This window comes from Metopolophium dirhodum, chromosome 3 (genome assembly GCF_019925205.1).
Source record: "Metopolophium dirhodum isolate CAU chromosome 3, ASM1992520v1, whole genome shotgun sequence".
Lineage (NCBI taxonomy): Eukaryota > Metazoa > Arthropoda > Insecta > Hemiptera > Aphididae > Metopolophium > Metopolophium dirhodum.
Window position 1 is genome coordinate 22,058,639 of NC_083562.1, and position 50,472 is coordinate 22,109,110.

A 50,472-nucleotide genomic window follows, 5' to 3' on the forward strand; every position below is an offset into this window, starting at 1 on the left:
ATATTTGTATATACACAATGATATTCCCAAAATATTTGGACTAATTTGTATACCATGAATCTATTCTATAGCAGTATAGCACATCATTCTATACGTTACGTATAGGATATTGATTTATATTTTTTTAAGTTACAGGTGTGCAATGGTTTTGGTAAAAATTAGTTCATTATAGTAGAAGTGAGTTCCGCTGCAGTTTTTTTTCTTATTGTTACTGGAGCTTTCATACCTAATTCGGCCTGCATCATAATATTCAATTTAGATATATAAGAATAAGATGCATCGTACATTATAAGAAAATGTATACATCCTGTAATATATATAATATTATGACGTGTACCCACCGTATTATAAAAATACTGTCACTTTGACCTATGGATTGAAACTATGTTTTGAAATAAAAACTATTTTATAAAAATAATATGTAATAATATTATAATTGTATAACAATTAATTTTGTAAGTTAAAATGGGTCCATCCAGTATAACTTTCATTTCATTACTATAATGTTTATTCCTATTGGATAATCTTTTCGAACTCTAGTTTCTCACAGTTGTCTCATTTTATTTATGAAGTTTCGTTGCAACATGGAATTTCATAATTTTATTTTCAGAAGTATAAAATATTTGTTAGGTATATGCATGTTTTAACTAGATTTTTGTAATATACATATTACACATATGTTTAAACATTTAGGGGGAAAAATGGAAATGTGCATACCTAAATATTTTTACGTGCGAAAATTAATTTAGGGCATCATATAATAAATGATTATTATTTATAATCAAAAGTTTTCTTCAAAACTCCATATAAGTACCTAATATAATATAAAATCAGGGATAATAATAACACTGATAATAACATTTTTCAATTAATAGACAATATGATTTCAATAGGTAATAATAGTTTATAATAAAATAGATATATTCTGATTTAATTTGTCATGAATACTTAAGACTAAAATAGGTATTTTACATAAATGATTATAGCTACCAAGGTGAAAAAAGCAAAGGGAAAAAGCACGGAAAAAGTAAAAAGAAAAAATAGGGAGAAAATACAATTATCCTATAATAATTATTTGTGATACCTAGACTCCATAAAATAATGGTACTTTGAAGACAGTGATGGTATCAATTTAATCAATATACGCTATCGGCCGTATTTCTCCAAAATCCATTATTATAAACGAAGCATATAATATTTCGTCTGCACCTTTGATATTGGTATAATCGTTTTCATAATATTGTCATTATCAGATATCAATTTATAATTTTGCTTCATTTATATAGCCTCATAGGTACATATTATAATTATTTTGAATTCAAAGCAATACTTTTAAATACGCTTATTCGAAAACGTCAACTAAGTATAATTAAAACAAAATAAAAATACCCAAATAATTATGTTAACAGTGTAAGGTATGTAATACATTAATATGTGAAAAAGACACCGTATATTCATAAAGTCGATGTCAATTTATTCATGTTTTGAACGTTTATAATATGTATATTATTATAATATATATATTATAGGTATTATAGGTACCTACTCAGTAAAACGTATTTTTTAATAAATCGCTTTTTTCACTTTCATTATTCCTAATTTCGATTTGATCCTTACGGTTTAGATCTTTCATTATATTTGTATGAGAATAATATACAAACACTCATAACCCGTAGGTATATAGTTTTTTTAGTCTTGGGACTTGATGGGACCTGTTATATTATTTTATTGTGTATCTGACGACAAACCACGATAAATTATTGTACTTGAGTTGTTTGTCCCTGTGAATAAGAATCTACTGTTCATAATAAACTATTAACATTAAAATTAAATTTTAAATATGTTAATTATTGTTATGTATTGTTATTTGTTTAACTGGTTGTAAAACCCACGCGATTATACCTACTGTACCTACCAATGACAAAAAGGTTTAACAACTATTTGCTTTTTGTATATTATATTATTATAGAGAAATACTTGAAAAATGAAAGTCCTTACCACTCCACTAAAAACCTCTCTTAAGAGATGGCTATATAAAAACAGATGTCTGCGAATTGGATCCTACCAATTGTGAAGGTGAATGCAAAGGAGAACATTGTTTTCAACAATAATATAATATTTTGTGAGTTATATTTAAATTTACTAAACATTTTTGAAATAGTGTTAGTGCTCGTCAGAATCACTTGCTTTTAACAGTTTCTGAAAAAAAGGTAAGTAAGAAATTAAACAAAAAAATAATCAACATTTTACTAAAACATAGCGTAACAAGACATTTAAAAAAATCATTTGTTAACTGAATATTATACACAAATCATGATCATATTATTATTGTCGCTTCGAGCTCTGACTTTGAATACCACAAATAATAATTTCGAGATGAATACATATAGAATATACGTAATATTAACTAAGCGAAAAACACCCTGAATATTAGATAAAAAATAATCGTATTAAAGGGATGAATTGTCTTGCACAATTGAATAACAACCAGCTTAAAAGTAAATAAATTATTACTTGGCTATAAGTGGCTAGCCATTCAAAGCATTTTTCCCACAACTATAGGTAGGTATTTAAGATATAATCGATAGAAATTCTATATTTTATATTATATTAAGTTCGTGCAGAACGAAACATAATCTATTATAATAACACCTCTATATTTCACTTCAGCTTAGACTTACGTCGTACTATCATAGAATGTATACCTTGGAAAGTATTTCCTTTGCAAAAAAAACTATGCAATTGTTTGAAATAGACTCTTCTTCTAACGTTTGATATTTCTGAAAATAAAACATATTATCAGTATTTAGATATAACACACGTTTGTTCGTTTGTATAAATTATTAGACACGTACATTTTAAATTACTTTCAATAAAGCTAATTTTAATTTTAATTTCATTAGTATTCTGCGAACAGTTTCTAGAATTCTATGTTATACGTATAAAAATTATATTATAATTAGTTTAAACATTTTTTCTTTGTCATCGTCTAATATTTTAAGTTGAAGCAATATATTATTTTAAAAAAAAACTTCTCCTTTGAACTTGGCAGATTTATTTGAATTCTAAGAGAGCCTTTAATTTTACAATCCCTAAGTGTTTTTATTTTTTTTCATCAAAAACTAAAAAAAAGTTTCGTATGTTCCAGCGTAATATAATTGAATATGAATATTGTACTCTTACGATATTATTTTTTTACATAACCGAAATCATTTGAGAAATTAACGAAATGTATAAACTAAATAAATTAAAACAGTATTAATACTTAACCATTTTTGGATAAACTAGGAAATTGGATTTTGAATACTATAACAATTGTCACATTAAAATTGAAAAGTATAAAGTTATGTCATGTTATGCTATTTAAACTTTAAGCAGTTTAAACTTTGTTGGTACAAATAATTTAATTAAGATAAATTTTTGCCATACAACTTTAATTGAGTCCAATAATTAAATGTCACAAAATCTATTAATTATTTAAGATAATTTAAGTAAAAATATAGGTACTTATATTAATTTTGACAAAATAGTTCTAAATATTGACATTGTAACCAACATGTTTCAAATGCACAGGATTATTATCAACCGATGTTTAATTAATGAGTTTAAGACCGAAGGTTAGATTTTACATAAATACTTTTTTTAATATAGTGATTATAATTTTTAACCCAACATTTCTTGACCACATTCTTCTAAAATCTTTCTAATTAATCAAAACTAAAAAGTTTCATATTATATGAATTAATTTGCATTTTGATTGACTCAGTTTTATAAATATATCTATATTATATTATATTCAATAATTTTTTCAAAAAGTGTTTTTTATTTGTTATTATTTTAATCTGTTAGTATTCAAAAACCTATATAATTGAAACATATTATACACAATGCACATATACAAATAACTGGACCTTAAAATCTGGATACATTTATAAATGTTTATAAAATAACATTATTATATCAGTTATTATGAATTATGAATAAATTAACATATTTAACCATTAATAATTGCATAATATCATATTATGTAGTTATAGTAAGTAGTAACAATCATTCTGTGGCTTATTCAGTTCATAATTCGTATTATAAAACACATAATTTAGCAAGTCTTACATTATATTTTCTTGCTTTTAAATCAAAAATAATTATATTCAATTAAAGTTATTATCATGTTTTTCTTGTATACTTTTATTTCATAAAACAAGGCAATTTAATGTTCATATCTATTTTTTTATATAATAAAACTAGGTTTTAGTATTTTAGAGATAAAAAACTATAATCATAATTTTCTAAATCCATAGACATTATTTTTTATTCAACCTTGATTATATTTTTAAATTACGAAGACTCATTGGATAACTAATGAATGAAAATAATAATAATAAAATAAGACGAATTAATCTTTGTATAAAAGTAATGTTATTATTTAATAATAAATAATTTTGAAATGTCGTTAGGTATGCATTTTGTTAAATTTGTATTAGGATATAGTAATGCCAAGTTGCATAAAAAAATGATTAATTTAATGGTTAATTAAAATTTAATGGACTAATCATGAGCCACTAAATCATATAAAAGTGTTCACTATTGATCCATTAAATGTTTGATTATATACATCTGATCCATCTGATCCATACAACACCATCAGCATAAATAATAATGCTTTAGTAGGAATATACCTACATAATAGTATTTAACTGCTAACTGCACATAATGTAGTAACCAAATAAAAGCTTCACTATAATTTATACAATATAGTTAGCTATAATGTATATAATTGTTCTCAATAAAGACTTACAGAATATGTGGGAAAATGTTCCGTAGGATTTGTATTTGTACGTATATAATGGTTTTTCTTACGGTCTACGTCTATTGTAAATGAAAATTTCTTTTAATGGTTTGCTTTGTATCTTTACCTGGAGGGTTCGATTTAGCTTCATACCGATTCAGGCAAAAACTATTCCCGTATAAATATTCTAATAACTGACCAACTGTCGATAATCAGTATACAATTTTGTTGTTTTTATTGTTTCTCAAAGAAATAATAAGCGATCATTATATACTACTAAAAATAATGCACACAAAATTAATGCAAAAATAACCAGCTCGTAAAATATTTTCGTCGTGAATAATAAATTATACCTACCAATTAGCACCTATATATAATAATATGATTCCAATCTCCGGCTGGAATACCTACTAATTTTAAGACATCGTACAAAAACTATTAACCATACCATGGTATTGTACACTAATAACTATTGTATTAAAAATAAAACCACTCGTTACGTAAAAATATGAATATTATTTTATTATAATATTTGTAAAATAACTATACGTTTGATGCCTCGAAGCCCGTTACGTTTTGCGATAAGAAATCACACGCCTTCCAGAACGCCAAAATAATATTATTATATGAATGCACAGTTTGGCGTTTGTGTATTTGACTTCGATAACGTCAGACACTTACTTTTACCGTCGTGAACAGAACCGTTTTCGATTATCGGTTTTAATATTTTTCCTTCCCCCCATTGTTTTCCGTGTAAGGAGACTGCAGCTGAGACCACGATATTGAGCAGGATATCATAATAAAATATGTACGGTGCGTCGGTGCGTGATATTATTATTTAATATTATTATCGTTTACAACGACCGCGGCTGACGATTTAACGCTGCCGATCGATGGGAGAAAATCGCAGAGTTTTCGACAACTTCCGTGGCAATATAATGCTGCGCCCCACAACACGCGAAGAACATTGCCGCTCACTTATCATCGGGTCGTGCGCAGTATTGGTAGTAGTAGTGCGGTAGTAGACTTTCCCCCCGACGAAAGGTCGGCGTAAAAGTTCGACATGCGTTTCAAAGGAACGAAGCGACGACATCAGAAAAATTAGCCCGTCGAAATCGCCGCGGGACCGTCCGCGCCCGCGCACGACCACCTGCAGCAGCCGTGCCATCGCCGTCGGATTATTTGATTCCGCGTTGCATTTAATAGCCGAATCATCGATTGATCGGTTTTCCTATATTGTTATACTCGAGTACTACTACTGAAGCAATACACACAGGTGGATACGCCGGTAAATCATATTTTATCGAGTGCTATGTCGTCCCGCATATTCTATCCACAAGCCTTATCGTCGACCTTGATGTGCGCGCGACCTAACCGTTGAAAACACAGACTCATCGATCTCGTGCGGTCTTCAAATAATTATAATAATTTACAATATGATTCAATGTGTAAGACGGTTTATAGAGCGCATTACAATAGTTATTATTGCCCCGAATGGTTTCGCGTGTTTGCCGCGAGCAAACACTGTCGGCAAATTTTCTGAAAAACTCATCGCTCATCTATTCGTATGCAAATCGGACGAAAATGGCCGGATCACGATCACCCGAAAATTAAACACTCCGAGCTGATGACAAATCAAAAAGGAGAAATATGACTATAACATTCGCACACTCCGCAGCCGCCACATATATAATGATATTATGTGTTATATTCAATTATACCGCATACCTACACACACACTTACCTTATAATATAATTTAAAGCTACTTGAATGTGAAGTTCTTTACCGTCGTCAGCCGGCCGGAAATCAAAACGTTACGAAATACCATCATCGCGGCGTAATAATTGGTCCCGGCGGATCGTGATAATAATATCCGAAGACGCTTTCACGGAACGACGACGAATGACCTTTGCCCAGGGGGGTGATGGGAGGGGGTCAAGTGACTTATGCATTTTCACTTTTTCCTTTGGCTTACCTCCCCGCGTGCATCAAAACAAACGCGCCGCCACTGCATATAATATTATGTACATTGTACATATACGGCAGAATAGTAATGTGAAGATTATTTTTATAATTTATTATGTACGTATGTATATTATAATGTTGTATTATACACACGCATATACAGTTGTATTGTTTCTACGCGAGATTACATTTATAATAATATTTGCATAATAATAGAAACGGATAATTTCGTCGGTGTATTATTTAAATAATATGCAAAATTCGTATGAAACGTAACAATTTTTGATGCACTATCGTTTAGTTACAGTCTTCGATTAAACGTGATTGTACATTATAATATTCTATTTATTATTATATTTGCGTGTGTGTGTGTGTGTGTGTGTGTGTGTGTGTGTGTGTGTGTGTGTGTGTGTGTGTGTGTGTGTGTGTGTGTGTGTGTGGAACAATTATTAAATTATTATTTTTCAACTCGATATACTATCAATGTAAAAGTACAGATTCCATACGGTTATTTGGTTACTGATGCAGAGTTCGCCTTAGTTAAATGCAAAGTTAAATATATTGCAACTTTTTTACTAAATACCTAGCACATCTTTTCTCCAAAGCATCCAATCGGTAGAACATACCAATATAATTTTAATATAATACAAATTATTCACACGTAGTCGTATACCCACGAAGTATAATCATTGTTGTAAGGGTTTTTTTTATTTTTGCGAACATTACTTATTTTGTAAGTGATTTTGCGGTTTGGAATTTGTGCTGACTGGGGCAAACGAACCAAATTTACGATCGGGTACATTAGCCATTTGTGTTCTATAGGTATAATATAGGATATAGGATACGGAATTATTTATATACTGTTCGTGCAGTGTAGTATAGTTATGCACGCACATCTTGCCAAAACATCTCATTAATTTACATAATATTTATTAAGCATATAATAATATAGAATCTCGTAATTGGGGGATTTCTTATTAGTATGGCGGTGTAAATGTATTCATTCTTACGGGGGAAATGTCGGTATAATTCTCACAGCCGAATAATGAAAAGAAAATTATGAAACGTGTTGCATTTTATTATTTAGATGACCTACAAACAAAAATATAATTTTGAGATTATAGTCAATATTATGATGAGTAAGTCGAATGGTTTCAAACATTTCATAAATGCATTTAAAAATAAACTCTCATATCATTGCAAACGTAATTTTGTACTTATTACTACCTATATACGGTTTATTTATGCAAGATGATATAAAAACAACATTACTATAACAAACAAATTCAATTTTTGCACATAAAATTATTAAAAATCTGTTTTAAAAAAAAATATTTAAAAATGATTTACATATTTAATTTCATGGTTTATTTTTATATAATATAACATCTAAATAAGGTTTAATCTTTTTGAAAGTATTTTAAATAATCATCACGTTAATATCATTAATTTGTGTACGAGATAATCTTAAAAGAATATTTTAACGCTATAATTTATTAATATAAAAATATAATCTAATAGCTAATAATTAGGGCGTGGATTTAAATGTACTGGAAACAAGAAAAATGCCTTAAAAAAATACGATTTATAATGCACTAATAATATTGCAAAACTAAAAAAAAATCCCTTGAATTTTTTTTAAACACAATGTTGAATACAAATTGATTAAACAAAAATCTATTTGTATTATTTAAATGACGTAATTTAGCGATATCGCAATTGTTGCAAGTCGTTAATAAGACTACCTATCTATATATTATGCTTATTCAGATATATTATCTGCCTGGCCTACAAATGACCAAAATGTTGTTTGTCAGAGTGTCAGACCATCGTGTAGCCACCACCGTTTTTGTCTGGTATACTTAGTTAAAAACATAATACGTAATAAAAATAATCAGACAAAGCAAAATAAATAACAGCTATTAAATTTTTTTAGTGGGATAGCTTATGCTAATTTTCTATCCGTCATTTATTATTTTTATAAAATATGCGAAAAAAAATGCAGATAAAGGTTCATTTTGAAGTTCTTTGATGTATGAAACGAATCTTGTGCTTGGAAAGCAATGTCTTAGGACATTTGGAAAAAAATACGATTTTATTTTAAATTCACGCCTTACTTATAATATATAAAGAATTTTCTTTTATAATAATCAATAAAAATGGAAAATGTTTTTTAAAGTTTATTTTAAATGAGATCGTACCTACCTATGTCAATATTGAATATTTTGAATGTGCACTACTAAATAAAGTACTCTCTTGAATGCGTTAATTTTTTTACATGCGCCTAGGTATATTTCTCTGGAATTGTTTTTTTTATTTTATGGAACTTTCAAATTAACTTTAATCCTTAAAAAAAAATAATAAAATCTGTATATATCAAAACTTAATGCTCCCAAAAAAATCCACATCAATAAAAACGATTCAAGGTAACTCCGAACTTTGAGAGAAATACAATTATTGAGAATATATATTCGTCTGGGTAAACAAAAAATATTTGCGTACCAATAATACATAGGTACTTACCAAGAATTTTGAGATGAAAATGTTAGGATGAGATAAATGAAAGTAAACATGTATTTGGGCTTCTAGGTTTTTTTTTTTAATGTTAACGATGAAAAAATCTGCTTAAACTTTATCATAACGTGTATTGTTCAGTGAGAATGTAACACTCGTTTTTCTTAATATCTACGGTTTATGACGATGATATTTGTAAAATTACCAACTATACCTACAGTATTAGTTATACGTATACCCACGTAGGTAGGAATTATTATTATTTATAATGCCTGACTGTCTTGCACAGTTGCACGTGTTATTTGGAAAAATGAAAAAATATTACTCTAATTCATCAGCATTTTTTATCGTGGTGTAAGGACGTAAGGTACGATCGAAATAACAATAAAAAAAAAAATAAAAAAAACATTAGGAAACGCATTTGGGTTTTCTGACCACTCAGCTTATTTCTCACAACAAAAAACACAAAAAGCATGCACGCGATAAAAACTTATTTATTCGGTCAAGATCAGCCCCGCGTTTATTTGTTCGGTAAATACATAGCGTAGGTAGTTAGGTACTCTAAGCTCGCGAATGGTAGTTTACATTTCGTCACGTCGCGATGAATATTCGGCATATTAAAATATGTAAGTATTCCGCGTTGTGCAACTGTGCAGTGGACGTGTGTGCGTGCAGCGTGGAAGCAGTTAAATAACGTGTTACACGTCTGATTGCTATTGTTGTTCGGAAAATATTTCAAATGCGAAAAACGTAAGACAAAAATGCAAGAAAAAAATAGGTTTATTAAACAACAATAAACCTGCAGAGTATGCAGTAATTAAATGGATTTACACCATACGCAAAATATGCGTCTCACGGTTTTTCCCCCCTCTTTTCTTACTGTGTTTATTAAACATTGCGTTACGCGGTGGAATTATAGTTGAATGAAAAATAGGTGGGTACTATTGTAGTATAATATGTATACAGTGTCTTGTTTAATTATAAATTATAGTGATCCTACGAAAATGCAAGTGATATAATGAGTAAATTATATCACATATATATACATTACGATTACACATTTACACCCACATAAATTATTTCAACTGTAGTAGGTACAGTGTCTAGTACACACGTTATTATTATTATTTTTACTATTATTATACACAATGTACGTGTGAATGGTAAATATGTACCACGTAAAATGTATAGGTATCATTATAAGTTCGTCAAACATGATAAATGCTACACTGTGAGCCGACGAAATAACTTGTGATATTTATGTGACTTCCTTACATTTTTATATAGACACGAAAAAATGTAAGCTCTAAATTCATGCACTTACCTATGAAGATAATATAGTAAACATTTTAAAACTTTAAATTATATTAATGTATTTCATGATTTTTTACTATGATGCCAAACATATTATTTCATGACATTAATCTTTTATTTAGATTCGCTAATGCTTTATTTATTCTGGACTCCTCTGGTGGATTCTTTTATGATGATTTATGAACAAAATATTGTCTTTTGAAAATTTAATATTCTTTAATAATTATTATATAATGATATAATTAATGTCATTATATGCGTCTACAAATAAAGTTTATAAACCTTGATCGGTAGGTTATACATATTAGAGAATATACGAAATATATAAGTACCTATAACTATAATACTATATAGTGTTATAATATACTAATTTAAATAATTTATATTCAAGTATAAATTTCTTTTTATTGAATAATGTCCAATTATATTTAAAAATATAAAATATATTGAATGTAGGTATATTTGTCTGATTATTCATTGTGTACTTACTATTAGTAACACCGTTATTCGTTAAGGTATACAAAGGTATAATAGGAGCTAAGGTAAATCAATAAATAACTAAAGAATATTAGTAAATATTAGTAAAAAAAAATTACATAATAATATAAGTGCAGATCATTATCATATGCATATTTACATAAATACGTATTTATTTCTTGACGTACAAATTTCAATAAATAGTGTTCGTGTGTACTGTCTTGTATTGATAAACTAAACATATATTATACATGCTAAAATAAACAAAATTGAAAAGTTATGTATTATACCTAGCTATATATAATATAATTATATAATATTATTGGAAATACATTTTAAAACGAATATCATCACAGCCACACAGGTAAAATGGACTCATTTTGCACACATCACACGTGGGCCACTATATCACGTTTATCAAATTAAAAAAATACTGTGAGAATGGAATGGGTTTTTAGGGTTTTTTTCGGAACTGGCGGCATGCAGAGGTCAAATAAGGTGCGTTTTTTTTATCGGCATAACTGCGTTGGTAAAATTTGCATTGATATCTCCCGAGAGAAATACCAAGCCGAAATTTAGATATATATATTAATATATTATGTACCTATACATAATATGTAATAATATAAACCTAGTAGTAATAAAATTAAGTTGAAATGCTAATGAATGACCTCACGATGAAGAATGAGTGCCATCAATAACAGTGGTTATTCGTACTTCAATGATCATGCCAAACGCAAAAGAATAATCCTCATCTTAGGAAAAAAAATAAACGATGTACGTAATAATAGTCTCCTTCTGATAATGATCCGTAATCACGTGCAAGGCTTTTTTATCATTCCTTTCTATGTTCGTTTCATTTTTTTACCGAAATCCGTCATCAAATAATCAAATAATAATAGTCTCCTCGGGATGTCTAAGTTTTTAATTTTAGAGGTTTTTGTGGTAGTATATTATGAAACGACGAATTAAATCAAATATTTTACCAAAACTCAGTGTCTCGCCATATTAAACAATAATATATTTAGTATTTTAAATATAAGCATAAATATTATATTTTTATCATAAACATTCCATAATTTAATATAAAATGTTTTCAATTAATTATTTTGAATAGTTTACAAAATTATATAAAATTATATAAATCTTATTTATTTATTTTCTTAATTACAAGATAATAATTTATCACATAGTAGAAAATATTAATAAAATTAAACTTAATAATAATTATTTGATCTAGGAAAATAATTATTTTATATTCAAAGAAAATTGTGCACTTCGAATACATTTTAAACTTCTTATTAAATATTTAAAAATAAGACTAATATATAAGTGATTTATAGCCTAAAGGTATCACGACGAGTCTCTTAAATGAAAAAAGTACCAGATTTTAAATTTCATCACTTGTTTTTAAATACTTTTTCATACACCAGACTTCTAGAAAAAATAAAAATAAAACTGTATATAAAGGTAGTACATATAGACTTGTTTACAAGCTTTCGCATTTATCCTCCAGCCTTAATAAATATGAAAATGTTTCCTAACGAATGACAATGCTCTAACATCGATTCTAGCGAATGGTATAATATAATAAAAAGTTTTATCAAATAAAATGACAAAATGACAAAATATAAATGGAATTATGTATTAGTTACGTAATATCCAATAAAAATTAAATAACTTTCAACTATAAATTCGGTTTGGTTTGGTTCGTAATAAAAAAAAATTACTTGAAACTTGAATCAAAACTTATAAGATTGAATTAAAAATATTTCTGGCATGATATAGTAACCAGAAAAAAACTATTATTCCATTAAAAATTACCAAAAATATTACTATCAACAAATCAATATCAAACTATACTGCTAGAGTCTCTAATAAAAGAGAATATTATAACTTATAATACTATAATATTTTAATTCTATCATTAAAAACGACAAGCTAAACAAAATTAAAGATGTATACTTATACAATATTCTTAAGAATGCATGTTTGTTTAGGTATGTAGAATTTAGGTTTAAATAACACATTAACGCCTTATATAATTGTAAAAAAAATGGTAGATAAGCAAATATTCTTTTGTACCTGATAAATGTGGTTTCAATTTCAATATTTAACTGGTTGGTGATAAACAATAGTCGAGTTTAAATCGGAAAAAGTTTTCCTGTGTGGATATACTAAAAAATTATTGTAAATATACCTACACTTTCTTTGTTTGGTGTGAACAAAATCAAATACTTCAGAAACTTTCATACGCATCTATAATTAACGACGTAGAATCTCGTACAGTGGTATTTATGGTAAATATTCATGAAATTATTATTCCTTGGGTGTCTACAATAATACATCGGCTCCCACGGGCTCTTATCCCATTCTCTTTCCTCCAAATTCCAATTTGTTTTCTAACAATAATCTTGTTACTACTGTTACAATATTATAATGGGATATTATTGGTGTTAGTCTGGCTTTAAATATTTTTCATTAAAAAAAAAGTATTGAACTACATAATTTTTTAGGCTATTAATCTTTGAAAAACGAATTCTTTAAAAAAAAAAACCAGGTGAAAGGAGTACAGATAATCCATCAAATTCGAATAAAAACGTCAGTTACTCGAGTTCCCACTCTACCCACCTGAAAATTCGATCTATATATTATTGGAAACTGTCTCTATATATTATACGCAATATGCATAAGGACCATTAATTCATACATATATGTATCCTTATAGATCGATCTCTCACGATGACCCGTCATTGGGCGACGAGCTTGTTAATCATCGCACAGATATTCAACGCAGTAAGAGAAACCGAATGACACCACTTAAAATAATAATAGCTAACATGATTACCATAATATAACGTAATTGTCTTGCAGGCATGGGGCGTGGAGTACGATCGAGCTCTATTCGTCAAATCCGATGACATAAGAAAAGCAAGAGGTAAACAAAGTGGAAAGCGCAAGAAGCCTTCGGCGATCGGCGTACTGTTCATTATTAATATATTTTATTTAACTTGTTCACATTTCAGAGATACACACGAAAGTATCCCAAATAGCTCCAAATTCTATGGATCAGACGGTAGACCATATACTCACGTGGTTACAGACAAGATATCAAAATCAACAGTCCCAGCGTTTGGGTAATATCATACAAGTTGTTGAATTACTATATGTTAAAGAATGAAATATACTGTCGTACTGTTGTCTATGCATTAAATATGTAAAGAATGTTTGCAATTCAAATTAAATTATCCATCTCTATTCTCTAACTCTGTTTTCTGACTACTTTATAATAGTCTGAACGAATTTTAGATTGAAATTCTTAACTTCTAAAGACTGAGTTATCGTTCAAATTGCATTATTATACATTATTGTAATTATATACATTGATCGATTTGTGATTTTTACTTGGCTGAATTATTATGCATATACGACACCCAATATTATAGTTAATATATGTTTTGTACTATAATAAACTGTACCTACTAAGCGTAGTGTAATCGCGATAATGAATTGCGTTTTTTTAGCTCGCCAGGACAACAACGAACAGCGTCCTCGCCCGTTCGTGGCCTCTCCTGCTCAATCAGACTACCGGGGATATCTACCCCCACAACCACCACCGCAACCGGAGTTCAACATACCAACAACCTCATCACAATATCAGCCCACCGCCACCCCATCCGCAAACATAAGCCCATTCTTTGGACAGACTTCCGAACCAGGTCAGACGGCACCACCTCCGTTACCGTCGGAGGACACTCCACCACAGCCTCTGGTACCGATTGCGGGGTTCGAACCACTATCCTCGTCGTCACCAAACGTCTCACCACAGACACCGGGTTTCGCGGACGAGCCCACCAGTTTCCAGGTCACAAATCCGTCGGTGCAACCAGAATTGAATAACCCAGAAACCGTTCAAATCAACAACAATGACATTGTACACCCCCCACACATACACGAGATGAACGTGCAATGTTCAAAAGATATGATGACCATTAACATCGAGTTCAACAAACCGTACGATGGCGTCATTTACTCAAAGGTTAGTGTGATAAATTGTTATTGTTCTATGTGAGTTCGTCAAAATCGCCAAAAACCTATTTAATTCCCATCAGAAAACTTGGGCTTCCCCGGGTTTTACACGTTTTTTGATCAACAATCTGTTACTTTTATAATAAGTAAAAAGTTTTATATTTTTTATCATTTAGATATATTTTTTTAAATTATAATATCTACTGACTTAATAATATTATTTAGCAATTTGCAATGATATTGTTATCATCGTTGAGCCGGTAACGATGCACATTTGTACTTAATGTTTTATTATTTGTATATATATTATAATATATAAATTATAAGCCATCCATTAAAAATCATCGAAACCCGTCACTGACCACTGCGCTGGTATAATAATGATTATTATTTATTATATTTGGTCCGTACATATATTATAGCGTTCGGTGGGTCGCCCGGCGCACGCGAATTCCCAGAAAATCCACCCACCCATCCACCCACTCGAAATACCGAGCGCTTCAATATGTTATTACTCGATCTCATGCCGATAAACGCATAATTATTGTTCCACACAGGGGTTCTACAACACACCGGAGTGCAGATATGTGAATCCGAATTCCGGCCAGACAAAGTATTCGTTCAAAGTGATGTTGAACTCTTGCGGGACACATTTCGTCGACGAATTCTCTTCCGGCAAACAGGCATATTTGGAAAACGTATTGGTTGTACAAAACGAACCTGGGATACAAGAAGTAAGTTTCAGTCATCGCGTTGTTCGTAATACACTCATAACCATGACAATTCGTTTAGGTCTGGGACGTCATACGTAGTGTCAGATGTCTGTGGGAAGGTAATTTGAACAAAGCTCTGTCTATTGCGTTGAATATCGGTATGTTGAACCAGGAAGTGGTGACGTTCAGTGGAGATACGGCGACTGCTCGACTTGATATCCAAGTAACGACCATCATATTATTATTATTGTTTTAATCGGATTTTTTGATAGCAAACATAATACCTGGGTAATAAAAGCCGTACAGATATTATGTTCCTCGAACGTAATATTCTTAAATAAATAATGTGCATTTCATTATATTATTACAAAACTAGCAGGTGTAAAGCAAAATGTTATTAATAGTAAGCAATAGATCAATAGCGTGATAATAATAATATGCAATGTTTATAAAAACTCGAAAACTCTGTCGATTAATTCTCTTTTATTTAGTTATTTTTTTTTAAATAAAATATAATTTATACAAGATAAATCGTTAATACAATTTAACACGTAATTAATTTTTGAGCAAAAATAATATTAACATATTAACAAACGGTGGGTTGACATATTCATAATTATATGTCAACCCACCGTTTGTATATTAATATTATATTAAATTTTAGTAATTAATTCAAACTTTATCACGGTAGCTTTTATTATTATTTTGAAAATCGCTTGTTTCGATCAAAAACTTAACTCCTACGCGTTTCCATAAACCTAACGACAGTCGTTATTAATAATATATTTATACAGTGCAAGACTTAATTATAAATAGTATTACCCATTTAAAAATGCATGTTCAATTTTCTTCGGGAAAGCGGTAGGTATACAATGAAATTTATAATACATGTATAATACAGTTTCCCAATAGGTACCTGTATTATGTATGATATATCTGAAAACAAATTATAGGTCCCCGATCGTAAATAGTATTGTTAAAGAAAGTACCGTATAAAAAGTATTAGGAAAAAAAGTAGGTATCTACTTGAGAAAAATAAATTCAAAAAGAATGTGCTTGTACTTACAAAAATAAAAATAATTTATATTTTTACTTTAATACAATTATTTAATCTTTTGTTTAAATTGTCGTCATACTATTATGACGTGTATGCGTAGTATAACACCTATAACGGCTATAAAATAGCTCGGCTATAACTGTAATGGGAAAACTCGTTAAAAAAATTTAAATCGTTTAGAAACATTTTGTGAATGTTTAGTTAAATAACAAATTACCTACATAATGTTTATTTTATCAAGCATAAGCTATAATGCATAATATAATATTATATACTATAAACAACAGTAGAAAACGGTAGGTACCTATCTATGAATTACTGTTACCATTCATTATGTTAAACTATTTTATTATTATTATTATTATTATTATTTCATTTATTTTTAATGTTTTGATTTAATCATATTATTAAGTACCTAGATATAGTTGCAGTATTTTTGTTTTCTATAAGTATACATTTTTTCTGAATGTTTTTTATCTATTACTTTTTGTACCAATACTGTTTTATGGTTTCTTTTTCCTACGATTCTAATATAATTATATGTGACAAAATACTTGTTTACCTACTGTTGCTATAATAGGTTTTTTTTTTAAATATTTTTACTCTATTTTTACTAATACCATTGGCGTTCCTGCAGACCGGCAAAGGACCGTTCGCACCGATCGCTAGCGGTCTAGTGAAAATCGGCGAGACCATGACGTTAGTCGTGACGGTGGACGGCGATCCTGGATTCAACATCTTAGTGAGGGAATGCGTGGCCCGCGACAACAACCCCGAGTCGGGCAATCAACTGCAGCTGACCGACGCCCAAGGGTGCGTGTCGAAACCCAAGCTTTTCGGCAGCTTCCAAACGACGACGAACCCGGCTACTGGTTCGTTGATAGCCTACGCATACTTCCAAGTACGTATATATAATAGAAAACGTATTAATTGTATCGTACAATGTTAAGTCATTGAATATTTATGTAATGGTAATCACTCGACATCATAAAAAGGAGAGGGGGGAGGCGAATACTAAAAAATAAGCATAAAAACTTTCAGACGTTATTGATATTTCTAGAACATTAAAATCGGTGACTGAAGAATTTCATGAATAAAAAATGATAATTTAAAATTATTTTAATCGGTAGTATTGCACTGCCATACTGATTATAACGATTATATTATACAGTGTATAATTTATTTATAAATAATTAATATTTTAAATATTTATCATATTATCCGTGAAAAATATTGTTTGTCATATTTTTGAAATTCCTTTTTATCTATGCGTAATTATTATTTAACCACGCGTGCAACAACATAGCTATACTTAATACATATTAATATAAATAGGCAATTGTATAGGTAGTTATAATTTTTAGTTTTAATTTTTTATTCCGAAAGTTAGTTTTACCTTACAATAATGTATTTACAACAAATGTTTATTCGGTTTTTCCCTTTTGTTTTCCATATCCTTCAGATATTTGTATGAAATTACTCGTATCCTTTGTTAGTTGGCTAATGTACCTTGTTCTGAGTCTTCCTCTTGATCGCGTTCTTTCTATAATTTCTTCGATTATTAAACTTTTTATTTTTTTGTTTCGTACTATTTCGTCACCATGCATCAGTGTGTGCCTATGGAAGATACATCTCCTTTTATTTAGAGTATCTTTTAATGTTCGTTTTTGATCAACTATATATTTTAAGATGTCTTCATATTTTGTTTTTCACTCAGTCCAACTTATTCTTTGTCTTTTTTCAACACCAAATTTCTAGAGAATCATCTAACATATTCTTTTATTTTTATTTATTGTCCTTGCTCACACACATTATACATATTATAATGCCACACTCCAGATACACGTTTTTATTAGCATCTTTTTGGGTATTTATGTTTATATCTTTGCTATCAGTCATATCTTCTTTTTAAGAAAAATATTTTTGAATTCTATTATATAATAGATACTTAGAGTATAAATGATCTGTGGTATATTTAAATTTTAGACCTACACATATTACATTTTGATTTAATACAATGCAAGAGTGTCAATCTCAAAATATTCTTAAATTTTGGTCCCAACCTCTGCCATAGTATTGACACCGATGATATTTATATATTGATATCGATAACTTGTAAATATTATGTACTATTACTTTTTAGGCGTTCAAATTTCCGGACGTCATGGACCTGTTGATCGAGTGCAACGTCGAACTGTGCAAAGCCAACTGTCAGCCGTGTTCAGAAACGAATCAAGTGCGTATAATATGTAGTAAAAATTACAATAATAATAACTTCGATTAAGTCCGACGATAAAATAACATTATAATACCTACTCGTCGATTAAGTTGAAGTAGCGAAAGTAACCTGTCATTAATTATAATAATACAAGTGTTAACATCTAGTTCTATATTATTTTAGACGAGATTCGCTTTATAGACAGCTGCAGTGTGGGTAATCGACGTTTGAAATGGCTTTTAAATATTATGTGATGACATTTTTACGCGTCCGATATAACATAGATTGTGTTGTCGGAAGGTGCGTCTAATTCGGTATATTATATTATATGGTATTATTTATCACACAGCAACCGTCAGAAATGTCCGGGGAAAATAAATCTAACGAAACCGTATAGAATCACCGGGTAATCGCTCACCTGCCATACGTATTCATTATAATTATATATTATACGGTGCGGTGCGATATACAATTGCATAGTATTATAATATACAAGTATTCTACCAGATCTTATAAACTGTAATTTATATAATTATCATCCGTTAATAATTATTACCTATATAATATATATATTACACTTATATACTGGCGGTGCAGATGTCCACCGGACTGTTACCGGTTGTTTCGGCGATTCCTCGGAGGATTGAAAATTATTTGAAACCGACCGCGCGTAAAAAGTGGAATGTATATTGATAGGTATCGTTATTATACCTATTACCTATCCATTACATAATATTATAATAATCACCTAGAATCCAGAGATAATGCTGGTTTTGTATTGTTTTTTTTTCACCAATTTCTCCGTTCTCCCGCGAAACAGGTAATTTTTTTTTTTTATTTCCATCTCTCACAGTCGGTTAAATAATTTTTCCTACGCACAATACCTATTTATAAACAAAACTGCGCGGTTGCAGCAGTAGGCCGCACGACCGGCTGGCTGGCGGGGCTTTCACTCGTGGATGTCACAGGTCACGATCACGTGCATATAGTAATAATAATAATAATAATAATTGTTCCGCAGAAAATCGATCCCGGTCGTAAAAGACGAGACGTGCACAACAATATTGCGACGAACAATACGATCAATACGTCCGGCGACAGTGCGGATTCTATGATGTTGGTCGGCCGCGTACACGTTTACTCGCCCGACGACCTGCTGGCCGACAATTTCAATCAGACCGCCACCGACGTGCTGGATCCGCTACAGGCGTTCACGACGGGTAATGATAAAAAACGACGACGACGACGATGATAATAATAATAATGATAATATCAACTAAACATAATACGCGACAGCGATATTATAATCGTCTAGGTAGTATCGTCATCGATTATACATACTAGTTTATAACCACTTTTTTTTTTATAACCAATGGGTAGTAGGTAGTTATATTATAATAATATTATTCTGTCATTAAAACTTTAGATCAACGAAATCAGTTTTCTTCGGTAGCGGCGTAGCATTTATCATAATATATTATAATATCATAATCATGTGTAAATAAATTATAAAGGAACATAATATTGTATACGCATCCAGATAAAAATGGTCGACCACTATTCCGAGCTGCAACGAAATAAAACCATTTTGGTATTATTTTAATCAAATCGACTTCGTGCTATTACTATAACATTGCGTGCAGCATTTTATATTCTTTGGTACATCATAGCAGCGTAAACGTCTTTTTAGTTTTTGACGACATGCATAATCAATCGTCAGTTATAGTTAAGAAAAATATGAATTCATTTTCATACAATACGACATTAAAAACTTACCTGTGTACATTTTCAAGGTTTTAAATGTGTATTTAATATTATTATATTGTATAATAAGCAGCTCCTAAGACTTGCATGTACAATTAATAAATGTAATACCAAGCACTTTTAAAATCTGTTTGTAAACTTAACTGTATTGACGCCCAAACATATATCTAATGACGTAAACGTACCTAATAACTATACGGTAATTGATAAAATCGTCGAGCAAATTAAACTTTAGCAGTTTAGCGTCGTCGTTCAGCACTTTCAAGGGGGGATAATGTTTGTAACTACTGTAAGGAAGTGTTATACTGTGTTCAAAGTTGAAAGTGGTATCTATAATTTATAAGTAACGTATCGCATTGTGTTATTAACTAGATACTCACCACCAACGCAATCATTACCTAATTTAAAAGATTTAGTCAATTTCTACTGATCGTTCGAAAACTTATATATAGCAATATGAAGATAGTTAAGACGCGAAACTGCATTCACAAAATATAGATAAGTCCATTTTTAAGAATAATGTAATAATATATTATTTATGATTATTCTATTCATAAAAATATATTAATTAGGTAATGACTAATGAATAACTATCGAAATTGTTCATTATCAAGTATAGGCGTCTAGAGTTCTTACCTTAAAAGTCAACAATATTAACTTTCACTTAAAAACATAATTAAAACACAAAATAATATATTACGCGAATCTGTAAAGAAGATAACAACTTATATTATTATAGTGAATTTTTATTTATGACTTAATATAGGAAGCGCGCAATTCGTTTTTTTTAACTCGCGTCAAATTAATATTATCATTAAAATAAATGAATTATGTATATTTTTAATTTTGATGTGTGAGTAATGAGTATAATACAATATACATAATATGTACCTATAGGTACATTCTATAAGGGTTATGCCATTTCGTATAATTAAAATTATAATTTTATATATTATAGATACACTCATAACTCGTATATGATAGTTGATGATAACATAAGAAAGTTACTTTTTTATTTTCTACTGAAGCATTACATCTTCTTTTAAATATATTTTCAACTCTATGTAAACTACCCACTTTAAATTCTTGACGTAACAAACATTTTTTTCCTTTTCAATATTCACTTTACTGTTTAATATAGTTTTAGGATAAGCACGAAATCACAACATTATGTAATTCAGAATTCTAACAATTTAACTACACCAAGGCTCCTATACCTACTACATAAAGTTGTTTTTTTTTTTGACGACAATATTAATAATAACAATACTTTGTACCATAGTAGGCATGTTAATAATTTTAATTTTCCATACAGTTTAAGCATGTCGTTAGTTTTTATTTCGTTGTATTATAATATAATATTTTAGTACCTAGTTTCACTTCACACTATAGGTAGCGATTAAACATAACAATATAACTTATAAATACGCACACAACTATACGTCGTAAAATACGCCTAATATTATGTCGTTTATAATATTTTTGTATAAAATAAATTCATTGTTAATTTTCATCTGTTCGCAGGCGACCGAACTTTGTGCATCTCATCAAAAAAGTTTTATATGACCTATTCGTTTATGGTCGCAGTGACATTAATATCGAGTGCAATGAGCATGGTCCTGTGGATTCGATTACAACGCAAGATCTATAAAGATTAAATAGTCACTAAATATAGAGAATGTGTTTTAAATGATTTGTTTTCGAGATTGAATTTAATCATTTTTATTTCAATTTGTTACTTGATAAATAAGCGTGATATCCTGGACAAAAAACACTTTTCAATTGCTTTATATTAGTGATGATCGATAATTTAAAATGGTTATTATAAACGCATATAATGTTATTTTTTATAAGCGTATAATGTATTTATATAATATATTATATTATACGGAATATTTACTATTTTTTTTTACAATTTTTTATTATTTTTTTTACAATTTTTTTTATTATTTTTTTTACATTTCCAACAATAAATATGATTTTAGAACTTTTGTGTATTTGTAAATTATATTACACTATAATATAACTTTATTTCTAATTTTTAAGTATAGTATTAACTATAATATAGATATTATGAAGTGTACATAATATGAAGAATTTTTGGTATGTGTAATGTGTATCTATTTTATAAGCGAAATAAACTCACATTTATAATAATGAAATTGTTATATAATCTAATTTTACCTATTCCGTTTTATTAAATTGTTTTTATTAACTGTTTGAAGCACAATAATATTTGTGTATGATGAAATATAGTTTGTGCAGTAAAATGGAACAGTTGCTTTAAATAAGTACTTATTACAGTGTTACAATTATTTAAAAACAATGGTGCATCTAATTGAATTCTTCAAACGTAACACGTCGTGAAATTATGCGTGTATATACAACACATAGAGGAGTTGTGCTACGAGGGGTGGTTCAAAGTGCCGAAGGTCCCAAATTACAAAATCTATTTATTTTTTTATTATTAGTTAAAAAAAAACACATTCTATATATTTTATTTCTTTAACATTTAATGACAAAAGAGTTGAATAAAATTTCCAATGTCACACTTTTAAGAAACGGTATGTTTAACCCGTTTGTCATCACGACATTCAGAATGCAAATCAATTAAGATTGGATATTTTGGAGTTCTTGAAGTTTTTATCTACTATAACTTCAATCAAAGGAATGCTATTAAACACGTAGCGAAATCAATTACCAATTACCAATCCATTTTAATTTGACATTTGTCGTTGTCTTTGTCTTTCTTTCGATCGTTTGGACTCCCGTCTTAAAAATATTCTACAATACTTCAAAGGATCTTCAACCAATTAATTTTGGTTTGACATGTGTCATGCTCTCGTACCCTATATGTCATAAATATATTATATTAAAAATCAATAAAAAAATTTGAAATATTTTATAATGAAGCTTAAGTAACAATAAGTGGTGCAAATATATTTTCTTCAAAAGAACATAGAATTAAACGTAGAAATATTTTCTATAATGAAAAACTTGTTGCTGCAATTATATTTTTTCATAAGATTACAACATTAAAAACGTAACATTTATTCTTATAATGGGTGCGTTAATTGGAAATAATTGCTCAACTGATCATAATAAAAGTGCCATATTTCCATATTTATTTATTTATTAAATATAATACGGGACTAGCCCAATTTAAATGTACATTCACAAAAAATACAGAGAAAAAAATTACAATTAACACAGCTTGATACAGTGTTATAAGTAGACATCTATATTATATTATAATTTACTTATTTTAATTACAAAAAGATAACATGACGAAAATACAGTTTAAAATAAAAAAGATAGTTCTTTATTGGCCAATTTAAACATTCGTGAGATAGGACGATTCCGCATATAATTGGAGGAATAAAAAGGGATAGAGATGGGGTATACTGTACGGGAGTTCAAAACAGGAACATGAAAATTAACAGTCTGTAGTAAGTCAGAAATACCCAGAGGCCAGGCTTCCGCTAATTAGTTTACGCAGAAAAATCAAATGTGCTTGATCCCTCCTATCTGCTAGCGTAGAGAAGTTTAGTCTATGAAGCACCTGTGAATCGTCATGAGGCGGACAATCAATTTGGAGGACATATTTTAAAAATTTCCGCTGTACACGTTTTATTTTGTACTGGTCATCAATTGTACAAGGACTCCGTACTACCGCGCCATATTCCAAGTGAGAACGCACTAAGGAGCAATAAAGAGTCTTAAGTGAATTAAAAAGTTTGAAATCAGATGAAGTATATTATATTATATAGTATATTATATTAGGTATATATATATATATATACAGATTTATGTCATCAATTTGAAGTTTTTTTGATATTAAAAATCAATTGACCTGCCTAACAAGCATTAATAAGGTTCAAGCAATCAGGCTAATGCATATTTATTTAATAGATATTTACAATTTGGAAAAATAATTTGGTGAAGAAATCATTCAATTTAAAAAATATTTTCTGACAAAACATAAAATATAAAAATAACTTAATAATGCTTTCCTTCAAACACAACATTCCTTAATGTCAAAATTACATTAAAACTATTAATTTGAATGTCATATTATAATACAAGCGGGAAAAGATAATACAAATATATTATATGTTCCTATATATTTTTGACATACATTTTTTTTTACATATTTTTATATATTTTTTTGAAATCGTGCTTATCGTTTACCGGGTAAATATTTATAACCGGGTGATATTTATTCCGACACAACTAATAATTTTATTTTGTTTTTCTAGTCTCGTAATAATTTATAAGTTTGTATTTGAACTATTTGTAGGTATAAGACAGTATATAAATACAGCTCATGGGGCGGGGGGATCTATCCCTCATAACCCCTTCCCCTGTAATTACGCCCCTGTGTTGGGTACTAAGTATGATTGTCCAGGGCAGTAGGCACCAATGATAGTTAGCAGGGCACACGACTATATTATACAAACATATATATGTATACAGATTCAAGTTCAACGGAAAATGTACATATATGTAAAATATCATACTCAGGTAGGTACTAGTTACTACGATATAACTTAATTTCCAAAATTCAAAACAATATAACACGTACAGTATGCGTTTTAATATAAAATAGGTATTCGACACTGCAATAGTGCGAACAATCTATCAAAATGGACGGTATTACTTCGACGTCGCGCCTTTAATTCGAAAAATTAAATTAATAAAGGTGCTGCAACATCGATCAACGACTCGAGAGGAAGTTTTTAATACCAATACTGTGGGATAACCGAAATTTTTATTATTTTCGAATTTAACACTTTCAATCACTCGAGATTTACAAACATTATAAGTCTCGTCACGATGGACATGATGGTGGCATTACGCAACGTATAGGTATTATTAAAATAGGAATAATAATTATCCATAGAAAATATAAAAAATATGCTGCACGTGCAACGTGATAATCAACAGACGCGAAACTTAACTATCGCATAATAATATACACTCAGTTTATTTTACTAAGCTATTAAAGCATAATCTTTTATGATAGTTAATTGTTAATTATTATTACGCCCCAACAGACAATATTCACACCGATCGGCGATCACATAAAACGTCTGTACGCAAAAGCATCTTCGAAAATGGTCTACGTAGGTACTATTTATACTTGTGTTCTAGGTACTACTCTACTTAGATCTCGCCGTAGCGGTAGTATAATTTATAATATTATGTTACATTTTTTTATTAATAAATCCGAAGTCTTGATTATAAAACGTTTTTAGCGATATTATTATTTCTCCTTTTGCTTACGAATCTACTGCTTACAAACTTTAATAAAGTTCAAGATACCATGAAAACCCCAAGTTTACCAAACATTTTAAAATATTTAAATTTTTCATTCATAGTAATTTATTCTATACAAAATATTTTGATTGTTGTTTGTCTTTCTTCATAACCAAAGCAAAATTAATTAACGAAATACATTTTAAAAAATTATATTAATACATAAACCAGCGTTCATAATATAACGCAGCATAATATGCATTTATTTTTAATAAACAAATAACCAACATTTTAAATTGTATTTTTAACCGTATATACTATATAAACATTATTTAGACATCGGAGTAGGTATCATTTCTTGTTTCACTATGATTTAATCTTAGACATATTAAAATTTTTAGTGTAATGTCTTGGATATTTTATAAATAAAATATGTTTCCTTTCTGTATTTCGATTACAGGGGCACCTAGCTAATATACTCCTCAGGCGCCCCCAAAATCATTCACCTGTAAGCCGTATAAATGTCCAATTGGTTAACTTATACATTATTGTATTTACGATTCCTCTACATAAATGTCTTTTTTTTAATCTTAAAAATTGTATTCGAAAAAGTAAACAAAGTCATGCATTTATTGCACCACAAATATAAAATAAAACAATAAAATGCAAACGGACATTGGTTTCAAGATTACAAAAGATCCGTTTATATGAAGTTTAAGGTTATTCTGGAACTTTTATAGAAAAAATAAATAAATACAATTACACGGAACATGCTTTGCTAACAACCAACGCAAGTGGTTCATTAACCAAGAGTGCCTTTTTAATTTAAGAAAAAGCACTTAAACTTTATCGTAAACCACAGACAGATTATAATAACGACAGCAAAAACAATGAATGACACATGAAGTTTTTATTTTAAACGTATTATTTAAAGTAACTTATATGAGTAGATATTTTAAAAAAAAACAGATAAAAATAATTCTATATAATATTTAATAAACTTGAGTAGTTTTCATTAAAATTGTAAGATCATCTGTAGCATTATTACAGTATATACTTAGATATTACCTAATGCCTAATATGATACAGTGCAGAATAAAATAATAATTAAATTACAATCATAAAGAATTACATCTTCTAAACGAAATTAATACAAAATTACTTTTACATTTACATATAATAATTTCTTAAACGATTTAAACGATTTAAATATATTTATTAAAGTATCAAAAAGCGTGATCGAAGACTAAGGTAAATCATTCATTCGGACATTATTTTAAATATGGACGTGGAAGTTATTAATTATTATTAAACCTTTCATATTGTGCAAAGAGGAAGATTATCAAAAAAATGTGACATGTTAATTATTAGGTACTTACGTATTAAATTTGTTTTTATCTTATAACCGCTGTAGAACAGGGTTCGAAAGAGCTCTCATAAATATTTAAAATCCGAAATAGCTTCCTTGCTCTGCTCACCAAATCAGAAAATAACAAATTAAATGTTGTTACATATGTGAAAAATACCATGTTAAACGTATGGCAGTTAAATAATTCAAAAATTATGAGATAATTTTCTTGTTTCAAATCTAAAAGTAACATATTAAAAGTTATAACTTATAAGAACAAAATAATGTCATAACTCATTGCAGGAAGTGATCCATTTTTTTTCAAAGAATTAAAAATCAAATAACAATGTTTTTCGATAGCACGATTGGTTTTAAATTACCTACGTGTAATATAAGCAAGCACGTACAGTGAACAATTTTTTCCTTCCCATTTCAGTGAATCACGATTGGGTTTTGTTAACGAAAACCCTTGTAAAACGAGAAGGAAATGTTTTAGTACCATGGATGGAAAGCAAGTCTGCTTATATAAAGTTATATTGTTACTGTATTTTAAAGATCATATTATATTTTTTTATAAATTATATACAATATTATAGTATACATATACCTATAATACCTATGTATAATATATACGTAATAATAAATGCAAGTAAACATTTATGTTTATCTGCTTGGATGCATTTTTTCACACTAATAAGTAATAACATATAGATTTTTGCAGTGAAATATTGTACACAATTTAATTTGCTTTTAACCCATTAATAATGTGATTTTCGAAGAAGAAAAATGTTCTCTTTAAAATTATAAAACAGTTATTAATAAAATATTTAAAGCCAAAAATACATTTTTACAAACAATTCAATAATTTTATAATAGAATTGAGTATGTATAAATGACCGATATTTAAGTTTTCTTAGTTAAAATTATTAACGTAACGTTAAATATAAAATTGACCTAATGTCATTTTGTTAGATATTATTCATGATAGGTACCTACATGTACAAACTACGAAATATATAATATAACTTTTAACTTTTAAGTACCTCCAAAGTCCAACACAATACTCTCTGATCTAGTAAGTGATCTTAATGTGTCCATACTCAAGAAACCAGCTCATGCCTATAGGTCATCACTTACCTATCACTTATCACTATTACAATTCTATTTCAATTATAATGCAAAGTCGCAAATCAAACTCTTAAAAATCATCTTCCAAATGTCTTCACTAACTATTCCAGGAAATCAAACTAGAAGGCTAAAAATAAAAATACGATCAAGTCAATAGTGTTACGTAATTTTATTGTATTAATAATATTAACTATTTTCAGTGGTGCTAATTGGGTAGTTTCATCTCATCTGTATCATAATTAATACCTATTACCGCTGTTACCTTTATTTTATTATTTTATTTTTGTTATCAAATGTATTTATTGTAAATTGTAATAATATAACATTAATTAATATTGATTGTAGCTATTTAGAGAATAGAGTGCCGCCAATGAGTGACTTCCCCTTCCCATCAATTATATCTTATACAATTCACTTATTGTATAACGTGTAAATACAGATTCTAAATATATTACATTTTGTTGTCTTTCTATGTTCAAAACATAAATTAAATAAGTATATAATCAAAAAATTATTTATAGAAGTGTAGATTTTACAATTATAATTAAATCGATGGTAGTTGTAATATGGTAGTTGTATCAAGATGAAATCCAAACAAATTAATTTCGTTTGTTGAGTTTATTAAATTCAGTAAATATCGTTTTACATTTAATTTTTATAAATTTTAATTATATAGCTTAGACAAGAAACAAGGACCTAGCCACGCTCCAAGACATAAATACCTACTACTGGATACTGTCATTGGTTATAAATACTATAAAGTATTAACACTGTATTTATAATCAAAGTATATTGTATTTGTGTTGTAACAAAATTGACCTCCCCCCAGATCTGTTATTTGGATCCATGCCTGATCTTAGATTAATGATGATTAAACATATTAAACATCGATAAGTACATAATATAATACGATTAATATAAAAATAATAATGTGTATTCAACAGATAAAAACAATTTATATGTAGTAAAAATTAATAAAAGCTAATAATATAATTCTAATAATGTTGAGTAGGTACATGCTTAGTTAGTAACTAATAAATTTGCTATTTTAATCAGAATACAAAACAAAATTACAAAATCAATAAGAATTTGTGATTAGTATTAACTATTTTATATATTAGATTCGGAGCGAGGAAAATTGGAAGCTTGTATGGGTGGGGTGCAAAATGTCTAAATTGCGTTACTAGGACAGAATATACGCTGTTTGCAATGTAAATAAATAATCATATACGCTTGCCTAGACTTGTATATAACGAATAACGACTATTCTACACAAACCTATATCTCTGATTTTTTACCCCCATGTGACTTTAAAAAATAAATAAATTATTATCTTATTTTCTGAAGTACCTACGATCTATTTGAAGTGTTGTAAAGTTTAAGCACATGCATTATTTATTCTTGTATATTTTGATTCACAAGTAACGTGTAATTTGAATACCTTAATGTGTGTTTCGTGTACCTATAGGTATGTTAAGGTGGTCCTAGTATTAGTACAAACCCGCCGAATGGTAAGAAATAATAAATAAATGTAATAATTGTATATGAACGCAATTGTTTTTGTCAATATATAATATATATTTAAACTGAAATTCATAATAGTTAATACCGATATTATTTTGTAATTCAAAACAACATACAGACATACAATCTTCATTTTCAGGACGAAACATGTGCAAGGTTGTTCATCAAAATATTAGTAGTTGAACTTGAATGTTCATGTTCTATTCATAAATGTAACTTCAAATTCATATTATTCCATAACATACATTTATATAAATTATAAATATCAAAAGCTCATTACACTCACAAAGCAAAAATACAGGGACACAGGTCACAGAGTACCTACATAAACATAATAAGTAGCAAAGTAGCTGGTATCGTGCTTACATTAGCGCTTAGCTATGATTACTGATTAGTAGGATTTTAAAAATTCCTTTAGATGTATGTTGTTTTGACACTTGAAACATTGCACGGAACTGAAAGTTATGTGGCCAACAGTAATTGTATAAAGGATTTTAATCTCACCTTGGGATTAAAAAAATAGAACTGCACGGAAAAATCGAGAATTATTAAACTTTATTGAATGTTAATAAACAAAAGTAATTATACGTGAATTTCCTGCATTTTATTTTAACCACGTATAAACATGAAATGTCAAAAAAGTTTCCCTGTCAATAGTGTCAATATAATGTTAGGTTATACGACATACACTATAATATGGGTCAAGTATTAACTAAATATACAATCAATAACCTACTGTCTTATAGCTGACTGGCCAACTATAAGATAAATGTTCACATTCTGATGAATATACAGATTTGTTATCATCAGATATGAAATCAAATTTACATATAATTATCTTATCCAATAAATAAGGATTAAAACATTGTTCAGTTTTCATTAGATCTGAAATAACAAATTAATTTTATGATTTTAACCTACTAGACGAGAAAAAAATTAAGCCCTGTTTTTATCATATCTGAAATTTACTTAAGCTTACCTTGATTTGAGCTGCAGAGTAGCTGAAAAACATTTTCAATCCTGTTTTACCTAATTATAGGTCTGAATTAACATATTAGGCATATTATCACTTTAGCCGAATGAATGAGATGACAATTTAGTTAAATTTTAACAATTCTGAAATTATGTCTATCTCTATCATAATCTTAACCGGACAGCTAAAAAGAATATAAGTTAGATTTGATAAATAAGTATTAGGTATAAATGTTGTGATCTTATGCTGAGAAAATAATACATAGTTTTGTTATTATAGGTCTGAAATTATTGATAAAATAATTATTGAATGGAATAGATATATTATATTATATATAATATTATGTCTATTCATGACACAAAATAAGCTCAGGCCGGGTTGTAGTCCAACTAGATTTTAGTACCTATGTTATAATTTTAAATTATTTATTGTATTGTACATTAGTAACGTTTGGTTAAAATACCAATCAACAATAATTATATAATTATATAAATATTATTTGTAGAATAATACCTACCTATACTAGGCGCTCTTCCGCTGAAACCCCATCACAGACTTTGCCCATGAAAGAAACTCTTACCTCGTTCGGGTTTCGATGATATATTAACCGTGTTATACCTACAGTAAACAATAATATAAATAAAATAAATAATAAAAAAACAATGTAATATCAAAAATAAACAAAACGTTTGATTGAGTTAAGACGCCGTCGTGGTTAGAGTGAAACGTATGCAACGCTCAAGAGATGTACCTACTAAAAATTCTTGAACAGATTTTTGATATGTGAATTAGCCGTTTTTATATAATTTTTTTAAAAAACGAAAATATGGTACAAATTTAAATAATAATAAAATTGGTTAAAAAATATATTTCAAAAATCTGTTCCAAATACAATAATATTTTTACTGATCTGGACTTACAGCAAAACAATTCAACGTCCCTGCGAGAGTACCGCGTCATCGTCGGTAACGATAAGGCCAATTTTATCATAACTCTGCCCTTATCAAAATCATATATAAAATACTTTCCGGAAAATGGCACACGTGACCACGGTTGTAGTCTGTAGATATAATATCTACAACCATGCACGTGACTCAAATATGTCACGTAAGGTCTTATCAATTATACCGAGCATAGTCTGGGGGATAATTGATTCAACATCCCTTATAAATACTTTTGTAGCCTGTAGAATGTGGCAAACATGATATAATATATACATGGCATCACAGTTCACATAGGTACCTAATAAAATTGACAGATTATTTAATTAAATAAAGAGATATATTGATGTAGTTTTTATTATATTGACAATAGTTGGTAAACCCGTATTTAATCCATCAAATCGTTTAAATCTCTACAAACAGTAATCCACGTGTATAATTTTTATTTGTCTGTAATAATCCTACATTGCTGCGCACCCCTTAATAAATATTGTAGAAATTAATTTGATTTCACTAGAACAACATTTAACTCAGACGAACGTCAACGAAATTATTAATCTTCAAAAATATTATTTCACAACTAGTAATAATAAAGAAAATGAATCAACATTATTGTAGTAGAATAGTTCTATACATATTAGAGTTTGCGTTGTTGCGTAGTAAATTTAAGACCATCAATTGTTTCGAGTCTTCTTATCATCTTGTCAATGATTGCAGTTGTATGTAGGTACATATTTTGTAGCCTGTAGGTGCTCACTGGTCATTAGTCATTATTACAAGGTCGGACCACGGAGTTTTCTAACTAATTACCTTGCAGTCCGGTCTATACGTGCAAGAAAATAAAACTTCAATTCGTAAGCAACCTTACATTACAATTAAGATTCTCGGAGAATGTATATGAAAAAAAGAAAACAAAAAAAAAACACCTAATATACCTATATAGGTATATATAGACATATTATAGTCCATATTACATAGACCGCGCACATCGCAGCAACCGATAACTCGTAATAATGTGCTTTAAGATATTCACTATAGGTACCTATGATTGCAACTTACAACTTGCAAGCCGATTCACACGCTGGAAATATATTAATATAATATTATAATAATATTAAACATAAAAATAATTTATTATTGCTTGAGATCAACAACTCGTACCTATAGGCAGGGATGGGCAGTATTTCATTTTCTAAAGTAAAAAAAAATGTATTTTTTATTTTTTATTTCAAATGCATTTTAAAGTGTTTTGTATTTTCAAAATTCTCAAAATACAAAATAAATAATAACAGATAATAAGATTCTCACGTTTTAATTTTAGATCAGTCATGAAAATATAACGAACTTTTCTTTTGTTACATGAAAATATAATAAACTATACTATAGCCTGTAGGTATACTGTAAACGCAGTACTTGAATTAAGGGGGTACGTGAGGGGACGGAGTCCCTCTTCTTTTTTTAAAAATATGGTAATTTCAAATTTTGGCGGAAAAGGGTAATTCCCAAAAATATTTACGTGTAGGTACCCCTTGCACTTCTAATTACGTCTTAATCAATAAGGTAATTAAATATTCAGGTACACACATTTTCTTTACACTTTTGCAGCCCTCTTCCAATCGTTTCCCCAATTTAAGTACTACGTAAACGTGTAGACTAGGTATACGTTTTGATCACTTTTATCTACATCGCGTTCTTATTTAAAAAGTACTTATCATCCCTCACGTGCCAAACCAAACCAGCCACAGATCACCAGTACCTATAGGTTCTTGATTATATTAATTTTACGTGATAACTAATAGAGTAAATTAACACTTTCATGAGTTTTAACCGATAAAAATAAAAATATTATTTTCTAAAAAATTACACTAAAATTTGCCAGTTGTTTATTAAACATAATACAATTATATATGTCTATCATCGCGAGGACAAGAATCACCTAATACAGTATATTTTGAAAAACTTATATTTTTAAAAGGGAATAATGTTTTTGGTAAATTTGTGATTAATATCATATTTAACTTTAAAATTATAAGCTCAACATAATTTATATAATTTATTTTAATAACAAAAATTTCCTAACAAACTTAAATTAAAAGTATTTCTTAAATACATACTAGCTGACCCCCTGCACTTCGTTGCCCGTAAAAATGACAACTCTTAAAAAAGTTGTGATTGTTCAACTCCTTTTGGGTGCAACTCGCTGCACCTTGGTAGGTAATGTGTGAAAATTCGATTTGATGTATGCTTGTAACTGATCTACCCGAACAACCGATGGTGACCAATAATAAATAAAATACTAATTTCTACTAATTATTTCTCCTATGACCAATAGCAACAGTTTATTTAATATACAAACATTTCCATCGTAAATATCAAAATCCCTATTTATGCACCTCCCTGCACCCTGGGTTGGGCCTACAGAGTCCAATTGTAAATCGAAAACATTCAAGGACCCACTCAAGCACAAACAAAAAATGTCATCAAAATCGGTGCTGCCTTTTAGGAGGAGTTTGAATGCTTACACACGGACAGAAGAAATGTATATATATAAGATATATTAATTATTAACATAAACATGTTTTTGGGCTAGATACACGTTTACGTTTTTTGATTCTAACAGATTTTTCGTAAGGTTTTCGTTGTCATGGTTACTTATTAACAAAAACATATATTTTATGATTCATAGATTTTCCTTGTAGAGTAAAAATGTCGAGTATCGTGCGCTATGGTTTTATATTTTGTATTTTTCTCTTAAATTCAATGTATTTGAAATACACAATGTGATGTATTTTGCTTATCCCTGCTCAGGGTAACCGAACTACTCGATCTTATATTAATTAACATTAATACGTTATTATCTTTGCAGTCCAAACTATAGTTTTTAACGAGATCGCTTGGCAAAAAAATAATTATTTTGTCGACCGTTAAGTTTGCTGATTAATACCAGCTACTAACCTGTTATTAATTCTTTCGACCCATGTGGTTATCGAGATGAAATATTTGTACACGTTATAGACTATAATACATAGTTACGTTCAATAAAATATTATGTACCTACAGTTGAGATCACGATTCTGTGACTTTCCATACCACGTGTTGCAGTTGTTACGCATTTTCTATATTATATTGATTAATTTTTTTCAATTGAAACTTCATCAAATTATGGTACTAACTTTTTCTCAAATTTTCTCAAACTTAATAAGGTTGCTTTAGAGAGGATTGTTCTAACTTCTAAATGCATGAAGTGACATTGAATCGACGACCACGACCTATACCAAGAACCGGTTGTCAGATACTGCATATTATTATGATTAAACCCAAGAAGACGAAGCCCACTATGCTGAAGCCATCAAAATGGAATGATATCTAATAAAAACCTAACCATGAACCTAACCTAAGTCCCAGACCAAAAAATGTCTTCAAAAAATGTGTGCTTATTATAGTGGGTAGTGATATCTACATTGCGGCCAAGCCCACAAAAATATTGTAGTCACCCCCCCCCCCCTTAAAATGCAGGTCTACGCACGCCTATGTACGTTATAAAAGAATCATAAATACTAGTTACGTCCGCTGTATTGTATTATTGTATACTTACGCGAGAGTTCTCTACTCTCGTAATGGTTATAAATAAATAAATAAATAATGAACAATGATATTTTTGTAGGTAGTATAGGTAGGTACAATGTACCACTTCGATAATATATAAGATGTTTGGCGTTAGGTATAGGTACTAGCTATTATAGGTAAGTTATGAATAAAATATTAGGTACTTATATATTATGTTATCGTCTTTAGACACCGATCCGTCTAAAATATTAAAATGTATCACCACGCTACAACGTAACCTATTTGACCTACGTCAGCTGCAGACTTTAATCTAAAATGTCGATATTTCTCTGTATCTCAATATTTTACGTGTAGCTGGTTAGTCTATATAGTACAAGCGTACAGCTGTTCTCAAACTGTGCTCCGCGGAGTAATCTTAAGGGAAGCTCCGGGGGACATAATATATGAATTAAATTAAAATAAAATAATATCTGGTGCGTCATGCTTATTTTATTAATAATAACCCACATATTATTTTGCTACGTAGTCGAAAACGATATTAGTTGCGAGTTGGTTGAAGGTAATATTTATTTATTATTTATTGATAATTAAAACGGGCTAAAAGCACAATAGGTACATGTTTTATACATACGTCATACGTGTAATAATAATCAGGTGAATTTCAGAAACAATAGAATTGAATGAATAGTAAAAAAAATAACAGGTAATACAAATCAATAATTATAACAAAACATAAATTACTGATAAGTGATAATATCTAGTACCTAATCTCATTATGAAAAGACTCGATACTAACAGATTCAAAATTAAATAAATATATTTGGGTATCTTTAGCTAATCTTGTGGATCTAATTAAAGGATCATTTATAGCATAGTTTTTTTTTTTTTATTATATTAGCTTTTAGTCAAATACTATTACAGCTCAACAATTATACGTAATATTATATAAAATTATAGATTAAATATTGTACATTATAATATATATAGTAACACCGATTAAGAGTCTTGTAAGGATTCGGCACGGCGTACGCCGTAACCAATACAATAGAGATAAAAAAGCAATTAAGTTTGTTAGAAACATACAATTTAGACATAGAATAAAAAAATACATTACTGTTATGTTAGATAAGAAAAAAATTTTACAGAAATAGCTATGGAGATAAGGAGGTTTTGGGAATTAATGAGTGTAGGACTGAAGAGAGGAGAGTAATTAGAGGACTGATTAGAAAGTTGAGGTTAGTTATAAAGTTAGATAATAGGACGGGGAAATTATCTGTGGAAAAATCTTTGGTCCGGGTAGCTTGAGCGTATGATTTTGGTCTGGAATGAGGATTTGGTGCCGGGACTTTGGTTGTAGAAGCCTTGAAAAGTCTTGGGTTTTTTTGAGCACTTATATGAAGGTAGGGCAGCCCCTGTAGTTGGCGGTGTGATCCCCGGAGCACAGGGCACATTTTGCCTGGATATTCCCATCTTTGGAACATTCCTTGGTGTGATGATTTGCACCGCATTTAACGCAGCGCGCAATGTGGTGACAATAATTTTGCGTGTGGCTATATTATGATTGGCATTTATGACACTGCGGAGGACCGCGAAATATAGCATAGTTAATTCTGTGGATTTGTGTATGGAAAGTGTAAGTAGTTATATTGGTTTTATCGTTTATGATTACATTTTTAAAAAACCAAATTAATAAGCAAATAATTTTAACGCGAGTTTGAGTATTTTAAAATTGTACATCTTAAAATACTCATAACTCACTTTAAAATTAAAATATATTAAAATGCCCATGAGGTTGCCTTTAGATTTTATAAGAGGTCAATTCTCTCTAATTTTTAAGCTAACGGAGCTACACTTGTTGCGCTGAGCGTAAAATTTGCCATGTTAGCTTACATTTGCTATGCACTAATAAGATGGATACAACACATGCGGGTATCACGTCCCCTCAGTGGCGGTCAAATGATTTTGTCATGGGGAGGGATATGGCAAATTTTTAACATATGCATTGTTTTATCATTAAAATTATAATTTATGGTTGTGTCTAATATCAATCTATAAAATTATGGTAAATACAAACTTTATTTATTACTTAGGTATACAGACTCGCGGACATTCCCCCCCCCCCCCCCACCGATATATTTTTGATGCGGATATTTCTTCCCCATTTTTTTTTAAAGTTTACTATTTAATAATAATATAAATATAAATATATGAAATTATTATTTTGCCTATGAAAATGTCCTTCTAGACCGAAAACAGTCGGGGGAAAATCTCCCGGGGGGGGGGGGGGGGAAATGTCCATTTACCATACAGACTTTATAAATATATTATAGTATTAACTATTTTTTTACCAAAACTCAAGTCTACACCATTTTCAAAATTTATTTATAATATTTTAATTAAAATTCATTGTTTGGTATCTAGGTTTCTTATAAAATACGTGTATTAGCACATCCATTCATCGTGGTTAATTATTTATCGCGACGTCAACTTATGGCAGCGTCAATTCATCGCATTGTAGTGATCCCACGGACTACGGACAGAGTTAAATTTGATGTGTTTAGATGACAGGTAACAAGATAGAATAATAACACGAGTTGAAATTGTTATTTATTTGTTTATTTGACACTTTGAAACTTGTAGTAGAATTGGTTGTGGGTACAATAACGCTCGTGAAGGTGCATGACGCATGTACTGGCTCTCACAAAGTCTGTATCACGTCTGATTATTATAGTGAAAAATATATTAATACTAGTTAATGGAAAGACCAGCTATCGTAGAAAGTAGAAACTTGACTCAAGTAGTGGTGGACACACCTGAAAAGAAAATAATACAGATGAATCCACCAAAAATAAAAGACGGAACAGAATAAAATATTAATATAATACAATAGTTTTGTTAATTAATAATCAATATACGAATAAATAAACACTATAAAAGTATAAACGTAAAATATAAGCACAAAAACTTAATATAACAATATGTATAATAATATAGAAATAAGTATAGTAAAAACTAACAACGAGTTGGACGATGGTAATTATATACCTACATAGATAAAAAAAAAACATTGAAACAACAATTATATTAATAGAAAAGAATCACACAAGTTTGTAATGATGGATTTCGAATTTTCGACGGTCAATAAAACAAGCATGATTATATAATATCCGAAGGCCCGGAGCCATTTCAAATAGTTTGGATAGATACAAAATTCGAAAATTAGAAGGAAGCTGGCCACTTATCTTATCAGTCAACGAGGATGTCCCGTGCGACACTAAGAAGTTGTACTGGTAAGAAAATAAATTCGGCGAATATTTAAATGCAAGAAGGCACAAAGAGATACTTGCTAAGATCAATTCGACAAAAGTCTGAACTCAACATTAAATAATTTAAATAAGGTGTAAATAGAAAATTACATACAAAAAGGGCATAAAAAGAATGTAATAGTTTTATGGAACGGAACTTCGGATAAAAATATTTTAAAAAGATATTAAGCATTGGGTCATATCCAATATTAAATATAAGATGTTATGACAAATATTATTTAACCAATATTTCAGTATAGGTACAATTCGAAAAATGAAGTACTAAAGAAATTATTTTTGAAGTAGATATAGACATAGTTAAACAAAACGGGATGATTATTAAATTTAGAGGAAACTCAGTGTAATCTGTTTGAAAAAACATAAATTAACGCATGAGAAAACGGGAGTAATATTTACAAAATGTATATACGACTATGTAGGTATTAAGAAAACTACAGGGGTATGAACATTTAATAAGGCATTTTTAAACATGTTAATAGAAAAAAAAACAAAAAAAATACAGTTTGAACATAATATTTGATAAATAATATATTTATATATTGCATCTGCACAAGAACAGCAAGACTAGAAATATGGTCGTTTTAAGGTATGAAAATACAAATTACGACTCATGATTGACGAAGAAGTGGTAATATGTGTTTTTGTATGTTGAATCGAAAAAAACAACTCAATTGACATATTATTAAAAATGAATATGCAGGAGAAAACTCTTGTCATACGAAATACCAGTGGGGGTGTGACTGTGTGAGAGACATCGTTCGTCAATCTAGGAAATAATATGAGGATACGGACGAGGGCTAAATGGGAAATATTTACACAACAGAATGAAAAGATAATTAATTCAATAATAATTGAATAAATAATAATCATCAGTAACTAAATAACATAAATAATTGTCAATAACGAAATCAAATTAGAATATATTATATACACTTCCACCAACAATTTATACGATGATGGAACCAATTGTTCCAAAAGAGACGTGAAAAGCTTACAATTCTAAAATTAACTTTTTTTTAAAATTACAACACTGTTGCTTTTAATGATGGCGTTGCCATTTTTTCTTCTGAATTTTCTTTTCTGCCCTAGTGGTCCGCTACGTAGATTCTCTTTTCCAGAATTGTTGGAAAGTGATCGGTCCTCCAGTCGGTAGTTCTTTGACGAATTGCCTCCGTGGAAATCCGTGAAGTAGAATGAAAATCATAACATATTTTACCTCGACTTAGGACTTCCGAAAAATATTACCGACTAAGCCAAAAATGTAGTGATCCCACGTACTAAGTTAAATTTTAGGTGTTTGTATGACAGGTTACAAGATAGAATATTAAAATAAGTTGAAATTGTTATTAATTTGTTTATTTGACACTTTAAAACTTGTAGTAAAATTGGTTTTGAATACAATAACGCTTGTGAAAGAGCATGTACTAGATCTCGCAAAGCATGTGTCATGTCTAATTCTAGTCTGCTAGTATTTCTCTTATATAGAGTTTACCTTTTCCTAATAATAAGTTTGTTATCCCATTTCTGTGGTCAACGTGCTTAGAGGGTCCAAGAAATGGCATTGACCTTGCTTCATTAGGTTATTTTATGTTTATATTATCTTTTTCGTTGTTCTATGGATATCCTGTTAAGCAGCGCTATTGACAGTATGGTTCATAATAATATTTGTCCTAACTCCTAATATATTTTATTATATACATACATTAATTACTCAACAGAGTATATATTAATATATTATATATTCAAAATATGTTTGGCCCTTTTTTACCAATAAACTGCAGTATTGTATGATAATCCTGCCATTTGATCTTTTGTGTGGTCGTTATGTGATTTTTCTACCCGGATGTGTTTAATATTATAACAAAATTAAAATTAATCAAAACGTTGAATTTTGAGAGTCCTAACTTAGGTTATTTATTTAATGTATTCTTGCTAAGATTTTTCCTGTCCGTAATCATAGTATTGGGTTTTAAATATATATTTATTATAACGATTATCTCCAGTACCTACATAACAGCATAAATATATATTTATTATAACGATTATCTCCAGTACCTACATAACAGCATAAATATATTTTTAAATCAACTAAGGCTGAAAAACCTAGAATGTCACGTTACTATTATAGACCTATAAACTATGGACAGCACTTAGAGAGAAGTCGGGCTACGATAGTGTATTACCTACTACATAATTCATTAGGTAGCGGATTTGATTCGTATTCTAGGGAGGGGGGGATATATATTCTTTTGGTCCAAATATTCTACTTAAAAAACCAACAACAAATTATTATTTATAGGTATAGTTTATGATGTTAAGCCCTAGGGGGGAATGGCCCTTTTACAACCCTCCTTCCTTGAACACCGCATCTGCTACAATTAGTATCCATAACGAGGTTGGTAGGCCAGTTTTATGACTAAGTCTGTCGATAATCGTCAAACTTTATTTATATTCTCATGTTTCCGTGTGGGTGTGTTTCCGTTTTCTGTTAAATTATGGTTATTGAAATGTTAAAGACTGAAAGAGGAAAGTTTCAATCAATGGTTATATTTTTATAAAAGAGAAAAAAAGTGATGTTAAGTCGATATGGAAATATAACCAATATTTTAAAAACAAAATGTCGTGGACGCGTTAATTTAAGGAAAACCGAATCACAACACGCTTGTGTATTAATTCTTCCATTAGGTATATTATAATTTAGTATTGTGATGAACAGTTTCCACACAATCCGTTTTTTTTTTTAAATTTAAATTATTATTTATTATCATTTATCATAAAACATAATGCGTAGGTACCTAACTACAAATAAAAATATAATCATTGATTAGGTATCACGATTATAGTAGTCATTCATGATTGAGCTCTTTATAATCATGTTAGGTACACATTTATCAGGAAACAAAATAACATCACTGTCCACGACCAGTCATCTATTCTACTTTTGTTACCCATTTTTCTGTTCAGGGATTTTATAAAAAAAAAAAAAAATAAGGATGATATTAGTGTAATTATTAATTAATGATACAATTAGTCAAAAATACAGAAAAATAACAGTAAATAAAATAATATATTGTAAAAGATTAAACAACAGTACAACAGCACCAATTCCAATTCACTCGTTTCTCGTTTAGGTTATTAAAGTTCTCAATATTTTATTATTACTTTTAAAATAAGTTATAATATAGCAAAGTAGGTGCATAATATAAAATATAATATACAGTAAAGTAAAACAAAAATGATGATTATTTTATATTATTAAATTATGTTCGACCCTAACTTTTTGAAAACAAAATCAATGAACCCAAATTAGATTTGGAAATTTCTAAAATAACTTTTTGTTTATATCTAATGTATAGACAATTTTAGCTATTAAACGTTAGTTTAATAATTTGAACATATCATTTCTTTTTTTTTTAATTATTAATTTGATATTAAAAACACCATCATTTATTTGTATTAAAGCCCATCTCAATAACTTGGTGTAGCACTTATGGAAAGTTTTTTAACAATGCAAGTTATTACTTTATCCTTTAACAATGCATTTTTACCAGCAGATTCTCCCATAGAACAATATGCAAGCAGAAAAATATTGGCTTACTGCACACTTTATGGAACTCAGGTCTCAGACAATTATTGAAAAGATGGATGGAATTCAACCTGTAATTAATTATGAATATTAAAAATATATTTATGTAAATGTGTCCAATATGTTTTATACATTTTAATCAGAAACATGTTTATTAGGAAAGAATGCGCATTTTTAAATTTAATTCAATATAATAATTATACTGCTAATAGTTGTGATTCTATTTGCTTTAAAAATGAACTCCAAATATATTCATCATACAGTATTAAATAATACAATAAAAATCAATACAAGAGAACAAGGTTATATATATTATATTATACTATTACCGGATTAACAGCAGGAACAATATTAATTTTATCGGCAAATATTTCTTTTTTATGATTTATGGTATAATTAGATATGCCAATTTTCTTAAGTGAACCATTGTCTTCGTAGAGCAACTTTATAAGAGTCTTCCAAGTTTTTTTTCAGGACTTTTTGTATCAATACACGTACGCCCAGCTCCTAGCCAGTGTATTAAATATAAATCCAAGGAACTGGTATCTAGATTATCCAATGACCTTTGCAGAACATCTATTACTTGCAGTTACTCATCATCCATGGTATTTGGGAGCTTTGAAAAAAAAATTAACTAATATAATAATTACATTAATAGTAATAATAGTAATAATAATAATATCATTATGATCTCAAATATAAATAATGTACTACTAAAATTGTTATTATGGATAAATGTTAATCTATAAACGCAATTATATGACTTTTGTCGGTAAATGATCTTTCCAATTTGAACAATGCATAGTCAATTAATGTTCATAATATTATTAATTTCATTGTAGCTGTGAATGTACTGTGGAACATTATTACTTATTATATTTTGAAAAGTCAATTGTCTTTAAGAGGACACTACACCAGCATGTGTTCTCTCCGTCTTCCAAGTGCGTAACATAGCAAATTTACGCTGAGCAGATCACGTTTAGCTCCATAAGTTTTAAAATTAGGGTGAATCAACCTATTATGAAACTTGATAAGAACATTATCTGTGTTTGTATGTTGATTTTTTAAAATAGTTCAATTTTTTAGCAAGTTATGCGTATATAAAATAACGTAAATGAAAAATGTCATAACTCACTTAAAAACTGAATAATCATAAAAAACCAATATACAAACACAGGTATTGTTCTTACCATCAAGTTTCACAATAGGTCAATTTACTCTAATTTTTAAACTAATGGACCTAAACGTGGTCTGTTGAGTGTATATTTGCTATGTAATGCACTTGTAAGACGAGATCAACACATGGCGGGTGTGGCGTCTTCTTAAGAAAAAACAAAAATGGTCGAATTAATAGATTAATATTAATATTAATTAATAAATTAAGTTTTTATCATGCATTTTTTGGATAAAAAACCCTGGCTGAGTTTTTACATTTAGATTCAAATGTATTTAAGTGGTTTGATTAGTGTAAGAGTAATAAAATAATAGTTTGTGAAACTATACTAAAATAAAAGGCCATTAGAAATTGCAATATTTTAACATAAAAATATAATTTGGTAAACGATACATATCTATCTATTGTACCTCTAAATATAAAGATTTTTCAATTTGTTTTAGATTCTAAGCAAAGCAATTAATGTATGATTTTTTTGTGTCTGGAGACACTTTATTTAGCAGAAAAAGTGTTCAATATTTCAACCATTCAAAAATTATAACTTGAAGTGACTTGACATTTTTTACCCATCAGTATAATATTATTATTTTCTATACACAATACAATTTTCAAAAATTAAGACTATAACTTTAAGCTATATATACAATGAATCTATCCGAGTCTATCCCTTAATTAAATCTTCTCATTTTATTCAGTCATTTAGATAAAAAATTTAAAGTTCTTGACATTTTTCTTGATTTTAAAAAAAAGTTTTGACTCTGTTGACCATCTTTTATTGATTATTATTTATAAGTTAGAATTTTGTGGCATAAAAGGCATGGTCGGTTTTCTCTAATGGAATTTCTGCGTGGGGTTATACATCTTTGCATATAAGTGTACTATCTACTACTAAAATTTTTTTGATTAAATCATATTAGGAAAACCAAAATTATATCATACTAATTTAATCTATTCTGAGCTTAGTGTTAGAACTATTCAAATTGATGAAAGAATAATTTTATTGTACTTGTATAATTAAAATTTTAAGTGTATTTCAGCGTACTCATTTGTATAATACTTGATTAAAAAATACTTGTAATTTAAATATACAACATTCTAATACTATTTTTGAACTTAAAGTCCAATAATTAAAGGTGTTTTTTTGTTACAAATTTATAGATGATGAAATTTATAAATGATGTACAAATTTTCTTTATAACACTTATAATATCAACTCAGCTTATCCGTCACAAGTATTTTCTGCTTGTTGGATAAGTTTGAAACTTGTTGTTTTTATTATTTTGTTATCTATAACTTGTACATTTTGTTGCTAAATAAGTATAAGTATTATTACCTACACTCAGTATGCATTATTGACATAATTTCATAATAATAATATATAATTATATATTATAATATGATGATTTGGAAAAAATCAATTCAACATACCTTTTATCTACTAATGAAAAAATAAATTACTTATAGTTGATAAATAAATAATAAAATATCTTAAGAAATAGTCAGACACACTACCGCCGTAGATTATATTATATTAGATTATTAATACAATATTATTATATCTATAATTATATTATCTATGCTTTGGCTTTACAAACGTATACAACCAGATATTGGGTTTATCACAGAAACATATTATACCTAATGTTGACGTGATAAACAAATTTTCACGCTTCAGATGATACTTTGGTAATAATACTTGAAGTGCTTCTTTAATGTATAGCTCATTGTTATACAGTGCTGTTGTGTCTGAAAAACAATATTAAATACTAAAATACTGAATAAAAATAATTGTTTAATAAATAGACAAAAGCAAAATATACCTAATATGATTTTAAGAAATATTTAAATTTATAATCAAATAGAGAAAAGTAACAAAAAAAATACTTCAAATAACATGACATAAATCAATAATAAGACAAATGATTATACATAAATAGTATCAGTGGTGGGCTGAAGGGCTCTATTTTGATGCAGCTGGGTCAACTTTTCAAATGGGGTGATTGGGTGGTACTATCCCATTACTGGTGCAGAATTACATGCTAAGGCCCGACCTCTAGGCTCTTTCGGCCATATTATTTTTATTTAGATCATAACTTTGTTACAAGTAATAATAGGGAGTGGTGGTAGTAATGGTGGTGGTGGTAAGTACTTAATAATTTTATGAAAATGCGTCATTTAAAATTGAAATTCAGTCCGTCACTGAATAGTATTATACTAAAGTTCACTATTGTTTGTTAATATGACTAAAAAGAGCAGAGTATTGATATGATTTTATAAAACTAAATCATTTGTTCATTATTAATTTAGTTTTTTTTTGTATATTTTGTCAATTTAATAATCACTAAGACTTATGTATATATAAAATAATATATTTGTATCAATATTCAATCAATTTACCAATTAGACGATAGCATGCACCAAATGCCACATCCAAGACATTCAATATTATTTTGTTATCGCAAATTGTGTATGTACCAACTAAAATCAGAAAAAGTTTAATATAAATAGCAATGATCGAGATTCAAGACAAAAGAACAATATATTTTATTAATGTATTACATACAATTACAACCGATACAAACCGATAGTAACCAATTACTCCCCCCAAAAAGTAGCTCGCTACCGCTATCGTTATTTTTTTTTAAATGTAGCATGCTGCTTCTAACGATACTTTTTTTTAAATGTATCGTGCTGCTTCTAACGATATTGTTTAAATGTAGCGCGCTACTTTTTTGCTACATTTTTAAAAATGTTTTCATTGAAAACTAGTGTTTGTAGTTTGTACTGATTTGACATTTGGTCACTGGACAGGACCCAGGACAAAAACTTCACTAATACATTAATCATTATCATAATATAAATAAACAAATATAATCATAATTTATATTTTAATAATCACCAATTAGATTGTCGGTAGCGACAAAATAATGATTATTTTCGCTACGCTAACCGGAAATGTTTAGCGCGCTATAGTATTTCGCTATCTAAGGCATAATGTAGTGACGCTACGTCAATCGCTACAAATAAAGTAGCGTCGCTACAGTTAGTGCTCTACTCCTGATCACTGCACTGTAGGTATAATAGTGAAAGAAGTCTGTACAGTAATTTGGAATGTCTTACAACCCATATACATGCCTAAACCTACAGAAGAAACTTGGAAAAACTCTGAGATCAGTTACAAAGAAATATGGAATTTTCCAAATTGTGTAAGTAGCATTGACAGCAAACACATATCTATAAAGTGCCCTCCTAACAGTAGATCAGATTTCTTTTGCAACAAACAGTTTCTATTGTACTCCTCGCAATTGTGGATCCATTTTATAAATTTATCATGGTAGACACTGGCAGTTACAGGCGCCACAGTAATAGTGGTATATTTGAAAATTCATTATTTTATAATGAATACATAAAAGGGAAATCTCTGTTACCTCCTAAGGCACTACCTGGTACGACTGAATTAGTTCCAATAGACGATGAGGGTTTTGGAATGCAAATTTATCTCTTGCGCCTTTTTCCAAGATTGGCAGTCTTATATGATGAAAGAAAACAAAATTTTAATAAATGGCTATGTAGAACAAGACATGTAGTAGAAAATGTATTTGGTATACTAAAATAAAAATGGAGAATTTTTAAGACCTATCGAGAGTGATGTACAAACGACAGTACATGTAGCTACATAATATGTTGCTTGCACAATTTTATCAAAATGAAACAAGTACAACTGTTGTCAACGACATTGAAACCCACATGACATTATTCACAGGCTTACTTCATCAAAACCAACAAATCGAAGATCATCAACTGCTGCATTTGAAGTTCGAGAAAAATTTGTAAATTACTTCAACCAATAAAATGTACTATGCATCATTAACTATTGTAATATCTTGATGTAAAATAATTATTATATGGGTAAATAATATACATTTCATACACATACATATTATTTCATATATAATATAATACAATACATAAATTATAAATATATACACCTATACACATTTTGTACATACCATTTTCATTAAATTCGTTTCCAATGTTTTTCCAAGTCTCATCCTTCAAAAGTTCAAACCAACATTCATATAATTTTTGCAACTAGTATCATAAAGAAACGTATATTTTCTCACCAATTCTATGAGTAGTTCTGTCATTTTTTAAATTTAATTTGTACTGTAATAGGTATTGCAATATTGATCGTCAACGACGGAACGACAGCTATTCAAACGTTAACACCGCCTTCGCGCGCGTGAATAACGCATTCGCCATTCTGCATGTTATTTTATCATGGCATTCTGTTTGACCATGTTTGACAGAGCCTTTAGCTGATAAGAATACTGTTCCTGAAGTTTTTAGCGCTACCGGTGGTTTTATTTGGCTTCACAACAGATAAAATAATGGTCAGTGCTTTATACAGAGGGCGCTGTAAACTCTGTGAACACTTTGCGACCCCCCGCACTATGCTTCTTTTACATGCATTCGTGGCCGTGAAAAAAACAAAATGTTTAGAAGCAAATAACTTTTATTGTATTTATGTTATCTAAAATATAGGCACGCTGTTGCATAGATAATTGTCTACCCTATGTGTTCAGAAATTTTGGAGCCACTACTACAGAATAATTCTGTGCCACTACTACAAACACGGAAAGATAAAAGTTGTCCCGCACAAAACAGTTTTTGCTATGTTGTACATTTGTAAGACGGAGACAACACGTCATGCGGGCGTGACGTCCTCTTAAGGTGATTTATAACTATTTCCTGTTATCTGGAACTAAATAATATATTAAATTAATAATTGATTATAATAAATTAATGATTTGGCAATACCTATATAAGTAGGTAGGTCGTAGGTAGGTTGTTTGTAGGTTGCTATAACAAAAATAAAATAAGAAAATAAGAAAACACATAATGATTATAGGTAGGTACCTAAAGTTATTTAATATGATTTGCAACTTTGTAAGTACATAACAAATAGGTACCACTTAAATAAATTTAAGCTCAATTAAATTAAGTTACACATTTGGGTTTTTAGAGAACACCACAAACGCACGATTTTTTTAGGTGTTATTGGTTTTCATTTAGGGAATTTTCTTCAAATTGGTTATCACATTTAATTATGTTTATAGTGATATAATTGGTACCTAGTTAGGTTTCTATTTTATAATAGATCGATAGCCAATATAGGTTACCTAAATTACATTTTAGGTTCTGAGCGGAGCGATTAATGTATTGATTTTACAATGATGTGTGTTTTTATTTTTTTAAATTTTTTATTTTTGTGTTTGTCACCACTGTTTGGGGCAGTAAACTGCTTCGATTTTTTTCAACAGCATCTTGTTTCATGGGAAAATGAATCTAGTTGGTGCATTCTGGGGGTAAAATTTAAAAATTCTCAATAGTTTCAAAAGCGCCGGGTAAAACAGCATAAAAATTAAAGAAAAACGGGAATTTTTACACAAAACCGGTTTTTGACATAATCGATTTTGGTTTTTGGTGTAATTCTAAATAAATGTAGGTATATCCTACCTGCAATTTTCACAATTTTCAATTTATATTTGCATTTGCTATACACGATAAAATTTTCAAAATATTTTGATTTGTTTTAAACTGTTTAGGAACATTTTTAGTTTCCAATTTTATTAGTCTTTTAGATTCTGAGCGAAGCGATGAATGTATTGATTTTATAATGATATTGTGTGTTTTTTTTATTTTTGTGTCTGTCATCACCTTTTAGGACAGTAAAAATGTTTGGATTTTCTTCAACAGTAACTTTTCTGATAGGAAAGTGAATCTAGTTGGTACTTTTTTTTGGGGGGGGGGAGGGGGTCAAAAGTAAAAATTTCCCATTAGTTTTTAAAAGCGCCGTGAAAAACAAAAGAAAACTTAACGGGAATTTTTACGCAAAATCTGTTTTTGAGAACATCGATTTTGGTTTTTGGTTTAACTCTATAACAAATGAACGTATATACATGAATTTTTCACTGGTTGTATATATTTGCATTTTCTATACACCATAATATTTTGATTTGTTTTGAACAGTTTAGGAACATTTTCAGTATTTTTTTCTATGGATGTCATAAAACTTTATTTGTTAGGTAAAAAAGCTTGAAAATTTAATACAAGGCTCCTACTATATTGTTACTATGATATTTGAAAAATATTAAAAATCCTTAGTCACAGTTTTTATTTATAAGCATTTAAAGTTCAAATCTTGACAAAATACGGAAAAATCACGAAAATTAGCAAATTATTTTGAGTTGAAAATTCATAAAAATTTTTCTTTTTAAATCTAAGATTTATAATACAAGATAATCCCTAAGTTTGTCTACCTTAATCAAAAAAAAAAATGTCTACAAGAAAGTCAAATTAAATTTTTGTGAGCGTTTGAAATTCATATTTTTACAACATTTGATATTCACTCGATTTCTCATATGACGATTTTTTTATTTTGTTGTAATTAAAAAAACGAAAGACTGTAGATACTTGAAAATTTCACTGAATGTTTGTATTAGCATTTTCTATACACGATAAAATTTTGATAATAATTTGACTTTTTTTTTGAGCTGTTTACGGACATTGTCAGTTTTCAGTTTTTTAGTTTTTTTTTCTATAAATATCAATAAAATTTTATTTGTTGGTAAAAAAGCGTGAAAATTTAAAGCAAGGCTCCTGATATATTGTTACAATAGCAGTTGAAAAATATTAAAAATACATAGGCACAATTTTTTTTATGAGCATTTAAAGTTCAAATTTTGACAAAATTTATCAAATTAAAAATTTAATAATTATTTTGTATTTAAAAATGTATAAA

At 28.9% G+C, this 50,472-nt stretch overlaps 1 protein-coding gene and 1 pseudogene across 1 annotated transcript; one reads left to right on the top strand and one right to left on the bottom strand.

Moving 5' to 3' along the window:
* The first annotated feature begins 2,069 nt into the window (after positions 1–2,069).
* LOC132941886 (uncharacterized) lies at positions 2,070–22,835 on the top strand. The gene is made up of 11 exons (XM_061010110.1): positions 2,070–2,210; positions 13,789–13,856; positions 13,935–13,998; positions 14,087–14,197; positions 14,585–15,099; positions 15,647–15,823; positions 15,882–16,025; positions 17,497–17,760; positions 19,003–19,095; positions 20,099–20,297; positions 22,366–22,835. The coding sequence occupies exons 2-11, from the start codon at positions 13,803–13,805 to the stop codon at positions 22,497–22,499; spliced, it is 1,755 nt and encodes a 584-aa protein (XP_060866093.1). The 5' UTR covers positions 2,070–2,210; positions 13,789–13,802; the 3' UTR covers positions 22,500–22,835.
* Positions 22,836–41,895: 19,060 nt separating this feature from the next.
* LOC132941703 (glyoxal reductase-like) lies at positions 41,896–47,971 on the bottom strand (annotated as a pseudogene).
* Positions 47,972–50,472: the final 2,501 nt, after the last annotated feature.

Bases quoted from the DNA above. Each gene is read 5' to 3' on its own strand.
- LOC132941886 (XM_061010110.1), top strand. From the start codon at position 13,803: ATGACCCGTCATTGGGCGACGAGCTTGTTAATCATCGCACAGATATTC. The intron at 15,100-15,646 runs GTTAGTGTGATA...TGTTCCACACAG, and splicing joins ATGGCGTCATTTACTCAAAG to GGGTTCTACAACACACCGGA. The intron at 15,824-15,881 runs GTAAGTTTCAGT...CAATTCGTTTAG, and splicing joins ACGAACCTGGGATACAAGAA to GTCTGGGACGTCATACGTAG.